The sequence below is a fragment of the Anser anser genome, assembly GCF_964211835.1.
Source record: "Anser anser genome assembly, chromosome: 3".
NCBI lineage: Eukaryota > Metazoa > Chordata > Aves > Anseriformes > Anatidae > Anser > Anser anser.
Window position 1 is genome coordinate 9,718,341 of NC_139722.1, and position 72,089 is coordinate 9,790,429.

Genomic DNA, 72,089 nt, shown 5'->3' on the forward strand with positions numbered 1-72,089 from the left:
AATTGAAATTCACATCTACTCATGACACTAAGCTTGGAGCAGTGCTCATTTCTATAGTGAATGTATAAAATACATGCAAGTGCTGACATCCTCTTTGTTATAACTTATGTTAAGAGCTGGAAACTTTACACATGAACAGAATAGTTGTTTACAGTGAATTCCTTATTGTTGTTACAAGCAATGCAATTTCCTTTACATTGCTTTCCTTAAGGCACGGATAAAGGATCCTATTTCAGACTATAAAAGACAAGTTATATCTGTGGTTTGTTCAGGCTCCCAAGTAGTAAATGCTTTATTATTAGTTTAGAAAGAACTGTGAATTGTGATATAAACACAGAAAGCATATACAAAAACAACTTAGATATCTACAGAACTGTAGTTTGATCTCATCTTCCATAGCTTTTCTCATAAAGAGGAGGAATAATAAAAGTTTAGAACATTCAAGAACACCCAGAGGGTGAAATTGAGCTGGGTTTTTGTAAACATAATCACATAATCGTTATGCATCATTTTTAAGTAACTCATCAAAGTTAGACTACTATAGATGCACAAAGGTAGGTGAAATGATTTGTAGGTAATTAAGGCATTTAAAGTCTTGTTTAATTTTAGCAAGATCTAAGTCTCCTAAAGGATATACTGTAAACATTCTTAGACACCAAAATGAGAAAATAAGCACCTTCTGATATTTTCTAAAATCTCTTTATTCTTTGGGATTCGGGAGAGCTCATCTAATATATATTTAGTGTTCAGCATTAAAATCTGAATGAGCTGTCTAAGCTACCTTTACATTCAGTGACAAGAACTGGGCATGTTTAGCACAACTCACTTCCACTGGTTTGGATTTAACTTTAGGAGATGATTTGTGCCTGGAGGTACCTTTTTCTCCCATTAGCTGTGGGACAAACCTAGGTTCTAACTAAAATACAGGTATTTGTGTTAGATGTGTTTGGGCAGGTGAATCCGCGAGGCCAATTTAAGATTATAGATATTCAAAGTTAGGTGAAATTAATTCCACTTTGAATCCATAACAGTAGGTGAATAAATATCATTAAAATGTTGCCTGAGGAGGTAAATCAAGAGAAGAAATTCTTCATTTACACATTTCGTTTGTACCTGTTCTATTTTGCATGTTCATCATGGGGAAGAGAGACATTTGAAAATGAGAGTCTTTGTTTTTGTCATATGAAGTTCTGAAAATTCAACATTTTCTCAGGCCATGAAGTGCATAATGGGACTCTTCTGTCAGTAACTAGCTGCCAGTGGATGAACTCTGAATGTATTTGGAGCTCCTGGGAGATGTATTTTTATGCTAACCAGAAGACTGCAAGGACATATGGCACTGAGGAAACTTAAAACATATACATTAAAATTGAGAGAATAATTTAAAAAAAAAAAATAATAATTTTTAAAAATGGAATTTTGATAAAAAGTAGCTTTTAAGTCTTATCCCAATAGAAGAGGCTTGGTAAGAAAATCTTCCATAGGATTTACTGAATTTAATAAATAAGACTTCTTTGTTTCCATGTCAGGTTATTTCACTGTATGTCTAGTGCAGTCCTTCCTCTCCTTTTAAAAAATAGTCTATAATCTTGACTGACTTCATTTTTTTTTCCTATCCTGTTTTTTAAAAATGCTGAATATCCTTTTCCTCAAACTACTGTTTGCTTATTTCTCAGCTCTGAAAGCAAGTCATCTGCTGTCTTCAGCTGGGCTACCATCAAAGAATCACCATGGAAGCAGTGGCCACATTTGTTGGCTTTGATTTGTTCACGTCCTCAAGTTATGCTTTTGTCAAATTACAGCCCTGTAGTTCAGAAAGACAGCGGTGTCCAGAGACTTCAATAATGCTTGCTTCAATAATCATTTGCACAGTGACAGAAATGTGTAGAGAAAGAACCGTAAGAAGACATTTAGTTATCCAGTGTTTCTAGGACACAAAACATCCTTGTCTGCTTCCATGGAACATGTTGCTCCTGCCATAAAATGCAGCAGGTGATTAAGACCATGGTACTTGTAATGGAGCCTGTTGTGATAACCCTTGAAGTTCTTTCCATCAGGTCTCTTTTCTTATCTAAGAAAATAGATTCTGTCAATCACCGCATCCCAGCAAACTCCCTCATATCAAAGTATCACTTATTTAGTTCCTTCTTTTTTAATGCCTTCGTTATCTGTTAGGTTAACAGGTTTATGCTAAGTTTCTTTACTTTGATCTTTCTTCTTTTTTATCCCATGCACTTTGCTCCTTGACCCCTTCCTCAGTTGCCCTGAGCTCAGCTTGGCATGTATCTTTATAGAAAGGACTGCAGTGCAATCCTGAATTTGGTAGCAGGCAGGCATTCTGCTCTCAAGCAGAAACAGAGCAGGGCAGAGCTTTGTGAAGCCTCACTGCTCAAGAATTCACCCAGCTTTTCAGGTGGGTTTTGCTGCTTTCTGTCAGCTTTGTTGTTTTCACAACTGCAGACATGAAAAGTTAGCCAGTTTCACTTTGTATTTATTGTAGTATATTCGGTCTATGTGTATAACTTTGAATGTGAATTGTCTGTCTCATAACAAAGCTAAAATTGCCTTTCCATTTATTTATCATTAAAAAACAAAATTGGTACTGCAATTGTAACAAGGCACTACAAAATTATTATTTTAGGAGCTTTACTGATGAAGAAATAATTGATGCTGTACATTTTCTTAATGTGTACAGAAATATGCATATTCGAAGACAAAGCATTTATGATGGCCCTGCGTACTTTCTTGGAGATATTCCAGTGAAGCAGCTACTACTCTGTCCCCGAAGCAATTGTTCTGAGCCTGTGCTCTGTCCAGGGTTTCACACGAATTCCCAGTCAAACACAGGTCATACTGAAGTCTGCAGTGTAATGATATGTCAATAATTATTACCTTTAAGCAATTTCAGATACTTGTGGAAGTGTCAGCATTGTGGCCAAGAACTCTGAGAATTAATTTACACTGCAGTTTTACAAATACAATAGTGAACACAAAGCACCTCTTTAATGCCTTTAAAAATCCACCACAAAAAAGAATGAAAGGTAGCACTGCGTTTGTAATTCCACAATAATTTGTCAATCTAACGAGGCCAAATGCTTTAAAAAAATTAAGCTCTCAAGTTTGTATTTAGTCTTTGAAACAAGAAGCTTGAGTTTATAGCAGCTAACTTTTTAATCAACTTTTTAACAATGGAGGCTACTAGATTCTGAAAAAATTACCCGGTGTTCATTTTAATTGGTTAAGTATGCAGTCATATTTAACATAGTTAGCAGCTTCATTTTAATTATTACCATATTTCTAAAGCTTGGCTCAGATCTTTTCCATCATTAACTTTTATTACTCTATCTGTATCAAACAACAATAAATATGTAACCAAGAACAGCCCTCTTTTAACTATGTTCATGACATCATGAGTTTTTCACTGTTGAATTTGTGACTGTAGTAATGAAACACAGTGTACATGGTGTACCCCCCACCATCACATGGAAATCATTCCTCGACTGGCATAAGTAGGTAACTGTAAGCCAATGAAAAGAAATCTTTAAATTATTCATAAGAATTGTCATGGCTAATGACAGCATAAGTGCATTTTAATAGATTAACCCCACAGATAACGGTTGCTACGTTCTACTAATGAAGTGTCAATATTAATTTACAGCATTAACTGCTTTACGAAGTGCTTTATATGACCATCACATTGCCTGAATTACAACAGAAAGTAAATTAAAGTTTAGAGAATGTTTGATGAGTTCTGCTGTCAGTCAGCAGTTTATTGAAATGCCTCCTATTCCTAGTAATTGTTTTCTTGCCACAGAATGGTATATATTCTAATAAACTGTGATCTATTTTTTTTTCAATAAATATCCCCATTGTAGGAAAAATTAAGCATTTGGGGAGAAAAGCCAATGAAGGGTGAAATGGTACCTGTCAGGAGGGTGTGACCATCAAAAGAAGTGGCTATCCTTTCTGCTAAAGAACGTTGAGATGATCCACAGTTGGCTTTGTAAGGTTTTGAAATCTACATCTGTGGAAACGGCTGTCCTTAAAGCCTGTCCATCTTACTCTAGAGCTTACTGCATAGTTTAGAGGAAATTATTTTAAACTTCGTTCTTCTATATCGATTAATACTATGTGTTTTTTAATAAAATCAGTGTTTTATGTAGACAGATTTCTTGGAAGCAGGCTAAGTAGCTTGGGTTTATCAGATAAGTTAGAAGAATAACTGTCACAGTAAGCTAGATGCCTCATTGAAAGCCAATGTCTCCTACCAGTTCCAGTTATTATGGAAAAATAGGTCTGATTTAATGTTTTTTGCATTATGTGGATTTTTTGCACATGAATTTTTATCTGAAGTGCAATGAGGCAAATTTCTTTAGTCAAGCCAAAATTTGACCTATTATAGATTATAAGGGACTATTTGACCTAATGAGATTATAAGGGAAGGAATCACTCGGGGGAGGAGAGCATGAGTCAGCAATGTGCCCTTGCCACTAAGAAAGCTAACAGTATTCTTGGCTGCAGTAGGCAAAGCATTACCAGCAGGTTAAGAAAAGTGATCTTTCCCCTCTGCTCAGCATTGGCGAGACCACACCTGGAGTCCTGTGTCCAGTTCTGGGCTCCCCAATACAAAAGAGACATGGACAGGGTCCAACACAGGGCTGTGAAGATGATGAAGGGACTGAAACATCTCTCCTATGAGGAAAGGCTGAGAGAGCTGGGACCTTTTAGCCTAGAGAAGAGGAGGGGGATCTCAGGTATATCAATACCTGAAAGAAGATGGAGCCATCTTTTCAGTGGTGCCCTGTGCCAGGACAAGAGGCAGTGGGCACAAACTGGAACACAGGAGGTTCCCTCTGAACACCAAGCAGCACTTATTGTGCATGCACATTCACATACAGTGGTGGACTTTTGAACATTATTAATTGCAGAGATGATGGAATCTATATGCAGAGGCATAACACCCCTTAGGCACCTAATTTCCATTGTTAAACTGTCCTCGGTGCCTTTGAAAATCTTGCTTTTTGTCTTCCATTCTCTGACATAATCACATTTAGTAAGAAAACAAAATGTAGTGCTGGACCTGAGTATTCCAGTATCATAAATGTTTAATCTATGGTTTTCTGCATAGTTGTCAGCCTTTGACAATAGACACAATTCTTATTTTAGATACAACATTCCTGAAATTTTAGGGTATGTTTTCAGAGGGATTTTTTGTCTTTGTGCTTTTTAGAAACCTGTCAGTGTTTGAGGAAAAATACTCTCTGATGTTGCAATGAGGGGCTTCACCTTTCAGGGTAATGTTTAACTTTAGGTGCAAATGTCCACAAACAGAAAGGTCTTTCTGTAAGAACACTGCAGATTTAAGCTACTGATCTCATCAAAGAAGTAACCACTGTATATTTTCATCATTCTTTTAATTCATTTCTGCACAGCTGCCCACATTTCTGGAGCATAAAGCTGGAAAGAACTATCTAAATCCTTAGGATCACAGTCCTGTGTGCTATCACAAGCAACTGTGTTTTGTTATGCTAGTCATAAATGTATTAAACTAGGCTCTAAATCTGTTTGGTTTTGTCCCCTAGGATATCACCATTCCTCTGCAAAGGCTTATATTCTGATGCATAATTTCCAGTCTTCAGCCTAGATGTACCTTTGACAGCTTTATTTTGGGCCCGTGACAACATCATCCTTAAGCTTATATGGCTTTTCTCTCTTCCAGTGGATTTACAGGGATCATTCATAGTCCTTTCAAATTTCCCTAGGATAGAAGTGTCAGGCTGCTTTGTACCCTCCTAAAAAAAAAAAAAAATTTGTTTCTGTATTGATTCAGAAAGTTCTCCTTGCCTGTCTAGTTTGAATTCATGTTTGCTGAATATGGGCAACAAATGCTTATAGTATTCTACATGAAATTCCAGCAGTACTAGGGAAAATAATTAGCAATTACTGTTATATTCTAGCAGGTAATAAGTAATATATCCCTATCAAGATGCAAATGCTTTCACTGATAGAGCCTAAGATTATAGCTGCTCTCCACTTATGCCACAGCTCACCATTCATGGTTATCCTGCACATGAATATATGTAAATCCTTCCCTTTCTCCTTTTTTTCCTGGTATACAAGTTTCTAGCTTAAAGCAGTAGTTCAACCTTTCTGTTCTTAAATGTTCTTACCTTTCATTTTGTTTAGTCCCTTCCTGTGTGATCTTCTAATCTCTTTGTTGACTATAGGCTATATCCACAGAAAGACATACTGAGATTTACTCCGATTTTTAACTGTGCTCTTTTTTCTCAGTAGCTCACTAACTTTGATGGCACAGTCACTGCTGAAGTACCTCCCTTCATCACTAGAAAGTTCAATCAACATCTTCAGTTCTGGTCCTGCATGTGTCCCAAGATATGTTACTGAGAATTGAGGTTGATGTCAATTTAATTTTCAGACTGAGTTTAACAGTGTCTTTCTATCAGCTCCTTTCTTCCCATCTTTCCTTTGCTTGCTTTCTTTTACAGCAGTTGTACTTTCTGTCTGGAGTTTTAAGTTCTCCCTTAACACTTCCAAGATCTAACTTCTTTGTTGATCTTTTTCTTATTCATCTGTAATACTCTGCTTATTTTAATAGTACTTTATGACAAGGTTATTAATTCAGTTAGGTTTGCAGTTCTCCCTTACAAGTTTTTTTCCCGTTGTTTAATATGGAAATTCCAAACTGGCATTGCAGTAAAGAGATTACATTCTTCCTGCAAATACTTAACATCATGCTTTTCATTTGATTTTTCAGTGTTCCCTAGGAACAATGCTCTTTTCATAAATGCTTGTCAGTGGCTGAACATTCCTCATTTTCTTAGAAATACTAATCAACAGTCTACTTATTTTCCTTCCCTTGTCAATTTTATATCCTCCTCCCTTGGAAAAAAAAATCTCTGAAATTCCACTGGAAGAATCACTGGAAATAATACCACTGGGCTTGTTCAGCCTGGAGAAGAGGAGGCTCAGGGGCGACCTTATCGCTCTCTACAGTTACCATAAAGGAGGCTGTAAAGAGGTGGGGGTTGGTCTGTTCTCCTACGTGCCTGGTGACAGGATGAGGGGGAATGGGCGAAAGTTGCGACAAGGGAGTTTTAGGTTGGATGTTAGGAAGTACTTCTTTACCGAAAGGGTTATTAAGCATTGGAACGGGCTGCCCAGGGAGGTGGTGGAGTCACCATCCCTGGAGGTCTTTAAAAGACGTTTAGATGTAGAGCTTAGCGATATGGTTTAGTGGAGTACTTAGTGTTAGGTCGGAGGTTGGACTCGATGATCTTGAGGTCTCTTCCAACCTAGAAATCTGTGATACTGTGATACACTTCCTTGAATGTTTCCCCCAAACTGACAATCTAGACCTGTTCCAGTATGAAACCAACAGAATCATTGTTTTACAGCATAGCTTACAGTGAATAGTTCTTCAGGCTTCCTCAGATTCATTCATTCACATCTCATATCCTTACTTTTGGCAAACATTACATCCTTCCGTTCTCTGGATACACTTTGATGACAAAATATAATGGCTTTGATGGCATATTAAATATTTCTTAGTAAGATGTTTCCCAGGTTTTTAGACCTGACCTCTCCTGAATTTGATAAGAATCCCAGGGTTTTTACTTCCTGCTTGTCTTCTGTCCTCAGGTCATGGCATTCCATTTAATCTTGCAGTTCTTCGCATATTATCTTCATGTCTCCTTGGACTCTACTCTCTGAGGCTACACCTACACTAGTAACCTAAAGAGAACCATGGTTAATTGGGCCTTACTTTTTCTCACAGATAATAATCAGAGTCCATGACCCACTTTTATCCCAACCTAAGAAGCACTGTCCCAAATAATGCCTGGGCACCATTTGAAACTTACCTGAAGTCAGGATATTGCATGTGAGCACCTTGTTTGGTGATACGAGAGAATTTAACTTGATGGACATGGACTGTACCATGTCACTTGGCCTCAGAGTCAGAAAGTAATCCTTGGTCCATGTCATTTTTTAATATAAACAAATCTGGTTGTCCTCATCACCCTTTTCCCCTGGTGCTAGTTTCCTTTCTGTTCTTCTTTTCCAGGCATTTTCTGTCTTCATCTCATTCTTCACTACAGCAAATCTGTTTGTCAAATAAGTCTTTCTGTACTAACGGGTCTCTTTTGTTTTCTCTTCGTGATAATTACTGTCTACATTTTGGGGCATCTTGTGTGTAAATACTTGAGCAGCCCAATCACTTAGCCAACTTCTTGATTCCATCCTTCCATTTTTTTCCCTTATATTCTATTTTTTAATATTTATTCTTTCATTCAGGGCCCCATTCAAAGACAAAATGCATTCTAGTTGTCTGGACTTAACACTTTCCTAACCATTATTGTCTTCTCTTTCTGGACGCTAATTTTAAGCAGGAAAACTGCCATCCCAAATAACTTGTTTGTGGTCTATTTCACTGCTGACCATTTGGTCACTGATAATGGTCACTGCTGACCATTTGATCTAACTCTACTTCTGTGCTATGGGTGAATTAAATGTACATCAGTAGTAATTAAAGGCAGAAAGGTTCCAGCACAGGCTTAGCTAAGAGCTGAGATGGAAATGTTAAACCCATATGTAATTTCATTTCAGAGTAATTTTTTACCAAAATTTAAAGTCATGGGAAATTTTCACTTTCCCAACATAAATCTCAGATAACTGAAATTCAACATTAGGTTTGATATTAATCCCATGAAACTGCATAATAAAAATTCTTACATCTGACCTTCTAAGCACAACTGCCATTTCAAAGAATTGGAGAAGTTTTACATTCTCAGCTATAACCATTTCAAACTCTACCATCCATCAACAAGGAGCATGATTCCACATTCTATATTCTTTTTCACTCTACGTTCTACATTCTGACTTGGGTGCATCAGAAATTATTTCACTTAAGATACTGAGAGTATCAGTACAAGTTTAGTGAGAGTAAATTTTACTTTGAGAACATAATTTAATCATTTAAGTTTATTTTCTAACACCACTATAATCATGCCTTATCAACTAGTATTCAGACAAGAAGATAGATTTTTATAGAATATAAAGTAGGCACACAGAAACAGCTGTACTCTCCCAAGCAATGTAAAATGATTCACAGTGAAATGCTAGAAGCTATTTTCTGTGATGTAGGGGTCTGCAGATAATCTAAATGTCTGAGTTCCCATTACAGTCAGTGGAGATCTACGTGTTTAATCAGATGTTTAGTCACAGGCATTTAGTATATAGTTTTGAGATTTCTTTTGTTACTGAGGTAGTGGTATCTATGATACATGATCTATAAAAGGTTCTTGCCCTCTTGGAGAGGGAGGTGAAGACCAAACATAACACTCCAAGATATCAGATGAGTTAAGATGTCCAATTCATAAATTAAATCCTTTCTGTATCCTCATACTGTTTTATCTTCAAGTTTAAGTCTCTCTTGTCTGTATTTAGATCAGCAGACACAAGAAGTATTCTTGTTTGTATTTGTAGAACATGACTGTGATATGGTCCCAGTTCAGCTAGAAGAGAACATCCAGGATATTTGCTAAACTAAGAGATACATAAATGAAGAGACTCAAACAGAAGTCCCCAAAGCTACCCATGGATTTGTATTTATTTATTTTTTTAGTGAGATTAAATAGACTTGGGCATCTGGTATCATTTCTTATTCAATGGATTGTCTTTTCTGACCTTCAGTTGCTAACTGAAGCTTGAAAATCTCTTGTAAGATCTATGTCATATCTCTAACCTCCATGCAGATATTCTTGATATCCTAAACAGTTGAAAATAGAATTGGACGGCTGTATTTCAACAACTGATTCCACATACGTGTACTTACATGTCTTCTTGTACTACAGGAAAAGGAGACTCACAGTGTTTTTTCTCTTTCTTTATATTTGTAATTATTTTCTGTGCCTTTATCTTATCTCTTCTTATCTCCTCTTCAAAGCAAACAATGGCAGTCTCTTCAGTCTCTATCAGATTGGAATATTTTCCATGGCTCTGACCATTCTATCTGATCCTTCTCAGTTTCCACTATATGCTCTTTGAACTTTACCACAGGAACTGAATAATAGCTCTGTTTGCTTCTATTATTTTTGTTCCTGTTGAGAAGATACCATTGTTTGTATTATTATGATACATTTGGACACTGTTCTCCATTCTCTTCCTTCAATACATTGCTGCTTTGCTTTATTGCTCTCCTCTACACATTGACTACAATTCTGAAATGCTCACAACTATGTGCATATTCCTGTCTGCCCCCAAATTCTTACCATTACAATGAAGCACATCTCATTTAAACTTAACATCTGAACATTGTAGGCCTGAAGTCTACACTGCAACTCAAAATGGTTCTAGAATAGGTAACTGCGTATCTGGAGGATATAATGCCATTGTATAAGCATTGCATCATGAGCTTAGGAAATGGAAAGCATGTTATTGCAGGAAGCCACACAATAAAGCACTCTGAGGTTATGCATGTTTTAATGCAACAGAAGAGGCCGTTTTAAGGAGCTGAAGTGTGTGTGATGAGAATCTGCTTGGTTGTTATTGCAGAGGAATTCTGGATAGGATAGAGGATTACAAGGGCTTAGTGAACAGGAAGATAAAGAGAATTTCAGCAATATAGCACCAAAGCAAGGCTTAGCAAAATGTTAACTAGGAGGAAGAAGAAATTAAGGTAACACTGGGATAGTGTGAAACAGATAAAAATAATAATAACAGATAAACAGATAAAAATAAAGACAAGAAGAGGTAAATACTGGAAAATTTCTTTAATTTAAGCACCATTGTAGTAATGAAAAATCAAAACAGATGCCACGTAGAGCAGGAAAGATGATGAAAGGTCAAGGAACAGAAAGGCAAATGGTGGGGCAGTCAGCAGAGAAGTGGCTGCTGAGACCATCAAACAAGAACAGCCAAAGAGGCAGCTTCAAAATGGAGCCAAATCCTCAGACAGAGTAACATAACTCCATCATTGTCAACCAATTAATTCCTACACATACAGTAACACTTAGTGTTGTATTTCTCTAAGAAACCTGTCCATTCTCATTAAATTATGTAGTAATTGGTATGTTGAGATGATGATTTTCTTAATACCAAAAAATATAATTCCAAAATTCATTCTTGCCAACTAAATAAATATTTAGATTTTTTGTTTAACTTGATTAAACTTGTTTTCAAGGAGCTTAAAAAGTTAACTTCTGGAAGTTTTCCGTCTGTTACTAAATAACATCTGAACTAAACAACATCAGAACAACAGGATGTTCTCTTTTCTGAGATCCAGCTTCTATTGAAAGATGAACTTTAACAGATTTTTGCAGTTTATATCTTATCTTAGTGTTAAATGAGGTTTGGTTTCATTTGAGTGATCAGCATAATGAATAATGACATTGTTGGTAGAGAATCAGATAACATTGTACACAAACATAAAACAAAATGCTGCATCTTCACTGAACCCTTAATGTAAATGAGTTTTAACTTACGTGACAATCAATTGCAACCACTTATTATCCAGAAAGAGGCATTTTTTTCAAAGATGTGGTGGACTGATTTTCAGACCATCAGCCCCCACAACAGAAGCTGGATAGAGAACATATTCTATGCCCAGTGTAAGAATCTGACCACATTATTTGATGCTTAAAAATGGAATTAAGATATGGTATCACCGTAGCCCCTGGGACATCATCAAATGTGTAAGCAAAGACAACAAGGAGTAACATGCTTATTTCCATTATCATGCTTTCTTGCTATATGGTGGAGATAATGAAAAAACAACATGATTTTACTAAATAAAATGTAATAATATTGGAAATAGATTTTAACCAAGAATTTTATTTATCAACAGTAGAATTGTGCGGTTTAATCAGCAAAATACTCAGGTGCACAGGTAATACTAAACCACCGCAATAATCTGCTGCACACATGCAAAGCCTCTTCAACCTTAAAAGGCATTTTTTTTCTGAAATCTGTGTGACCCTTGGCCTGTCCTAGAATTTAAAATCACAACTACTACAATGATGTTTCTAATTTTGAAAAAAAATTTACCCTATGAAGGAAACAGAGCCCACTGCTCATTAAGGCTATATTTATAAAGGTGATCAGAAAGTGAAAAGCCTTTGATGTCAGTACCAATAACCTGAGTGGCATGTCCCCTTCCTTTTTAACTTTTCAGAGCCTCAAGCCTAGCAGGTGCTGTTCATCATTCAGTAATGAAATTTATAACTTGGTCCGCATATAGATTAAAGTTCAGTCCTGACCTGACAGCCATATCTGCTATCACTTTCATGGCTTCATATATTTCATTATCATTTCTAGTCATGTCATACAAAAGGTACTGACTTTTTTTTTCTTCCTTGCAGCATCAGCACTTTCATAAAATGGAAAAAAAAAAAAACAACTCCTCCTCAGATGAGACATAGGTAAACCTGATTATCTCTTTAACTATCACGTGCAAGCTTAATTCATGGAACCTCCCTTGTGGCCTTCAAGCAGCTAGTACCTCAAGGGGTGCATCTTCTGGAGTGTTGGTTATCTAATGTTAGAAGAAAGCTAGTAGTGAGTGCTTCTTATGCTATATAAGGCAAGTTAGTCAGTCCCTTTGTGCTTCTATTCCCTACAGATTATGTGAAGACAGATTTTTTTCTCTTCCTGAGCAGAGCTGTGCCTTGAAAATGCTCTGGAATGATCTCATAGAAATGCATGTGATATTTTGTAGAAATTTGTGTTGTACAGTATCAATCAGTTAAAATTCTTCAACTGATGGATCAGCTCTGACACTGAGTGAAGCCAACCTGTCAGACTCCTTGACTTTGAGTGATTATTGAACAGCTCAAAGAGCAAAAAGAAAAAACAAATTGTTCAGAGTGGTGGAAAAATGAACTCCCAAAACAACTGGAAAAGATTTAAACATTGTTCCTTGGTGTATTTGTGAGCAGCAGAAGCCAGCAAAAAGAAAAACAAAAATGAAAAACAGCAAAAAGAAAAACAAAAAGAAAAAAAAGAAAAAAATTGAGACAGTAGTTCTGTAACTGATAACTCTCATATCCAAAGCTTTATTTAATTGAAATGCAGAAGGCTGTGTTAAACCATAGTGTGCACATTTGAGGAACATACTATTCTGTAGAAAATTAGCATATGTGACAGCTAAATATTTGAAAAGACAGAATAAAAATAAAATTAAATCTTAAAAAAAAAAAAAAAGGAAAGAAGTTGTTTCTATGTTAATGGACTCAGCGTGTAAATCTGGAAAACAAATTGAGTCTCTGAGAAGTGGCCAGATGTGGAGATGAGGAAAAGCTTCACAGAAAACACAGTGGTGGAGAGAATCATTTTGGGGAAAGCAGTTAGAATTTTGTAAGCAGAGGTGGCATCCTGTGTATGTGAATGTCTGTGGAGACAGCATGTGCTCTAACAGTATGAATATGTTGGAGGGTTGAAACAATGAGAGAGCTGAAGCAAAAAATTTACAGAACTTTGAGCTGGAGTTCTCAAAAAAACATGATTCACTGAACCACTCATGTCACGATGCTCTGGTACGACATGATATCTCAGAGGGGCTGGCCATAATGGAACATTAGAACCTGGACAAAAATGGTGAAGAAAAACTGCCACTGGTTCAAGAGCAGTTACTGGAACAACATTATAATTTTGCTGCAGGAAATCCCTGAATTGTCATTAAGAAAGTAAATGTGTCTTAACTTTTTTGCAGATGCACTGAACAAGTTGTACCAGTAACACTTTTGTTTGTACTAAAAGAGACACTAGATGATCAAGCTTCCAGTGGTGAGCTTAGAAGGAAATATTTGAATGGAAAGTATAGATAGTGGAAACTGGAAAAAAAAAAAAAGGGAGGGGGGAATGGAAAAACTGCTATTTTAGAAATACATTAAGCACTTCAACATGTCACCTTGTAGGAGAGAGAGAATAAAGTCAAGGTTTGCAGGATTCTTTTTAAGAATCTCTTGGCAGAATTCAAAACTGAATTTAGAGAGCCCAACCTACCACAATTCAAAAATACATTTCTTTGCCTAGGGACAACACAAAATGAAAGAACTGGGGAGGCTTAATACTTTGAAAGGAAAGTATGAATAAAAGCTTCAACAGAATTGCTACATTTTCTTGTTAGTGTAGAAAAAAGGCAGACCATTTGCCCAGGAATATACTCAAAAGAACTCAATAAATATGTAAAAAGGAAACATTTTCCACTACCTACAAGGAGAGAAATTCTGGAGGAGATGGCTTATGCCAAATATTTTTCTACTCTTGATGCCTCAGCAGGCTTCTGGCAGCTGTTCTTAGACAAACAGAGTGTATGTTTATGCACCTCCAACACCTCCTTTGGGAGACACAGTTTCCTCCAATTGCCATTGGGTTGTGGTTAGCACCATAGGTGTTTCGCCAGAAAATACAACCATTTTTCTCTGATGAGGGACATGCTAAGACCTAAACAGATGACACTGATCTGGGAAACACAGTAGAAGAGTAAGACCAATGTTTCCAAGGAGCTCCCAAAGAACCTGAAGTGCTGGCCTTGACCTCAACAAATAATAAAGAAATGTGAGCACCGTCTAGTATGTACATTTCTCAGAAAATTAAAAAAAAAAGTAAAAAAAAAAAAAAGAAAAATGGGAAAAGACGCAAGAAAAGAAATGAGAAGGGAGAGGAAGGGAAAGGAAGATGCACAAGGATTCTTTGCAATATAGGAAACTTAGTATCTTGTGTGATTTCTTCCATCAACTGTTTGCATTGCTGCTTTGCTAAAGTCATTAAGTGAAATGAGATGCAAAACTTAATAAAAAATCTGCATGAGTTAAGTGAAGAGGCCTTTGTCCTTTGAGTAAGCATAAGTTGAAATTGATGGTGGGTGTATCTAGACAACTCAGATGGTGGCTGTTAGACCACCTCTGTCAAAGGATTTGACTAATATCCAGTGACCGAAAAAGGAAATGTAAAAGAAAAGTATCATCAAGAAGAGTAAAAGGCCATGGTATTAATATATAATTAAAGAAAAATTGATGGATTTTGTATATGTATCAGTATTAGCAAAGCTATTGTTGGCATTACCAAAACAGAACTGAGAAAAACAGTTCCTCTCTGGAAAGGACATGTATAAGAAGGAGGCAGTTCACTTTCAGGTGAGTGATTTAAGGTTACAGACTTCTTCTATACAGCTGTGGACAAAAGTATAAAGACAAATTTTGATAAATTGTTCTTTCTAGAAACAAATCCAGACTGTGAATGTCAGGAGAACTCTTTAAGACTAAGGCCTTACAAAAAACGCAGTGTTAACACAGTATGGCTAAGAACCAAATTCCAAGCCAAAATTCTTTATCAGTTTTAAGAGGTTCAGAGGTTCAGTTAGAGTATTAGCTCTGTCTTCTCTTTATTGGTACTCATATGACCACCCCTAAATACAATAGGAGGGATGTTACAACAATGCTCACACTTACTCTGAAAAGAAAGGATCAGTGAGTGTTAGTGCTGTGGAGGCTATCAGGACTTGCCATCTGTACCATGAATACAGGCCTCCACAGCCAGTGTTATGGAATAGGACATACTAAAAATGCTTTCTCCTGCTGACTCCCAGTTATATGCTGGCAGTAGATTATTGTGCTGAGCTTCCTTAAATGTTTTTTCTAGATTCCACATGCGACTGTGACCATCAAGTCCCTTTTCATTATAAGTGATATACTGATGTGTATGATGCGCCATAGCTTATGTGCAAGAGTTCAGGCAGTTTGAAAGTAGGCAATAAATGTACTTAGTCCTGAGCTACAAGTCCCTGCTCAGCAATATCCTGCTCAGCAATAAAGCTGGGGGAGTTGGCCAGGGGAGATACCGCTGCTTGGGGATGGGATGGGCATCAGTCAGCGGGTCGTAAGCAATTGCATTGTGCATCACTTGTTTTATGTATTTTTGTATCATTATTATTTTCCCTTCCTTTTCTGTCCTATTAAATTGCCTTTATCCCAACACAGGAGTTTTACCTTTTTTTCCAATTCTCTCCCTCATCCCACTGGAGGTGTGGAGAGAGCGAACGGCTGCGTGGTGCTGAGCTGCCTGCCCTGTAAAACCGCAACATTGTATTATGCTTTCATTTAATCCACATGTGCAGTGCATACACAGCTGAAGCTAGAACTTCTCACTCTCAGATATACGTCCTAACAACCGCATAGGAGTTGTTTCATTATTCACTTGCCTTATTTCTGGGCCTGGAAACTTAATATATCGGTAGCACAGTAGTCCCAGGTTGATCAGGAAGGCTGCTCCCCTCTCTGACCACGGCACAGCAACTTCTGTAGTTCCAAAGTAAGTGCGGCTGTTCCAGTCTTTTAAAGCAAAGGAATGGACTCAAACACATTTGTGTATACATTTGTTCATGTATAGGTGAGGAGGAATTAGAATTAGCCTACTAATACCACAGCTGGATTGAAGTCCATGAAGGACAGAACATCAAATGATCCTGCCTTCAGCATGTGTTTGGACTCTATGGTACCATAAGGCCCTCTAAGGTACTGTAAGGCCCTGAGCATCCTGATCTAGTAAGATCTGTTTTGAATGTAGCATTGCATTAGATGACTTTTAGGGGGATACCCTACAAACTAAATTTATTCTCTGATTCCATTATTATGAAGTCTTCCACATCATGTCAGAGATCATCCATATCCATTATAACCATGCGCATATTATGTCTGAATGAAATTATTTCAGTATATAATAAGCATTATCATACTTCCTACAATTCATAGGGCCATTGATTCAGGCTATATAGTGATTTGATTTTTTTTTTCTTATTTCATCAGCATTAATAAATGCTGTACATTTTCCTAAACAAAACATAGAACTTCATTTAATTAATGGTTAATTAACATACGTTGATGACTTTTTTACCTCATTTAAGGAATTTTACTAGGCTCTCCTAAGGCAAAAAACCTGAAATGTGCAAAAACAGTTCCTTTCTAAATATAATTAGTTATTTTATAATAATTTTTAATATTAGTATTTAATCTTTTTGAAAGGAGAGGTGAACAGAGTTACTGGTCTCTGGTATTACGTTGTGCTTCAGCAATGCCTGGAGTTTACCATGGTGAGCCCCAATGCTGAAACTCCCTCTTTCTATGTAACACAGCCAAAAAAATAATCCTTAAGAGAAAAGAACCAGTGAACACAGCACTCACTGCAGACAGCTTGGTCCAAAGACGGATGGAGAAATACAATTGAGGTAATTGGTTTTTAGATCAGGACCAAATCTGTACAGATTAGAGGTATACAACATAAACCAAAGTTTGGAGCTACTCCCAGTGTAGAACACTGGGGAGTAAAGTTCAATTTTCTGTCATCCTTTCAAATCCGCACTGATACCCTCTGCCTCTCTTTGTCAAATGGAATGCAAAAGATGCAAAGGCGTCAGAGCTGCAATACCATCACCAGACTTCAGAACGTTTCCATCTCCAAAGCCTTTGTTTCGTTTGCAAGAGTGAAATTCAGTGGAGAGAGTGTGACTTGGCTAAAAGTAATTGAGAAACATGCAAAATAAAATGAGATAATACCATTTGAAACAGTTTGATCCAGAAGATAAATTGTTCTGAGGTCAAAGCTCACGGGTTCACAGAAATGGTTAAATAAGAACTTTATGTTGTCTAGCTCTGTGTGTATATTGAATCTTCCAATTGTGATTCCTTGGTGACGGAACAGATAAAAGTAGTGTGTGACATTTTGTGGTACCAGCAATGAGAAACACCTGCTGTCCCTTGACTAGGTAATACAGCAATATAAACTTGTCCCGGAGGAATGGTGTACCCACGTTACCTACATGCTTATCATGCTTATGGGCTGAGTCATGACTTCTGTAATCTATTTACGTCCATGCAATGTCATGTTAATTCGATCAGCCTGCCTCTGCTTGGGCCCAGAGAAACACCTGAAGGCAGCGAGGAGACAAAGGCAAAATATGGAAGTAGCTAACAAATCTCTGAATCCTGAACATTGGCCATTCCAAAGCTCTGTTAATCTGCAGTGCTAAAGTGAACAAATAAACAGATTTTAAATAATAGTGAAAATTTCTTGATATTTGAATGCAGAAAGGCATCACATGCTAGGAACAAAAATACGATATTATTTTACAGTCTCTTTGGTAGAATCATGTTACAAAGTAAAATCACTTGTATTACAAACATACTGAGGCAGCTGTGGACACAAAAGTAAACAAAAAGCTATGTTGCTTTTTGGAAGTAAAAATAATAATCTGTTGGTTGTTGTATTGTATCTGATTGGTGTGAACCAAGGACAGAAATAGAAATGGAAAAGCCTGAGAAATGCTTTCTTTTCATGATGTTTCCAATACTGATGACTTCAGCAAAGAAAATAGATTTCTGCAAGAAATCTCTCAGAAATGGCATGTTCCAATTAATACGATCAGACAGAATCCTAATTATAAGATATCTCCTTTATTGAAAAGTATGTCCCATGCTTACTGTTTGGTTGAACTGATGCTAGGAGATACGTGGTTGTAGTGTATGCTGGAATGGTAAGGTAACTTAACCGTGAAGTCCAAGAGCGAAAAGATACAGAGAAATAAGAGACTTTAAAGATAACTGCTATGATGCATAGTAACATTTCAAGGGAAAAGGAATTACCAGTTAGCTAAGCCAAAATTTAATTTTTGATTCAACAAGCTAGGAGGAAATATTTTGATTTGGGAAAGTCAAAACATTTCATTTTGATCAGATATATGAAAATTAAATTTACTGAACAAAATGTTCTCAACTATTTCCATATTTAGTTTTTTTTTTTTTTTTTTTAATGAAATTAGAATCACAGAATGGTTTGGGTTGGAAGGTACCTTAAAGATCAACTAATTGCAACCCCCTCACCTATATTAGTTTCAATAGATATGAGTAGAGAGAGCATTCAAACTACTGGGATTTCTCATGGCATAAAACCAGTCTTCTTACCAATGTACATATTCATAAACAGCTTTTTATTTGTTTGTATTTGAATTTAGTTTATATTTGTAGGCTTTTCTTCTTCATTCAGATGTATTTGTTGTCTGATTTTCATAGTTCTGCTACAATTAGCAAATGAAATGGAATTTAAATTAAGGAGACAAAGAAATTGTACAGAGCTCACTTTCAACATGAATATGACCTGATTTGCCAGAATATTACAAGTAAATTTAATTTTTATTTTTTATTTTTAGAAAGGCATATGACAAATTCTAGCAGAACAAAGTAAAAATCCTTAACCTTTCATTCTTCTGCCTGTAAAAGGAAGATGTCTAAATTGCACAATACTCTCATCTTCTCAAATACTCATACCTTCAAGCCTTTCAACATCTATGGTGAAAGCATGCTGCAGTGATCATTTCTTCCAGCTATAATTTATGCATTGTAAGCTTTCCTATGTAAATGCGGGAAATATATTTGAATACATTGGGAGATGCTGTAGCTGCGGGCTTTTGTTTTCAAAACTCTGTTAAAGAAAAAAAAAAAAACAGTGGAAGAGTAACATATATCTAGTATATGCTCAGTCTTCTGCCTTTGGGGACTCCCAGCAACCAAAGCAGTGCAGTGTTTGGAGCGCAGTGAGGATCTAGATCTCTCACCTTTGGACCTTTGGCAATTTGCTCCGAGCTTTCTAAACCGTTTGCCTCAGCTGCTTGCTACAGACTATATAAGCGAAGGTCCAAGTCAGAAGGCTCACTCTCCCTCTGAGGCAGTAGGGAAGAGGTGAAGAGGGGAGGGAAAGAAAAGCAGAGGAAAAGAGAGAGCAGCAAGAGGGTTCGGGGCTCGCCATGGGCCCTGTGCAGCTCTTGCTGCTCTTGCTGCTGCTCAGCAGTGGTGTTCTCACACGTAAGTACCGCCTTTTATGGCAGCGCTTTTTGCTGCTTTATTTATGAACTCGTTAAAACAACGATAATGCAAAAATCCGCAAGACAGTGGTTTATAGAATTAGAGAGGGTAAGTGTGATTAAAGAGGCCATCTCTTCCGTTTGGAGGACTGGGCAACTATAGGAGGATCCCAACATAGGAAAAAACACAAATGTTTTCTGGTGCCTTTTGATCAGATTTAATGTATTTTACAACTTATAAGGAATTCAAGTAGTTTATTTGGGCCTGATTGTTTTTCTGTAATGCGGTCCTTGTTCACATCCATGGAACTACTGCAGCTTACAGTTCAGGCTTATCCCAGGTTTTGCTGAACCATGTTTGGGGTGCGTGAAAAAAAAAAAAATGGAAGCAATAAAGCAAAATGTATTTGGCAGGTAGCACTTAGGTTTGAAACACAATTTTGTGTTAAGGAGACACAGCCATCAGTAGTAGTAATAAAAGCAGTAGACCAGCAGAGGTTTCTTTCTAAAATCAGAAAAGACACTCTGGATCAATATGGTGCAGTGTATTGTGAGCTCTCTCTTTGCTTCCCAAGAAGTGGCTTTTCAAAATATGACACTGTAGTGTTATGACTGCAGGAACCTCAAGGAGGGAAATGAGTCTGGGGCCAATTATGCAGTTCTGAACCACTGTCAGGATTTATACGCAGATCCAATTCAGCATAAATACACCTTTGCAGGACTACCATTCTGTTCCTGACTGATGTTACAAAATTTTGAAAAATGCACTTTTTTCTAATGCTTAATATTAGTGTTATTACTGTTGCTACTATATTACAATAGAGTGGTCAGCCTTGGAATCCCATTATGGAATCCTGGAAAGTCGGCAGGAAATATTCTGAAAAGTGTTGGCATTTATGTGTGATGTCCAAGGAATGACATAGCACCACATGAGTGCAGCAAACTTACTAGGATATATTTTATTGTATATACAATAGTCATATGGGATGTGTCTAAGACATAATGGAGCAAACAATTCTTAAATTAAATAGGTTTTCAATTCATGTTCTTTTTCTCCAAAGTGTGAACTCTGAATATTCACACTGGTTGCCAGAGAAAGCATATTGATTGTTTAAACAAAATAATCAACAAGTATATTTATCTTGACCGATATAATTCAATCCTATTTATTGCCCTACATTGTCTACCAAAAAAAAGATTCTTGGAAAAAAAAGGTTTAATAGCAGAGAATTGTAGTATTACTTATCAAAGTTGTCGTTTTTCAAATGTACAAAATGTGAAATACAGCCATTCATTCATTATGCAGTATTTCTGTGTTCCAAACAGATAAAACATTTAAAGCAAGCAAACTATGTTACAAGGTGTATTTCATCTGTCTACCTCTGAATTTTATGCCTATTGTTTAAACTTCTTCATGTAATACAGAACCATTAAAAATACTTGCCAACCTAGAAGCTGATCCATCTCCTTGTAAATCAAAGTAATTTAATTCAGTGAAAACATCAAAAGTTGGTATTAATTAGACAGGTCTTACAGTGAAAATGTAGTATTTCCTTTTATATATACATAGTCCTTGCTTTATGACTATAAACCGCCTGTGCAACTTTTAATTCTTGTTATTATTCCTTACAGAAGAAGAAACACCTGAAAATGGAAATCCCGGATGTTCAAGTAACTGATTTCTTGCATCTGCTTTTGTTGTCTCATGTTGCTATATTAACTAAATACAATATTCAAAGCTTTTTCCTATTCCACACATTTCTGCCTCAGAAATAAGTGTAACAAAAGTGATGGCAATATTCTGAAGTCTTAACTGTCATTTATTTCAAGTATTTAATTATCCATAAGGCTTAACCATAAGAATATCAAAAGTTTTAGTAAAATCAGAAGAGACGAGATAGTGTTTCTAAACTTTTTAAAAAGCTCCCTTTAAGAAGCTTTTTTTTCATTGTTTTGTTAATTTCTTAATTCTCAGGTGTAAATTCCTTAATCTGGAAATCCCTGTTTATCAGATGTGAAGCTTTACTAGTGAGGTTATGCACATTACACTTTACCATGAGCTGAATCTCACTTCTGATGTACTCTTCACAGTGGCTGCTAAACCCACAGAATTGCACTTGGATCTCTAACTAAATAACTGCAGAATAAATCATCAACTCTGTCAGCAAGGACAGCAATTCCTTAAAACAAGTCAAGACTCAGGAAATGCTGACTTTATGCCCTATCTCTATAATGAACTCTGACTGGCCCTGACTGCTTGGTTAGACACATAATGTTCCACCACAGGGTCAAAGTACCAAATAAGTTGTTTTGTCTGTTGTCCCTTTTGGTCTTCAGGCTTTTTTTTTCAGTTGTTGGATACTTTAGCACCACCGCCAGGCAACTGAGGCTATTTCAGCTGCCTGAAAGAAATTCAAATTCTTTTCTGGGCTTCACTGCCAATTTCTAGTGTATTTTTGATATAATAAATTCATTGGTATTTGCATTTCTAATCTTATCATTTCCGTATTCCTTTTCCATCTATTCCTGTGCAAAAGCAGAAAATGAAGCAATAATTAGCCTTTTGGCTTTAGCCTAGCAGATATTGGTATTGCAAACATTTCTGAGAATGTACAGCTAAGCAGTGATAAAGTCCAGGACAGTAAAAAGTAACGGGGATAGTGGTGATTTTTTTTACTGCAGTTAAATTTAAGGTTAATTAGATGACTTAAGTAATTTGTCAAATGTTTGTCAGTAATGCTGATGACTGTATGGTAGCAAGTATTAATTATATTATAATCGAGCAATTATATTATAAGTCGAGCAATTTCCTGAAAGTAATCTCAGTTAAAACACTATTAAAATAGTTAAAGCTTATAAAAATTATAGTCCAGTGAGGAAATACAATATCCGTAGTAATGTTCCATTCTCCTCCCTAAGTATGCAATTCTGTGGTATATATGACAAGATGCCATTTCATTTGCCCTGTGACATGATAAATATTTTATAAAAGAGGAAGAGTACACCTACATTGATGGCAGGTGTAGGCAAGCAAAATCATACAGATTTGATGGTGGGCATTTGGGTTTATAGCAAGATGACTGTACCTTTTTCTTCTGCAAAAGTAGATCAGATATGTTCAGACAGTCACAAATAACTACATAGTAGATATTTAGGAAAATGAGTTTCACTCAGCATCACTATAATGTCACAGTCGCAGTGAGCTGCTCAGTCCGAACAGAGGGAACAGTTATTTCAGGTTCAGATACAGCTAAAATGCTTTAATACAGTCACTTTAAATACCTGATCATATGTTTAGTTTAAAATGATGCCTGTAAATATAATGGGAGTGCATTGTACCTGAGGATATTATTTGGCCTACATTATACATTCCAGACACAAAAAGAATATCTTATAGCTCTGTATTTGACACTGAGCCAAAATATTCTTTCTTTATGTCTCTGTTATGATGTTCATTTTTGCTTGTAGGATTTAAAATTACAGACAAATTGCCTCTGAAAACAACAGCAACACATTAAATACTGGTGATATTCATCCCTTTGAGGAAGACCATTATGTTTTATGGCTTCCTTTGATATAAAATAGAAACACCTCCACTAATCCTTCCTCCTGCTTCATCCTCGCTCAAAAACTGAGTGGTTTTGTCTTGCAGTGGATGGTCTTTATATAGCAAATTTTATATAGCAAAAAGTTAACACCATTAAAAAGTCTACTGTAGTGAAAATCATTGATCTACTAAGCGAATTCATTACAGTATATCACATTTCAGGAAGATATTCTGTAAATTCAGATGAAATGGTAAAATGGTAATGGAGAAAGCTAGTTTTAACATTCTATCCCTTTCTGTGTTTATTTGCTTTCAGTCTTTCCCATGTGATTTAGGTAGAGTTTCTTGCATCTTTGAATTATTAGGCAAAAGTCTTAGGTGATTTTATTCATTTTATTAAGAATTTTAAAACTGCCATTTGATTAGTGTATTTTTAAAGTAATGGGGTCATTCTTAAAAGGGTTCCACATCTTAACTTTTCTGCTGGTTCTGTCATTAACTCAATTAGGTGTGATTCTAAGGCCAGGTGGGGTCATATTTTCAGTTCTCATTCTATACAGCATTGGACCCAAAAACTTATGCTTCCTCCAAAAATTTTTGTCTGAGCTATAGCTACTTTAGAAAATATCCAGCTGACATGAAGGCATTACTTCTCTGTCTAAAAACTCCCCTATAGCAAGTATAAAAGAGAGTAGTGGGGCACTTATGCTTCCTTTATGAGGGGCATTCATTTTAGTTACACGACATTAAGTATGTATTGTAAGGATCTCAATATGCACAATCCTACTAAGTGATAAAAGCTCTCTTGTTTTCCTAATTGCAGAAGATGCAACCAGATTTAAACACCTCAGGAAATATGTTTACTTATATGAAGCAGAAACATCAAATGGAATCACGGGAACAGCAGATTCTCGAAGCGGTTCAAAGATCACCTGCAAGGTAAGGAAAAGAGAGTAAATACAACTCATTGGGACTGTATACTGAGTAACATAGGAGCTGGCAACTGAGAAACATCCTTCAGTGTTTTTCCAAACAGGATTATTCTTTTGAAAGTACATATTGAGAACCCTGAAGACTAACCCTCCCTATCCTAGACAGAAGGCACTTCATACCTTCATACCACTATGTTAGTGTTCTGTCTTGATCTGGCTGTACTTTTAGGGGAGAGAGGAAGAAGACCTGGTAGTTGAACTTTGCTTCGCTACCAGGCTGAATGTATATCAAACAATTCTACAGGTTTAACTAAGACAGCTCACTGATGCCATGAAGACCACTTGGTCACCTGTTGGTGGTAATAGTCAGGCCAGGATCAGTGCAGTAGGGGTAAAAGGCTCCACAGGGCATTAAACTAATGTCCATCCTAATCCTGCACCAGTTTCCCAAAAATATTTGTTTTTAAATGTTTTTTCAGAAGTTGAGTAGTTGAGGAAAGTATTCTTTATTTAGCTCACACAATTTGACAGTCTAAACATCAATCATAATGACTCAAGTTTTCATACAATTTTTCTAGTACTATAAATTTTCAGAACCTAGGTTGCTTGTTTACTGTGTGTATACTCCATGCCATTAGCCAAGCCAATACCTGCTTTGAAGTCTTCTACCTCAAGCTACCTTAAGCTGTTTAGATCAGTTTGGAATCTTTCCCAAGAGCTGCTATCAGCACAATTCTGACGATTTACCAAGCCAAGGAAGACTATGTTCTCAAAACTGGATCTGGAAACATGGTAATGAAAAGACAGATAAACACAACCTGTTTGTGTTTTCAGGTTGAACTGGAGGTACCACAGCTGTGCCACTTCATCCTGAGGACAATGCATTGCTCCCTAAGGGAGACATTTGGTGTTGACGCTGAGGGAAGATCCATGCTGAAAAAGTCGAAGAACTCTGAAGACTTTGCAAATGCCATGTCCAAGTAAGCAATATCAATTATCAGTACAATACATCAATATCAATAAATCAACAGCCGTAACCTTAACACTGAACAGCTGGTAATGTTACAGCCCTGACTATGCTTTTCCAGGCTTAGAACACACTGATAATAAGATGGCAGGTTTATACGTTATTTCCACAGCAATACTCTCTCTATTTAGGGCTAACTTGATACAGTTCTTGGTTGTGACTAGGGAAGTGTTTTTTTGGTTTTTTTTTTTGTTTTTTTTCTGTCCAGAATTTTCACTTAGAATGTCTTTGTAATTTGTTTCATTTACATAATGAAACTGTTGGTTAGTCTCCCAATAGATTACTGCAAGTGGAAGGTTCCTTCTTAGAAGGAAATTCTCAAATGGCTGTCTGCAGCCATTTTGAGATCATTTTCCATTGCTGATATGGTACAAAGACTGTGCAACAGAAAGGCATTTGAGACTGAAGTCCAGTTTTCCTATCATGATCTTTAATGACCTATGGGACTTATCTTTTCCTTACTTATCTGCTTTCGTAGCTTACTGCTATTATTTCCTCCACCCAGCTAGACCTCAGTGCTCTTTAGTGTGTTGTATTCGTGCCCCTTTAGGCATGCTTCAGTGCCTCACTATCCACTTCCTCTTGTTTCCCAAGCCATTTTAAGCCATAGATTTTAAAACAACTTGAGGAAGTGTTAAAATATTTTTTTTTCAGAAAACAATCACAGTTTTATTTAAAAAACGCAACTAGCAGAGAATCTTTCCCATCCTTTTGTAGCCTAGTTGTTAATAATTACCTCATTCTAAAAATTTGCTTATCTCCTCTCTGAATTTGTGCAATTCCAACTTCCAGCCATTGCTCCTGATATTTACTTGTCCTTAGATGACGTAGTCTGGTGATATCAGAATGTCCTTGGTTAGAATTTTGCTGGGAAATACCTACTTTAATAGTAAGACTTTGTAATAGTAGTAACAATGAATAGTAAATAATCATAGACCAAAATAAACGTGATGCTTTAGGTGTAGCCCATCATTTTATTGACAGCATGTTCTTCACCATGTGGTTTTGACATGTTTTCATACTAATGTTGGGGTTTTTTTGGACAGACATGAGCTAAAATTCAGCATTCAGGATGGAACAAAAGTCAAGCTGTATCCAGAGAAGGATGAACCTTTGAATGTCCTGAATCTCAAGAGAGGGATCATCTCAGCTCTGCTCGTGCCAACAGAAACAGTGGAAAATGTAAAAACAATTTCTATGGTAAGTGTTTTGAAAACCATTCACGTTATTTCCTTAACAAATGGAAGAAATCTCACCTAGTAGAATTACTCCTAAATATAATTTTCAGAAGACATGGAAATTCAAATGAGAGAGGGTGCATTTCTGCTAGATCAGAAAATGTCTGACAGCATGAATAAAGGTACCAATTTCTTTCTTCTCTCCAGGATACTGTATATGGAAAGTGCGACACTGAGGTTGAATTCAAATCCAGGAAAGGAAATGTTGCAGAAGATATATCAATTAACAGGAACCTGAAAGCCTGTGACAATTTCAGCCCAATCAGAGATTATGTCAGTCCCATTGCCGTTGTGAAGGGACTAGTAAGTATACCACTAAAAATCTGTAATATAATATTCTTCGCTGCATCACTTAAAATGATAAACAACTACTAATTTTGTATTTATCTTATAAAAGCTTCAATAGGTTTTCTGTACCCTTGTGTAAGAACAGACTGTGATTTTGCTGGCTGTCAATAGAGAACAGATGCAGACAAAAATAATATAATTACCGTCTTCCATGTTCTTCTCATGATTTTTTAGAGGAGACCATCTCATAGTTTGTCTTCTATAGAGGAGTTGGTACTATTGATTACACAATAACCTATCAGATCATGCACAAATTGTTTGTTTACTGGGTCAAAATTTTCAACATTTCCATTTCACGTAAAACATACAGTCCACCAACACCCTGATATTTTTGTGATGTGCAGGACATGGCTCTCTGCCCTAAAGTAAAAGTTTTGACATACTGTTCAGGCTATTAGGAATCCACAATGATCAAATGCAGTTGCTTCCATGAATATTTGCAGACTTCTTCCTGATAACATGGCATCTGTGCCTTTGAGTGTTTTTCCTAAAAAAAAAGGAAAAACACAGGACTTCATATAGTTCTGAAAAAATACATTTATTGATTTCTGCCACTTCTACAGCTTGTTGTAGAAATCTTTAAAATGTGTATAATAAGAGTGAAATTACAAAGAACATCAACTCTTATGCGGGGCCTGAACTACTTTAAAAATTACAAACTAGTTCATATGAATGAGTCCTTTATCGTAAGCAACAGGGGATCGATCATGAGGTAACTACTAAGCCAAACATCACAGTGAGGCCAGAGGAAAAATTTCAGTGGGATTTTTGCCTGTGAAGAGACTTAAGAATAAAGATTACTACTAGCACAATTTCCTCTTTGTGTGAGAATGATTACAGTTATGCACCATCATTTTCAATATACTGTAACTGTTAACATTACAGAAGAAGTGTGGCAGCCTGTAAAACTATGTTTGTTCCTACATTGTTCAATAAAATGTCTGCCATATTGTTTATTTTACAGAACATCCCATTATCTACCCTTTTGAGTAGTACTCAATTCTGTCATTACAATATTGATGCAAAGAAAAGGCATGTAAGAGATGTTGTCTGCAGTGAAAAACACCTGTTTCTGCCTTCCTCATACAAGTAGGTTGCTCACTACTAAATATAACACTTCTAAAATTGATATTTATTTGGAATGATGATGTATTAAATTCTGCCATGACTTCTTCCCCAAATATGCATTTTGTTCTCAAGGAAGCAAAAAGCATAGCAAGATCCCTCAAAGGTATTTAGACTCATCTAAAGCTCTGAATATGTCTTTGTTTGCTAGAAATCGTTATGGTATGATGACAGAGGTCAACCAGACACTGAAGCTTGAAGATACTCCAAAGATCAATAACAGAAATTTTGATGGAGGTACAACTGCGATCCTCAATAAATGTTAAATACGGGAACTTTTTTTTTGTAACAGTGAATTCATTAAAGATGTGTTTGAGGGCACCAAAAAATTAAAACAAATTTTAATGAATCTTCATTGATTCAGACATAAAAAAGATTTGGGGAGAAGTGGGGGAAAATTGAAAAATTTAAAAACACTTTGAAATTCTAAATGATCTTTGTCTTTTTATTTTAATTTTGAAATTAATCTTTATAGTTAAAAAAGTTATAAATAGTCTGGAAAATAATTTAATCTTTTTGGAAATTAGTTTAATAATACTTTCTTAGTTAACCATAATTCCTTTTGCAGCTTTTAACTTCAGCTGCCAAATCTAAACAGTTCATGATTTCTATAATTAGGTTCTGAAAAACCCTTCTTTAAAATGCAATTCTTATTCCTAGTCAGAGCATATTTCTCCTAAGATACGTTCATTAAAAATTAGAAAAGCAAACTCTGCTAATACGAAAGGTGTCAAGGAAATGTTTTCACGAAATTTTAAGAAATTTTATGCAAATAAGTATCATGATTTTACTTTGGAGAGATTGTATTTAAACTCCATTCCATTATTTTTACAAACGCTTCAGCTGTTAAATTTCATCAGTTGTGGTATAAAACAATCTGCAGTGTTGATATTAATTATATTGCGTATAGCAAAAGGTAAAAATGAACACAGGTCCGTGATAAAGATATAAAGAATGCCATTTTTTCATTGCTAGATGAACTGGAGGAGAAAGGACTTGCCCTGGAAGTTGCAGATGCCAAATTTTCTCGTCAGGGTGATGCTGTTTTGAAAATTCTTCAAGAACTGCAGAAACTTGCAGCCTCCCAGCAAAACCAGCAAAGAGCAAGACTCTTTTACAAATTTGTTTCTGGACTTAGAAGTTTACACAACACCACTCTTGGCTCTCTTGTACCAAAGATGATGGAAACTTCAAGGTATGTTCCAACAGTTCATTATACAAATACAACATGTATCAAATACATAGCAAAATAATTCCAAAGTTGATTTGCTTCACACTCCTTTAAATTGTAGTTTAATGGATGTAAAGATTGTCTTTCATAAAGATAAGTATCATACTAATTATCTAGAGAGAGAAATGAGAGTAAGTAAGAACTTTGAATTTAATATTTTTCCATCAGAAATTCTTGGATGGTAATGAGAACTTGAACATTAAATACATGAAAACAATATAAGAATTTAAATAGGTCTGAAAGTTCTAGGTTTCTGTGAAGTACTAATATTGCTTGATCATTATATGCTCAAATCTTCCAATCTTACTGGAAAAGCTGAACTATAAATTATAGTTGAAGCACAGCACAGAGTTTTTCTCCCAACCACCATCCCAAATGTGTACGCCTGATGCAATCCAGTGAATATGTTATTACAGCCAAATATCTTTTATCTAATTTTTCTCAAGAACAATGTAATACCAATTTCCAAGAACACAGTATTGAAAGTGAGATTTTTTGAGACATGAGGGCACAAATCTTTGGTCTGTCCTCCACTCCCCACCCAGACTATTCCTGTCCTGGCTGGACTTACACATACTTCATGTCTTCAGTCTGTAGAAGGATCAGAGCCTCAGTCTAGTTCAATATATTTTAATACAGAAAGGTATCGGAAAGTCTGAGGTTGTGGAGAAAAAAAAGATATGTCTGTGTAATGACAGTATTGTTAATACTTTATTCTTGTTCATATCTAGTCATTACATTGTAGCTTATAAAACTAAGAAACTTGTTTCTGATAAGCAATTGCATGACTTGCTTCCAGTCATACATTAGCATACATGATTTATATTAACACACCTTAATAAACACGTCAAATTTTTCTTTCAGACATGAAGCATGCAGGGATAACAGCAAACAAGGAATTAATTAACCAAGGCCATCCCTTTTCTTTTCAGTTCCTTCACAGTTCAGGCCCTGACTCAGTGTGGGACTCCAGAGTGCTACAGCGCCATTCTTCAAATACTGAGAACTGGAAACATGAATCCACTTGTGGTAGATTTGATTACATACACACTGGCACTATTGCCTTCTCCAACTCCAGAAAGAATACAGGAAATTCTTAACATGGCCCAGTATCAGCCAAGTAGAGCTTCTTTTTATGGCTTGAGTCATTCTGTTACTAAGTAAGTAATGGTAGCATGTAATTTTACAAAATAACCTCAAGAAAATATTACAAAAATAAATAGGCATTTCCTATTTTCTCCTTTTGTTTCTAATATCTCTATTGCTTTAGGTTCTATAATGAGAAGATGATTGTGACAGAGGAAATAATGAATGTTGCAGACTTCATGATGTCACTGCTTGGCACTGATTGTTCTGGGGATGCTGAACTCACATACCTCACACTTAGGGTATTTTTATTTTTTCCTTATTGTAGCACATGTATTATTTTACTTCTATTGGTGGAGAAAAAAAGTTTATCATTTTTCTATGTTTTTATCACTGACAGGCTATTGGAAACATGGGTGCAGTAATGGAGAAAGCTAAACCCAACCTGAAATCTTCTCTTAAGACATGTATTAGAAATGAAGCTGCATCACTTTCAGTTCAGAAAGCAGCCATCCAGGCATTCAGGAAAATGACTATTACTGAAGAGGTAAACTGGGTCACAAGAACCAGCATAAACTGCTTTCAGTTCACCCTTACTGTTCACATAAATAATTGAATAAACTAGGACATTGCTATTAATTCATATTTTTGCTATCTCCCTCTTAGCTGTCTGCAGCTTTTTTGGAACTCCTTTAGTTAGTTTAGCTTTTGTTCACACATCTGAGAAGTTCTGCAGACTTCAGATTTGGTGGGTGTTGCTCCTTTGAGATGAAGCTGCTTTATATAGACAGTTTCAATTCAAATGACAAGTTTGGATCTGTTCCTGTCAGAGTGTCTTAAATGGAGTTCTTATCTGAAGCTAGGTTTAACTAAGGAATTAATCCAGATTTAAATGGATTTAACTAAGAAAAATCACGTTTCTATTCTATACTGTCACTTTGTTGTCATTGTTATTAGCAGTACTAGTGAGATTTATGTTTATATCACAGTGATACGAAAGCACCTCCTACAGAATGGGTGACATTATACAGTGCACTTCAGCTAAGTATAGTGAAAAACAGTTTCAACATCAACAACTTCCTACTCTAAAAGATGAGATCTTGTTTCCAGACAAGGTTTAAGGAGTCTGGGACCTGGAAGCCCCTGGAGCTTACATCTTCAGATTTAGTATCATTTAAAACATTTGACTTTTTATTATTGTTATTCATCATTTTCAAACTATGTTTTTTATTTTCCTGCAGCAGAATATCTTGATGACCTTCTTTTCTTAAACTGAATGATACTCTTTTTTCCCAAATTTGAAGGTTTTTCCACAGACCAGAACACTTCAGATTCCCAACAAAAAAAATCATTATTCTAAAAAAAAAAAAGAAAATTAACCTGCCAGATACAGGATAAGAAAATCTGTTTTAACCAAAACAGTAATTTCTATTTAAAAAATCTATGAAAAGAAGCTTTATCAGAATAATACCTATGAAACACATTTGGTCAGTTTTAGAAACAAGGTGCTCTGTGTTTACACAGTCCTAAAAAAATACATCCTAGAAATTCTTTCACCCTATATGTTCCCAAAGGAGCTTGACACTATGTCTACTAGCCAGCTCATCAGTGCAAAACATATCCTTCTCTGTTTACATAGGACCGGTCAGCACTTTTGAAAGTGTTCCAAGGGGATGCACTTGCAGACAAACGTCTAGCAGCCTATCTCATACTGATGAAAAATCCTTCCCCAAGTGATCTTACAAAGATTTTGAGAGTCCTGACAAAGGAGAAGAATGAGCAAGTGAAAAGCTTTGTAGCCTCACACATTGCCAACATCCTAGACTCTGAAGAAGTAGGCATTAAAGAGTAAGTAAAATTTTGTTATATACTGCTCTCCTAAGAAGAACAAAGTTTTTCCATAATTGCAGTGGTTGTTATATTAGAAATGCAGTTTTTGCATTTTTGTTTGTTTGTTTGTTTGTTTTGGTTTTGTTTGTTTGAAGAAGAACATCAGCTGGGTAAATCTATGTTTTTGTTAGAGCATTGCCAACTTGCACTCTTGCCCGTAGTCTTATTTTTATTATTAGTATGTACAGAGAGCTAGCCATTTACAGTCACCTTAGTTGTATGAATGTCTACAAGGGAGACAAGAAATCTCACACCTAAAGCTAAATGTATTTCTGGAATTCATACTAATCATTTTTGCATTGCTATCCTCTTTCGTAGTCTTAAAAGCCAGCTTGAAGAAGCTCTGAAAGGAAATGAGGTTCCAACAGCCAAAGATTTCAGAAAATTCTCACAAAATTATCAGGTTTCCAAAAGAATTTCGGTACCTGGAGTCGATCCCATCTCTGCCAAAGTAGAAGGAAATGTGATATTTGATCCAAACAGTTATGTTCCTAAAGAGACTATGCTAAAAACCACCCTGGATATATATGGATTTGGCCCAAGCGATATCTTTGAGGTACAACAATTATCGAAAGCTTTTGCTAGTATTCAGCTGTTTTCTTTCTCACTTCTGTTTGCTTATAACAACTTTCCGTGAATAATGTATTGTTTTTACAAGCTTTGGGAGAAATCTAAAGATCACTATGCTTACAAGGAGACTTTCATTTGATCTCAATGGGCTTTAGAGCAAGCCATCCATTATGTGATGTCACTTGCCACTGACTGGATGGACGACCCTGTTGGAGTTATTGAAGGCCTCAGCTAGGGTAAAATGAACCCATCTGTAACAAATTGACTTCATGCTAATGAGTCATTACTGGCACACTGAAGTACTCATAGTAGATTCTAAGTGAGATACAGCCTATGTGTAGGTTTTATGTTGGACCTCGACAAAGAAAGAAAATGAATCGTAAGACCTAGTATTCTCTTCTGTTGCATATCTTCCCTTCAGAATCAGAGACTTGTAGGATACACTTTAAATGCATTTTTTGTTCCCTAGAAAGTCTGTTTGTTGTAAAGCTCCAAAGAAGTGGGGAAGCTGTCTCAGTTATGGTATTGTTCTGTTCATTTCAGCTTGGCTTGGATGGAAAGGGTTTTGAACCAACACTGGAAGCTTTGTTTGGAGAGAAAGGATTTTTCCCAGACACTGCAAGCAAGGCCCTGTACTGGGTTGACGGCAGAGTGCCAGAGCAGGTTTCCAAAGCTCTCTTTGACTACTTTGGTTACTCCCAGGATGGCAAGCAGGATCAGGTACAGCTTGAAAACATTATCTGTGCAGTACAGCATTCCCATATTTACTCAGTAACTGCAGCATTTACATGCTTATTGTGTATGAGCTTTCTCCTTTTCTGGTACGCTAGAATGGAAATCCTTAATGCTATTTAGCAATGCTCTTTTGTAATTGCATGTGGGAGAGGCCTTTGACTGGAAGCAGACAAAATGGCAAGAACTGCACGTGCAGATTACCCGACATTAACTGAGTAATTGTTCTAGATGCGTGAACTTACAGATTTCTCATAGATCTATTTTACTACTTTCTGACTGAATTTTCAGGAGGTCATGAAAGGAATAATGCTTAACCTTGAAAAACTGTTAAAAGAATTAAGCAACAAGGAAGCTCCTGAAGGAAGAGCATATCTGAGAATCCTGGGAGAAGAACTTGGGTACTTGAAACTCAATGATTTCAAATTGCTGGGAAGCATGCTTTTAAGGAGCATTAATACTCTTCAGAGTATTCCCGAAATGGTATGTTTCTGGTGTACTAATATGTGTTATTCATTTGTGGGTTTTTTTCTACAATTTTTTTAAAGTTTAGATTGTGTTGATCTATAGCCATTCTATGTAAAGAATGGATATTTGATGCCAGTGCTGGTCACATAAAAATAATATTATTTAAAATGAAATACCAAAATGTAGTCTGAAGGACTCTGAGGAACCTATAAAGACCCCTTAATAACCAAGTGGAGTCCTCCTGGAAGATGGGTGAATGGAAGGGCAGAAAAAAAGGCAGGTTCAGATCTTATTGTATGACTGAGATATCTACTGGAACAATGCCCAAAATCTCAGTGCTTGCCAGTATGTTATATTACTAATCTTTTTATTATGAAAAATGTACATTAATATTAAACAATAGTCTATCATCTTAAAAAGAAAAGGAGATGTAGTACAGTTTAGGAGTATTTAGTAAAATGCTGCTTTCAATTAAGCCAAAAAGTGTTTTGCCATTGATTTTAGAGAAGCCAGAATGTTACGTCATCTAAACCAACTCACTTTCATATGTGTATGTCAAGACAGGAGATAAAATGTAGAATCCAGCATAGATCTGTTAATTTCCTTGTTTGATTCGCAGATTGCACAGGCCATCTCAAAAGGTGTTGACAGAGACTTATTTGTCCACTACATGTTCATGGACAATGAGTTTGAGCTCCCAACTGGAGCAGGTTTGCAACTGAAGTTTGCCTTGTCCGGAATAGCGACACCCGGTGCCAAAGTAGCTGTGAGGCTTCATCAAAAAAGTGTAAGTCTCAAGAGCTCTTTGTTCTGTCTTCTCCTATTAATCTACAATCTTATTTAGGGATTAGACTGTAACACCAAAAGAATGTTAAAGACTACCAAATATTCTTGAAGTCAAAAACAGAAACAAAACAAAACAAAACCTAATTTATTAGAGGTTAATATGTGGTAATTTACATTACCAGTTAATATGTGGATATTTACATTGAAGTAAGAAGTAACACATATGATAAATTAAATATGAGATATAATGAAATGTATGAATGAAATGTATTTTAATCACCCTTTTACAATAATCCTTTTAATCTCTGTGTAGTTCTCTATGTATGCTTTCAATATGAGAGTAGTGCAAAAGCTACAGCATGTGAATTAGTTTTTCAGACCAGTTAATAAAAATTTTTAATGTAACCAAATCAAAGTGAAAAATTTGCTTTCCAATTAAATATTGAAAAAATGAGCTAAAGGAAACATTTTTTATATGAAATTAAACATATTTTAACATTTTAAAAGTTTAAAACTTTTTTCCAGTTTTAGTAACTATTTTACTCTATTTTAGTCAATATTTTATATAAAGTTCTCAATAGTTGCAATTCACATAAACTTTTAATTTCTTAACATACACAGTATTTAAGTAAACATTTTAAAAAATGCCCTTAAAGTTATTATTGGCTGCTATTTAGTATCTTGTGGAGTGTTTTCCAGAATATTGCATTCTGTCCCTTCTTTCTGTAATAGCTAAACAAAAGCTTGAAAATTAGCTGTCTTCTGTTTAGAGAATTTCAAATCTTGGATCCATTTTTTTTTCCAAATACCTTACTCATTGCTTTTGAAAATTGCTATATTTTTTCCACAATGGTTTTTGTTTTCAGAGCCATTATTTAAAAATACATGCAAGTAGCTTAACATACTTTCCTTCTGCAGCATGAGTACTTGTACAGTAAATTAGATAAGGTTTCTTGGTGATATTATCTTGCTGTATTTGCTACATGACAGTTACCACTTATGTGCTCCCTCAGCTGATGTGACTTGGGAATCAATTATTTTGAATAGCAAAATCAATTATACAAAACCTACCTTTAGTTTATCAGTAGTGAGGGTATTAGGTTTGTTTTCTAAAAAGTATAGGAAGTGTATTGTAAAAATAAATACATCTTTTTGGTTTTATTAAATAGATGCAAGCAGAACTTGTTGCTAAACCTTCAGTAGCAGTTGAGTTTGTAACACACCTGGGAATAAACATGCCTGAATTTGCTAGAAGTGGCGTGGAGATGAATTCCAATATATTCCATGAGTCTGGAATTGAAGCACATGTTAGCATGAAAGCTGGACAGCTGAAATTCAGCATTCCTGCTCCAAAGACCCCAACAAAGCTCCTCAGTGTCAGGTAATGGGAACTCAATGAGAACTTTCAGTGCTGTGTTCTTGCCTTCCCTTCTCTTTTTTTATTTTTTTCTTCTCTCACATTAAATTATTGCAATAGCAATGCCTGTTAACTACCGATGTTATTTCATTAAGCCCCTTCCTCAGTAAGTTATTTTTATTCAGAAAGTAACTTTGTAACCTTACTAATCAGACAACATATGTGTAATATCTGAACACCTGTCCTGGGAATAAATGGCTCGCTTTCCTCTTCCAGCAACACATTACATTTGGTGTCTCCAACCAAAACTGAAGAGATTCCACCTCTGATTGAGAACCGAGAGTTCTGGACGTCATGCAAGCCTCTCATTGCTGGTCTAAATTTCTGCACCAAATTATTGTACTCTAATGCCAGTGCCACAGATGCAGCTCCATATTATCCCTTGACTGGAGAAACCAGGTAAGTTAGAAAAGCTTTGACTATGTCTATTTTGTGTTAAATAACCTTCCTTCTCAGAGCTTAGTATCTACAGTACACTCTCATATAAATCTTACCTTTAAAAATCTTCAAATTACAGACATGAGCTGCTCAGAATGAGAGCTATTGAGAATTGTATGTTTTCTACTGTTTGTGGTCATGGCAAAATCAGTTATTTATAAGACATTTGTTTACTCCTTCTTTAGATATGAAGTTGAAATAGTGTCCACAGGAGAAGTGAAGGAATACTCTGCAAGTGCAAACTATGACCTACAGAGAGAGGGAAATGGCTTGATAGATACTTTGAAATTTGCTGTCCAAGCAGAAGGTAAGAGTCTGAAAAATCAGTATGGTTTAGCTTAGTTTTGAGCTATATGTCATTGAATTGGAAAAAGATTGTTATGAATAAATCACAATAGAGGTATTTACAGTATAAAATAGAACACTGTTTTCACAACCAAACAGGCCAACACTTTCACTTTCATTTCATTTCATTTCATTTCATTTCATTTCATTTCATTTCATTTCATTTCATTTCATTTCATTTCATTTCATTTCAATGTTTTCAATCCTGGTGAAAGATCTTCGTGATGACAGGCAGATTTTGCATCCCAAAAAATGCTTTAATGTATTTTAAATGAAAATGTGGTGTTGGTGAATGAAAGAAAGGAAAAGGAGAAATTAATGGGCTTTATATAAGAGAAAAATACCATTTCTGATAAAATATGAATGTAATGCATACAAATTAAGAAAAACTGCATAAAAAGCAAGTTTTTAAAGGGAGACAGCAACTTTAAGTAACAAAGTTGTGACTGGATTAATCCATAATGGATTTAGAAAATGAGGAGAAAAAGATGACCCAGTTTCTAACTGAAATTCATCAAAGGTTGCCTTAGATCCCCAGGACAATATAATTTCTAGTTGATTGGTTTTTGATTCCTTTTTAGAGAAATCCACAAGACTCCATAGTTGTGAATAACCAGAGTACATATTTTCCAGGTGTAAAGCAGCATGAAGCCACGCTGACCTTCAAGTACAATAGAGACAGGAAGATTTTGACCAGCGATGTCCACATTCCAGATGTTGATATTGACTTTGGTACAAACTTCAGAATTAGTGATGAATCCACTTCGGGGAAGAAAGCATATACCTTTGTCTTGGACTTTAATAACAAGAAGATTCCTGAAGTTACTCTTACTGGCCAAATAAGGTAACTCAGAAAACCATTTAGACTTCTTCAGATACCTTTGGATAAGATAGCTGAAGTTTTTACTGAACGTTGAAAATTTTGGAAAACAATATCTCATTTTTGGAGAAACTGCACATTCGTGTATGGAGACATATAAACTCATTCTTCAAACCCCCTTTAAAAGCCCTTGAAATATTATTTTATTTGTTACCCATCGCATATACATAAAATAACTATACCTAATACACCAACTGATCCTTCCTACTGCATGTATAATTTCTGTTGGAAGATTCTTGAGGTAATTCTGCCATGTTTGCAAACATGATTACAAGAATGACATTGTACTAGTGTTATTGCAGGTGTGATAGTCAAAGGATATAAACAAGGCAAGGTTTGTTCAGAGAGGTATTATCATTTACTAGATATATTCAGCTCTAAAAAAAAAAATAAATGTTATTACATCTCCCCATGAAGGAATCTAACAGCACTCAATAAGCAACAAAACCAAAAATAACTGAGAGCTTCCTGTAAAAATTCCCACGCTTCATGATGAGAATATTTCCGGGAACATCTACAGGGGACCTAACAAAAATGTTCAGCCTGCCAGGGTTTCTAAAATTGTCTGCCTCACAAGCCCATGGTGAAATGAGCTGATCACATTCTTTAATAAACCTCAATCTTCCATGGAATTCTGTGATCTTGATGGTGCCCCAGGGAGTCTTTGTCTTTGCTGTTCATGCAGAATTGCCTCTGATATCAGTGGGAGCTTTGGACAGATGTCAGGGACCTCAATTCCCTTTCATTTGCACTAACATAATATTAGAAGTTTGCTCAAGTCAACAAAGTTACAGAGATAAAATAAATGTGAGTAAAGGAAAATGAAGCCCAGTGGCATAATATATTTTGTCAAGTGTTTTACTTCTACTTGATTCATGGTCACACTCAGTATCCTTAATAGAGAATTCAGCTTGAGTTCAGAATTTGGTTCAGGTAGAACATTAACAGACAGGTAGATATTTTCATCCATTTCAGTATTATGGATTTATATTATATATAATATGGAATTATTCTTGTATATATCCAAACAGCTGCATTATAACAATTTAATTTAAATTTCACAAAGTAACCGACAGGAGCTGAAAACATTAATTGACTCATAAAGAAGTATACAAGTTTTATTCATTCTATCTTTTGTAACATCTATTATGCTTTTACTTTAGATTTAAATGCTGAAATTGCTCCTGAGACATAGTGAAAACGTAGAATGAAATGTTTTACATTTGTATTTACATTTTGCTTTCACAGATATGCTGGAATGGAAGAAGCGATGATAGGAGGCACCATTTCTATTCCTCGCCTGCAAACTGAACTTAGATCTGAAGCATTGGTTAATTATTCACCCACCAAAGGATATCTTCAGATGAGCTCAGCTGCAACAACTCATGGGAACACAATTTCAGAAAGAGTTCTTTTCAGATATGGTAGGAGCAAAAACATAAGCCATGTGTACAACCTATACTTTTAAACAACTTGTTACATTAGCTTACATTATACCCCTAAATTGAACAAAAATATACTAATTTTACTCTTTTCTTTTAAAATAATCATTTTCAGATTCTGAAAAAGTTGAGCTAGAGTGGAATTCAGGTGCCAGTGCTGCTGTGAAAAGAATGTCTTCTGGCTTCCCAGTGGACTTTTCAGACTACCCAAAGACTTTAGAGAAGTATACCAATGAACTGCTGGATCAGAAGGTTGCTCATACGGATATGACAATGCGACATATTGTATCACAATTTATTGTGGTATGTTTCAACCTACAGTAGATATTAATTACAACATGACTGCATAGTCCTAACTAATTTTTGCCTCCCCCAAGGAAGACAAAATGGGTACTACTTGTAAAAACACTCGTCAGATTGAGTACGATTTATATTTTCAACTTTGATCAAGCCAACCACTTCATAAGATGGCTAGTGCTATACTAATAGTTACGCTGGCTTTCAGATAACTTACATAACTTAAAGGGTTGGAAAGTCCTAAAACTTTGTTTTACTTTGGAAAACTTTTCTCCTCGTTGCAGGCAACCAACACCTGGCTGCAAAAGGCATCAAAAGATGTCCCCTATGCCCAGACTCTACACGCCAAACTAAGTGGACTGCAGGAACTGAGCATTCAGAAAATTAACCTGCCTGTTATCACCATTCCTGAAGAACTTTTCCTGAAAAGGTAGATAGAGAAATAAGGATAATCACACAGAAAACTGAAAACAGATATTTATTCCTATGTTTGTGTTATTTTATTTTATTTTAATTTAATTTTATTTTATTTTATTAAACATTGTGGAATTGTTGTAAAAATCATAACATCAGAATAATAACAAAGAATTTTAGGACCAGAGAGACTAAATTATATAGAGGAAATGATGCATGTAATTAAGTAAGACAAATTTGAATCCACACTAATCATTCCTGCAGCATATGAATGAATACATCCTGAAGTCTTGTGTTGTATAGTAATGAGAACTGAGCAAAAATACAGTGTTCAACAACCTTTACTCTGGAGTCACAGAACTAATGAAGACAGATTTCTCATAGATTTGTGTTCTGCATCCCTAACAGACACCTCTTTGGCCATAACCCTAACATCTGTACTTTTTCCTGTGCAGTCCTACCGGACAGTTCTTCCTATTCCCCTAAACACTCTGGTTGACCTTCACTGGTATAGTAGATGTATAAGTACCCTGACTCCATCTGTCACTTGCTCAGAGGCAGCACATGCCATGGTTGTAAACATATGGGCTGGATACTTGCACTAGTTTGAGCCCATCTCCTCCAGCTACTCTGGATTTCTCAGAGTTTATATAAATGTAATTACTCTTGAGGCTTTTATCCTTCTGTCAAATTTGATAGAAATCATCCAATATATTAAAAAGTTCTGAAAGGTAAGGCCTGACCAACAAAAAGAGGGACCAGCAGCAAATAAATAGTATATTCCTTCTGTCTCTAGGAAATTAAAAAATAAATCAGCTGAAGTGGATCTAGTCATTAAAATGTTCATGTGCCTGCCAGAATTTGATCTCATCGCAGTTTCTAGCATATATAGTTCTTGCCAATTAGTGTTCATACCATATTGCTTCTCTGCTCATGCATAAGGATTCAAGAAGCAGTGGTGCTTGGTAATATCTTCAGTGGTACACCCACAGCTATTACTCTGATAAATCTTGTTTGTATAGTTTGCTCATGAGTTAAGGAAATATTGATTGATAAAATGAATGCAAAGAACTAAAGAAGCTAGTGTAAGATTGGATTATATAAACAGATGGGGAGAAGCATTGCATTTTATCTCTTAGTGCTGTTTTTCCATATATCGTCTTTCACAGAGGTAGTATAAAATGTTACATCTCTATTTCTTTCATTGCATTCCTAAGCTAAGTATAAGCAAGGAAAATGTTTTTTCCCCTACATTCTTACCAATAGTGCACATTGGAATAACAGGAATTTCTACTTCTCTGTGATGTTGCTTTTTTAACCATTTCATGTAAGGAACAAATTTTTTAAATGTTTGCTTAATTTTCATCTTAGGAAATAGCTCTAAGTGTAAAAAAGAACATTTTGTAATATAAAAGACCAGTTAGACAAACAAGAAAAGTATCTTTGCCAGCTTATTGTTCATGAACAAATGAGCAAAGTTTCCTCCTGTTTTGTCTTTTCATAACTACACATATTCCCCACAAACTTTTCAGCTAACAATCCATTTTTCCAGTCCTAAATCCTGGTGGAATGCTTACATTTTTATATATTTTTGTTCAGAATAAAATAAATAAAAAAAATCCTGAATATTTGGATTAAGCTTTTGAAATGCTTATGATCAGAGAGAAAAATTCTTGCTAATTTAGGTTCTTACAACATCTAATGCTTGTGAGACTTTTCATACCTATCTGTAAGCATATATCATTTAAAAAAAAAAAAAAAGAATATAATCACTTTTTTCTGGTACTCAGCATGACACCTTGCTGAAGTGCAGCACGACTTTTGGAGGAATTATCTTTTCCTGTATACCAACAATTTTCTTTCAAATTCCTTCATTTTCATGCCAATACATCTTTTCATGAATGTGCATAAGGCAGATTTAGATTTGAATTCTTAGATTAGAAAATCAAATGCAAGATTCATAACAATTGCATGTGTGGCCCCTTGAATGACACTCTCTACGTGTGAGCTAAGGTTATTTAAACTCTGAACAAAGACTCAGGAATGTCTGAATTCTAATCCAAGGCCTTATGGAAATATTGTGTTTCTGGACTACAGGTTTCACAGCCTGGTCTAGTGGAAGCTGTCCCTACCTATGGCAAGGAGGCTGGAATTAGATATTCTTTAAAGGCCTTTCCAACTCAAACCATTCTATGATTCTATGACTATTTGATCTCTCAGTCTTCCTGATTATGAAATAAGGGGAAAAAACACTGACAGAATTCAGATATCAAAAATGCTTTCAGGAGATTCTGATAGATGAGCGCTTCAAAAATATTGAGATGATCTTTACATTTCTCTCTAAACCTAAAGTAAGGACATTGATATAACCATATAAGCCCAGTATCCTGGGAATAGTAGGAATCATTTCTGTGTATATGTCATGGACTTGCACAGCTTTTAACAGAATCACTTTTATTTTCTAGTGAAGGCCGGATCAAATACATCTTCAATAAGAACAGTTTTCTGATTAATATTCCGTTACCATTTGGTGGAAGATCATCCTATGACATAAGGGTGCCACAAACTGTTAAAACACCTCCTCTGGTAATGGAGTCAATAGGAATAAATGTACCATCTCAGGAATACAGAATCCCAGCATTTACTGTTCCAGAATCCTACCCTCTTCTTGTGCCTCTACTGGGTACTTTAGAGGTCTCTACTAATGTGTACAGCAACTATTACAACTGGACAGGAGCATACACTTTGGCTAATAGCAGCACAGAGAAAGCATCCAGCATAAGAACTACTTACACCACGAATGCTGATTCAGTTTTTGAGCTACTTTCCTACAATGTGAAAGGTAAGAATGTGTGCTAATATTGTAATGCTGGCAAAACTATTTAAATGACTTTTTTTTATACGTATCAGGTACAGCCCATTTATTTTTACATTGCTTATTTAAAGAAAGAGGTTGTGTAATCTCAAATCACTTTCTCTTTGTTTTTAAAGAGACAATGTGAATCCATTTATTTAGGCACTAAAGGTGAAGTCAGATAACTTGTTAAAGACTTAAGGTATATATTTTCAAATATATTCCATACCAAAGGCACAGTTCTTCAGAACTGAAGGCATGATCGTATAAACATTTCTGTATTTCACCAGTCAAGTGTTTTCAAAATCAGGCATGTGTGTAGGTATGCCTCCAGTTTGTTTTTCTCTCTCCCTCTCTCTATATAGGTACACAAATAAATATATTTTTATTACTTATATGTGTCCATATACTGCCGTAACTATATGGCAGTTAGCCCAGATTCAGACTAGGCAGGTGTTAAAATTGGTGTTCTTTTAAGATAGTTCTTAAACTGGAAAAGGTCAGGCTAACTTTAGTCTCTTATCAACTTCCCACCTCATATGAGGTATGATAAAAATGACATTTTTAGAAAAGGGAATGTTAGCTATGTTGTAGTTTCAGCTATTCTTGGGAGTCCATCTTGTTAATTAAATTTTAAATCATGACATAACTTTGCATCATCTCATAATTATATTTCATACAACGATATAAAGATTTGATTTATTCACTGAAAATTTAGCCCCAAATATAAAAATATTATTTTATATTTTTTTAGAAATATTCAGGATCAACCAAAATATTTTTTCATTTAAAGCAAAATAGTATAGTAACAGTAACTGCAGTTCAAGTAGTAACATAAAAGCTTAGTGACATCAGACAAAATCTTAAAGACAAAACGGTATAAATTACATCATTTTGTCATTTTTTGTCATCTTTTGTCTTCTTTTTCCTATTTCAGGTTCTGGCGAAGCATCTTATAATAGAAATGGATTCACCTGTGCATATGAAAATCACCTGAAGCACAGACTCTTAACTTCAGTTTTTAAATTGTCTAGGACAAAGAGTTATGAACCTAGTCTAGTTTCAAACTGCACAGTATCACTTATGGCATCGAGTACTCTGGGTCCTCAGCTTTCATTTTCCGGTGATATTGTTTCTGAAAAAACAAATAACATGAACATCAATAATGTCAAGATGGAAGGGCAACTGGAAGTGGCTTCTGTCTTTGCAAGAAGCATTTATACTATGTCAAGCTCATACAATGAAAAGAGACAGGTTTTGGAAGGAAAATCAAATCTGAAGTTGGATTCTCCTTACCTTCAAGCTACGAATCAGCTATCTGGTAGATACAGTGATGATGTATTTTCCATTACTTCTGTTTCTGATGTACAAAGTGGACTATTAAAGAACACAGCTTCACTGAAGTATGAAAATAGCCAGCTGAAAATGACATCTGAAACAAATGGGAGGTATCGACAACTTGCAGCTGTCAATAAGCTTGAATTAATTTTGTCAAAGAAGATGGCAGCACTTCGCTCTGAGTACCAAGCCACTTACAAGCAAGCCCAGTATTATGCCTTGTTTGCAGGTTCTCTCAATTCCCAGGATCTCGTTTTCAACACTGATATCTCTCTGACCGATCAAAGGAATCGAGCAGCACATAAGTCATCACTCAATGTTAATCAGTATGGTCTAGCTAGCAGTGCAACTACAAATGTGCAATTTAGTCCATTGACAATGCAGAGTGAAATGAATGCCAAACTCGATACTGCTGGAGGCTCTATGTCACTATCCTCTTCTGGGCGCTATGGTAAAAACAATGCAAAATTCAATCTTGGTGGAAGAGTCAGCTTAACGGAAGTAACGCTGGGAAGTGAATATCAGAGTACAGTTCTGGGTATGGACAATAAACATGTTTTAAACTTCAGAGTTAATAGAGAAGGACTCAAGTTCTCAAATAATTTGCAAGGGTCATTCAAAGAGATTAAGCTGGAGTACTCAAATGACTTGACTATTCCTGGTTTATCCCTAACATTTTCTTCAAAGTTAGACAACAGCTTCAGCTTTGACAAGTTCCACAAGCATGGTTTTGATCTGCAGCTGCAACCCAAATCACTCACAGCTAAGCTGAGCAATAATATTAAGTACACCAAAACTGAAGTTTCCAACAAAGCAGAACTGCTCCTCGAGCTTCTGAAGCTGAACTTGGGTGGCAATATGAGAGCAGCCTATGGAGCAGATGAAATAAGGCATACCTACACTATTACATATGCTGATCTAACTGCAAACTTTAAAACGGATACGGTTGCAAATGTTCAAGGTGCAGCAGTGAGTCACAGAGTTAATCTCAATATAGCAGGACTGGCTACCTCAGTTACTATGAACACAAACTGTGATTCCAAATCTCTCCGGTTCAGCAACGCTCTGCGTTCCACTATGGCCCCATTTACTGTCACTGCTGATGTCCATACCAATGGTAATGGAAAGCTGATTGCCATGGGTGAACACACAGGAGACCTTTACAGCAAATTCCTGTTTAAAGCAGAGCCTCTTGCTTTCACTTTCTCCCATGATTACAGAGGATCTACCAGTCACAGCTTCAAGTCTAGAGGAAGATACACTACTCAGCTTGATAACAAAGTTCATATGCTGTTTACTCCATCAGAACAGTCCAGCGCTTGGAAATTGAAAAGTCAGCTGAACAATAACGTGTATTCACAAGATCTCAATGCTTACAATGACGCAGAAAAGACCGGTGTGGAACTTAGTGGAAGAGCTTTAGCAGATCTCTCTGTGATGGATACATCAATCACACTACCATTCACTTCTGAAGAAGTTAACATCATTGATGTATTAGGCCTCAGGGGCAGTGTGTCAGAGCCTCAAGAATTCAGCATCTCTGGCTCTGTGAAGTACGATAAAAATAAAGATATGCATGTTATTAACCTACCACTCTTGGAACACTTACCAGTCTACTTTGAGCAAATCAGAGGTGCCATGCTAACCACACTGCAGGCTGTACAAAGTTACCTGAAAAACATTGACATAGATCAATATATGAGACAATACAAGGCAACTTTGGATAAACTCCCACAGCACCTTAATGATTACGTGGAGAAATTAGATCTGAAAGGCAGAGTTAGCACCATGAAAACTAATCTGATTGCTTTCACAAAGGACTACAGAATAACATCTGATGATCTCCAAATTATATTGGAAAAAGCCCTGGAAAATCTTCAAGAAATACTGCTCCAGCTTCAGGTCTATCTGATACAAATTGAGCAATACATCAAAGACAATTTTGAACAGTTTGACATTAAAGCACTTATTGCACAGCTTCTTGACCAAATAGTTGAAAAAATAACAGCTCTAGATAACAAATATAACATAAGAATGACTGTAGTTGACTCTCTTCAGAGATTACAATTTTTTTTTCAAGAATATTATCCCAGCAAAATTGGAAGCAGCACAATGGCTTGGATTAAAAATGTAGATGATGAGTACAGGATCACTGCTAGAATACAGGAGAGCCTAGAACAACTCAAAATTCAGATTCAGAATATTGATGTCAGACGCATGGCAGAAAAATTGAAACAGCAGATTAAAATGTTTGATGTTAAACAAGTTTTAGAAAAATTGAAGCGTTCATTGCCAACTAAAAAAATGAAAGAAGTTCTTGAACAAATCAAAGACTTTATTCTAAATTGGATGGAGGATTATGAAGTGTCCGAGAAGATCAGTGCTTTCCGAGGTCATATACATAAACTGATTGTAAAATATGAAATTGATAAGCAGGTGTATTTTTTAATGGACAGAATGACAGAACTGCTTAACCAGTACAGAATAAAAGAAACTGTCCAGAAGCTGACTGTCTACCTGAAAAAAATTGATGTGAAGACATACTTTGATAAAATTCTTGCTTTTATTGATGATGCTGTCAAGAAAGTACAAACCTTTGATTATGCAATGATGATAAAGGAAGTCAACAAGTTCCTTGACATGGTTATAAAAAAACTCAAGTCTTTTGACTATAACCAGTTTGTTGATGAAACAAATGAGAAAATCCAAGAAGTAACACAGAAAATAAATGAGGAACTCAGAAATCTAGAACTTCCACAGAAAGCAGAAGCATTGAAACAGTATATGAAAGATTTTAGTGCTGTGATTTCAAAATACATAGAACAATTAAAGGACACCAAGCTTGCTGCCATAATTAACTGGCTCAAGGAGCTCATAAACTCAACAACATTTGCTAATCTGAAAGCCAAAGTAAATGAGCATCTGGAAGACCTGCGAGAGAGGATTTCTGACATGGATATCTCCAAAGAATTTGAATGGTATCTTCAGAAGATAAGCCAATTCTACAATTCTGCTGTCATATACATTTCTGAACAGTGGAACATAGCTTTTAAAAAAATTGTTATTTTGGCTGAGGAGTATGATCTAAAAAATTGGGCTGAAAATTTAAACCAGTTTGTTGAAACAGGATTTAAAGTCCCTGAAATAAGAATTGTTATAGTCACTATACCTGCCTTTGAGTTCAGTCTCCGAAGTCTTCGGGAAGCAACATTTCGAACACCGGACTTCGTTGTTCCACTGACTGATCTGCATATCCCCTCCTATGAGATAAATATTAAGAGACTAAAGGACATGAAAATCCCAATGAAATTTACTACTCCAGAGTTTACTGTTCTAAACAGCTTTAAAGTTCCATCTTATACAATTGACCTAAATGAGATTAAATTGCAGATTGTGAGAACAATAGACGAACTCATGTCTGGTGATTTTCAGCTGCCAGCAATTGATTTGTATTTTAAAGATCTGAAGATGAGAGATATGCCTTTTTCTGGCATTTCTTTCCCAGAATTACAAATGCCTCAGTTTGAAATACCGGAATTATTGGTTCCAAAGCTAAATCTAAATGAGCTCCAGATTCCTGACTTGAAGATACCAGAGTTCCAACTTCCACGTATCCCACATACAGTGACTGTCCCTACATTTGGCAAATTGTCTGGTGCTTTCAGAGTTACCTCTCCATTCTTTACACTGTCTACGCAAGCTGAAGTTCATAATACTACAACATCTGTAAACAGTCCAGAATTTGTGACCTCCCTTTCAGCTCAAACAACATCCAAATTAGATTTCCTAGTTTTTAGTGTTATTGCAGATTCACGTCTCTTGGCCCCTGAGATGAAACAGCTGAACCTTAAAAATTCCATGAAGGTCAACAACAGGTTCCTTAAAGTTGATCACAGCAATGAAGTGGTATTTTTAGGGACTTCTGTAGAAGGTGAAGCTGAAACCAGAGCAAACTTTTATACAACAAAAAATTCCATAGAGCTTCAGAATAAATTAATGGTCAAACTGCAAAGAAAAATTTGGATACAAAGTGGAACAGCGTATTCCCACAGACTGAATATTCCACAAGCTGCCTTCTCCAGCCAGGCTGATTTCGTCAATAATATGACAACAGAGGTAGAAGCAGGACATATATCATTTACCTCCAATGCTAAAGGAAACTGGAAATGGGCTTCTCCTAATTTCTCCGATGAAGGCACTCATGATTCACATGCCACTTTCAGGGTTGAGGGTCCCATTATTATATTCTTTGGTGACTACAGAATAAATGATAAGTACCTGAAAGTCAGCCAAGCTGTGAGATATGAATGTGGTTTCCTAAATTATGCAACACTTCAGATTCAGTCTGAAATTGAGTCACAGCGCGTTGGGCGTAGCGTTCTGAATGTAAAAGGCACAGTACAGCTTGGAGGAATGAAAGTAGAATTAACAGGCTCTCACAATGCTCGTCTCAATGGACGGATTACTGGGACTGTAAATAATGAGGTTTTCTTCTTGGCACAGCCTTTTGAAATTCGAGTATTAACAAACAATGATGGAAACGTGAAAATCAGCTTCCCAATGAAATTGACTGGCAAAATTGACTTCCTGAATAACTATGGTCTTTCACTCAGTTCTTCTGTTCAGCAGGTCAGCTGGCAAGCTACTGGCAGGTTCAATCAGTACAGGTATTCCCATAATATGTCTGCTGGCAACAATGATGACAGAATTGAAGCTCATGTTGAAATGAGTGGAGATGCCAACCTAGACTTCCTAAATATTCCTCTAACCATTCCTCAGCTTAATGTTCCCTATACTGGAATCCAGATTCCTCAGCTAAAAGATTTTTCACTGTGGGAACGGGTAGGCCTGAAGGACTTACTGAAGACTACAAGACAATCATTTGATTTAAATTTGAATGCTCAGTATGAGAAAAACAAAGACATGCATGTAATCCCGCTTCCTTTAGCAACAGTGCATGAAGCACTTAATAAATACATCACTTTCTTCAACAAATATTTTGAGAGAGGAAGAAACACAGCTTTAGATTTTCTCACAAAGTCATATAACGAAGCCAAAACAAAATTTGACAAATACAAAATACAGACATCACTGAACAAACTGCCACGGACCTTCAGGATTCCAGGATACACCATTCCAATTGTGAATGTTGAGGTTTCTCCTTTTACTGCTGAGATGCCAGCCTTTGGTTACATGCTCCCAAAAGAAATAAGTACAACAGGATTCACAGTCCCATTTATTGGCTTTTCAGTACCATCTTACACACTAGTATTACCTTCTCTGGAACTTCCAGTCCTTCATGTTCCACAGGATCTACGCACTCTAAAGCTTCCTAGATTCAGAATCAATAGCCCATCAAATCACATCTTAATTCCTGCCATGGGAAATATTACTTATGACTTCTCATTTAAATCCAGTGTGATCACTTTGACTGCAAATGCTGGGCTGTTTAATCAGTCAGATATTGCTGGGCAACTTAGTATCTCATCTTCATCTGTCTTTGATGCACTACAATTTAAGCTGGATGGTTCAACCAGCTTGACAAGAAAAAGGGGGTTGAAACTGGCCACAGCACTCTCTCTGAGTAATAACAAATTTCTAGGAGGAGGTCATGACAGCACTATTAGTCTCACAAGGAGGAACATGGAAGCATCATTGACAACAAATGCACAAATTAACACACCAGTATTAAAAGTGAATTTCAGCCAAGAGCTTTCTGGAAATACTAAGTCTAAACCCACTCTTTCCTCTGGGCTAAAAGTAATGTATGATTTTAATACTCCTAAATATGGCACCAGTGCTAAGGGAGGAGTTGCTCACAAATTTGCTTTAGAGAGCCTTACATCTTACCTATCAGTAGAATCATCAACAAAGGGGAATATTGATGGAGTAATTTACACTGGAAATTCATTTTCTGGAACTCTGGTCCACGAGGCAAACACTTACCTGAATGCTAATGGAGCCAGGTCATCTCTCAAGCTTGAGGCCAACTCCCAAGCAGATGGACTCTGGAACAGTGAAATGAAAGAACTACTTGCAATTGAAGCATCTACTCGACGTGTTTATGCAGTCTGGGAGCACAATGGCAAAAACTATGCACGATATACACCTCTTTTCACAACAACGGGGTCTCAGAAATGCAAAGCAACCTTTGAGCTGGCTCCTTGGAGCATGTCAGCAGATCTTCAGATTCAAGCCACTCAGCCAAATTCCTTCCTGGACATAGCCTCAATTAATCAGGTTGTCCTAATGAAAATCAATACTGTGAACCAGAAAGTTGGCTGGAAGGGTGAAAGCCAAATTCAGTCATTATCTTTGGGACATGATATGCAATTATCAAATGAAAAATCAAAGGCAAAGTTTGATATTTCTGGATCTTTGGGAGGATACATGGACTTCCTCAAAAAAATGAAGTGTCCCATTGCTGAGAAGAGCTTATGGGATATCTTGAAGTTGGACGTCACTACCAGTGCTGACAGAAAGCAATACTTAAATGCTTCAGCATCCCTCGTGTACACAAAGAGTGATGATGGTACCTTCTTCCCCATACCTGTGAATAAGCTAACCGATGGCTTCACATTCAATATTCCTGAGTTACATCTAAAGGTTCCAAGTCCTGTCTTCAGCACTCCAGAGTTCAGAGTTCCTTTCACCACTCTGCAGGTCCCAGCCTACACCATTGACATGCGCAACATAAAAATTCCACAGACTCTAAACACGATGCCGTTTGACGTCAATTTACCCACACTGCCAAGACTAAGATTCCCCAAAGTGGATGTAGGAGCCAATTATATTACATTAGAAGAATACAAGATACCATATTTTGAGCTGACAGTACCTGAATACCAAATAACTGTGTCTCAATTCACTCTTCCAAAGAGTATTTCTCTTGGCAGTTTCCATGTAAATCTGGATGAAGTAGCTAATAAGATTGCAGATTTTGATTTCCCTACAATTACAATTCCTGAACAGAAAATTGAGATCCCCCCTCTCAAGGTGTCCTTGCCTGCTGGAATTTACATTCCATCATTTGGTGCCTTGACCGGATCTTTCAAAGCTGTTTCCCCTTTGTACAATGTCACCTGGAGAACAGACTTATCAAATAAAAAGGACTCCTTTGAACTGTCTGTCGACTCTACCTGCAGCTCAACATTACAGTTCCTGGAATATGACTTGAATGGTAAGACATTATAATTCTATGTGCCACAGTTCTGGGGTAAACACTCCATACTGTTTTTCTGTTTAGCAATTACATTAGATTATACATCTCCTTTTGTCTTCATCAGCATATTTTCATAAATTATTATCAGTCTCAGTCAGACACCTTGAAGGCTAATTACAAGTCATATGTATAACTAATGGCACACTCTGAAAAGAAATGGAAGAGATCTCTTTTTTATATAGAGGTTTCTTACTTTAAATTGCAGACATCATAACGTTTCCCCATTGCTTAAGATAATACCCTTAAATGAGAGAAAGCGGGCTCACTTTTTATGTAATCCAGTTCAGATAAATAAATGCCTACCTTTTTTCTTATAGAACCATAGAATTAACCATTAATTTTCATAAATAACCATTAATTTTCATAATTAATCATTATGAATTAAACATATTTGGTTTTCAAAATATTTCAACTCAGAAAGCTCAGGCATCCATATAGTTTTTAATTCTAGACTTTAGAATAATAGTAAAAGCATACATAAGAACAAAATTATAAAACTCTCAAGAGATTAAAATCTAGAATCCCCATTTCTGGTCTGCATGAATGCAAAATGTTATACCCCTGTTATTATAAACATAGAGGAACATTTAATTTTTAAAATATTCTGGTTGAACAAGCATTTTTGTATCTTTTTATTTGGGGCATTATGGTCATTTAGTTTCTTGAGGTATAATTTTGCATACAATGGAAACAGTCCACAACTGGCCTAGTTGTGGACTAGCTCAACATTTTGTATTTTGTATTGTTCTGGTAAAACACACTTGAAATCTGTTTCACAGCTGTTTCAAACTACAAATATGAAGGAGACATGTTTGTTATGAAGACCACTGGCAGCCTTTCTCACCGTGACTTGAGTGCAAACTACAAGCAAGATGTCACTCTTCGGGGATTTGGGTAAAGATTTGTTCTGACAATCTATTTTATAATAGACAAAAGTGCCAATGATGTACTTGTTGCTTTGAACACAAATGCCCCATTCTGACAATCTAATTCATAATAGACAAAAGTGCCAATGATGTACTTGTTGCTTTGAACACAAAATGCCCCAGAGTGCTTTGCTGTAATTAGTAAGAACCTATGTAACTAATCTGTCATTATTGGTGGTAGCTTTTTCTATCTTGAGATAGCTGAAACGCTATTCCCTGTCAGTATTTCCAACATAGCTTTTCTGAGCAGCCCTACTTCACATAATTGCTAAGATATAAACCTAGCATTTCATATTCAGAGCGGTTCTAGATCTGACCATCAACAAAGCTTTTTCACTGGAACCCTCTGTCAGCACAAGTCATTAAAGAGTAATTTTTATTCACAAGTACTTGTACTAGGGATTACAGAGTTGGCCTTCTAACTGCCTGTTTTGATCTCCAAGTGTTGTGCTGATATATCCAAGGGACAGAAGTCTGAGAAGGCAAGTACAAATGCAGATACAAAATACTGCCTGAACTTAAGTCGATGGAAAAAATTGAAGTCAGCTTATAGAAGTCTTTAGAAAGCTTACAACAGGGCAGCTACAGGTTTTGAATTGTTGTCATTATTCAATGAAAATTCTCGACTGAGCTCAATATGGTATCTAAAAAAAGGAAAATTGGAGTAACATGAAGTTTTGAATATATTAGGCTAAATCCTAAGAAATTTGGATAATAAAGCCCTACTTTCTTTTGATGACAAAGGTATTGTTCACATGGACATATATGTAATATCATAGGTAGTGTTATATTTAGGCATACTGCATTGTGTACTTCCTTAGGGCCTGTGCTGTCTTCTTGTGTTCATTATAGCTGTGTATTCTTTGTTGTAGAGTTGTGGCCAACACTGCATCACTAGACGTCATCAGCCCAACATTTACTGATATTCATGTACGTTATCAAAGGACTGACAGCACAATATCCTCTTCAGTATCTACACCTTCTGCTGGGACCTTAGGCTATCTCATTGAAGTAGAAACTGACATTCTGAAGAAGAAATTTTACTACCGAACTCGGGTAAGCTTGATATGACCAATAACAAGCAAAAAGGTTGGCGGCGGTCAGAAATAAAGCTCCCGTTTAAAGTTTGTGTATGTTGATATTAAGACATAAGTTAAACACCCTTTGTCCAAAGAAAAAGTGTATTATCAGTAATTATGTTTTTTATTTCCTACATTGGCCTTGCCAGTTCTAAAAGTAGCATCTATGTGAAGAGACTGTTTCAGCTTTTTTCCCTCTGCCATGATCAAGAAAATACACCTGCTGAAAGTGAAGAAAGTACAGAAACAGTTTTTGATAACCAAACCATCAGGCTACTTACAATTATTACAAAAGTTGCCCTTATAGGAACCAAGCCCCTGGAAGTGGTCAGACGTAATGTGTCTTCTTTTCGGATCCATTAATACATTATGAGAAGTAAAAGCGTTTTTAGATTTGCTAACAAAAGATGCTATTATTGGCATACCACAATTACAAAATATTTTACCTTCCACGATGATAAACTAATTTAAGAATCACCATCAACTCATAATTCATTATTTATTACTGAAAACTGGAAAATGTGTTTATGTAAATAGATTTGAGGATCTTTAATTACTCTAAGTAGCTTTCACTCATTGTTTCATTGATTTAAATGATTGCAAAATTAAATCCTCTAATGTTTTCATATTAAGGAAAGGCTGTTTAAATTCACTTTAAATAATTTCAAGAATGAGCGGAAGGGTCATCTCCTAAGTAATTGACAGGTTTTATGAGGCCTCATAGCATATAATAGAAAGGAAAGAAAAATCTTATTTGCAGTCTGATTTCAAAAACAAACAAAAAGACTAAATTATGTTGTGGTACTCCTGTGCAAAGAGGCACAGCGTACCTTGATACAATATAATTTGTTCCAAAATAACCTTTCAAGATGGGAGCAAACATACAGTAGACAAAAATTTGTAGTGTATATATCTTTATATATATTAAATGTAAAGTTATGCAAAATGAAAACATTGAAATACACTTATTATAAATAATGTGGGATTTGTTTTATTTACAAGCTATCTTTTGGTTATCCCATCTTATATTTTCAGTCTGCTCCTCAGAAGGACATTGACATATTAAGCAGTGAGATATCCTTCAAGAATCCTCACCTGATTCAAATGAAATTCAACTGGAAAGAGGATGCTGCCAAAGACTTGCTGTTGGGTCTAAAAGACAAAGTACCTAAAATGACAAATGCAGTCTATAGATATGTTAATCGGTACCATAAGGAGCATATGGGACTGGATATTAGTGCTGCCACCTTGAAGATGAAGAATATGATACAGAATAATGCTGACAAAGCATATGCATTTGCTGCAAAACAAATAGACCAAATAGATGCTCAGCTTCGCACAGCTGCCAATGAGGCCTCTGGCAAATATCAGGAGATGAAGGTGAAGGCTAAACAGCTGTATCAAAAAGCAGCAGATCAAGCTGGACAGATTGAATATCAAAAACTAAAAGCAAAGATTTTGGATGCTACAATTGACATAATTGAAGAGTATCACAAGAAAATAAAACACCTAATTGATTCAGTCATTGAGTTCCTGAAGACTACAAAATTCCAGGTTCCTGGGCTTTCTGAAAAGTACACTGGTGAAGAATTATACCTTATGACTACAGAGAAGGCAGCAAAAACTGCTGATATATGCCTTTCAAAACTTCAGGAATACTTTGATGCCTTGATTGCAGCTATTAATGAGCTGGAAGTCAGAGTTCCTGCTTCTGAAACAATTCTTAGAGGTCGTAATGTACTTGATCAAATTAAAGAAATGCTGAAACATTTGCAGGAAAAAATCAGGCAGACGTTTGCTACTCTCCAGGAAGCTGACTTTGCAGGAAAGCTTAACCAACTTAAACAAATAGTGCAACAAACATTTCAGAAGGCAGAAGATATAGTTAGAAGCTTGCAGTCCAAAAATTTTGAGGACATCAAAGTCCAAACACAACAGCTGTACAAAGATGCAATGGCTTCAGTCTATGCACAGAAACTTAGATCCTTGGCAGAAGATGTTAAAAAATACATTTCTCAGGTGAAAATTTTTAGCCAGAAGACATTCCAGGAGCTTTCAGAAAAGCTGCACCAGCTGCTTCTCTATATAAGGGCATTGCGGGAAGAATATTTTGATCCAACTACACTTGGATGGTCAGTGAAATACTATGAAGTAGAAGACAAGGTATTAGGATGGCTGAAGAATCTAATAGACACACTAGTGAATTGGCACACCAGGTATGTTGGAGATCTTGCTGATTCATTTACACGCCTGACAGACCAAGTAAGAGAACTGGTGGAAAAATACAGCCAGGAATACTATGACCTTATAGCTGATGTTGAAGGGAAAGGAAAACAGAAGGTCATGGAGCTCTCATCTGCTGCTCAGGAAAAGATCCGATACTGGTCTGCAGCTGCTAAAAGGAAAATCAACGAATACAACAAGCAAGTCAAGGCAAAACTCCAGGAGATCTATGAGCAGCTTAGTGATTCTCAAGAAAAGCTAATCAGTGAGGCCAAAAAGTTAATTGATCTAACTATAGAGAAGTACTCTGCACTACTGCAGTATATCTCTGAGCTTCTTCGTTGGCTTGAGCAAGTAACAGCTGACAGCATAAAACCATATATAGCTGTTCGTCAAGGAGAGCTTAGAATAGATGTGCCATTTGATTGGGAGTCCATTAACCAAATGCCCCAGAAAAGCAGAGAGGCACTCAGAAAAAAGGTGGAATTAACACGCACACTAATTCAGCAAGGCATTGAACAAGGCTCCAGGAAATGGGAAGAAATGCAAACATTCATTGATGAACAACTTGCCACTGAGCAGCTGAGTATTCAGCAGATTTTGGAAAACATACAGAAGCGCATGAAGACCTGAATGGACATGCAGAAGAGAAGTGAAAAGTTTATACCACAATGTATTTAAAAATAACAGCAATCAGCATACTGGAACTTCAGGTAGATACTGTTTGAATCTGAATTTGTAACTGAAAACTGAATAATCTACAGTAGGTTATTTTAATAAGCTTAATAAGCCAATAAATGAGTTCTTTATTACATTTTTGTGTCATTCATTACAGCTAGTTTTACTTGGACTATAGGGCTTAATCCAACAATTTTCAAGGTCAACGGGAAGTCTTTGCATTGATTTCACTGTATGTTGGATCAAGCCAGTAATGTGCAATACATATTGTAAATAGTTGCAAAAGCTACAGAATACACAGAATAAACAGGTTTAAAATAAAGGTCACATTTATAAGCCAGGTGAAGAACAACTTGAAAACACATTTATTTCCCAACTTAGAAATACATTCACAGATGAGTTTGGGAGAAAAAGAAGAGGAAAGGAGCGCAAGAGAGCATACAGAAAATAAGAAAAAAAGTAATGAATTCCAGAAAAAATATCAAAAAGCAGAAAAGATTATCATTGAATAGAAATCTGGGTCCTGGACAATTGCAGATAACAACAACGTTCTATTGAGAAAAAGAAATCTACACATATATCAGTTTTCAGAAAGCTTCACAAAGAAATTTAGACTTTTTTTTCCTACTGGCTAATTTATGATTCAGAAATACATGGGTTTCTTACCTGTTTCCCCATGATACTTCTGTTTTGACATCAAGCTGTCTAACTTTTGCTTATCATGAGTTTAGGTGACTGTCAAAGTTCCACTGACATCGATGAATATGACGGGAATCGAAGTGTTTTCCCCTCAGTCCCCTAGGCAGGAGCCTAGATCTCATTTAAATGAATTCCAAGTTTAAAGATGAATTTAATAAAGTTGAAGAATTCCCTCACAAAATAGGACTACTTTGGGGTGGAATATGTGTGGAACTGTAATGGTTTCTTTTCAGCTATTGGAATACTGTATAGATAGTCCTTGAAAAAGGCCTACTTAGGCTGAAATAATGTTATCTCTTTGAGAATAAACTCTTTAACAAACAAGACTAGAAATTCTGTGTACATGTTTGTTTTAATACAATCAATCCAGTCTGGAATATGATTTTTGCTGGTTCATTAATGGGAAAACAGAAATTATCTCATTGATTTATTTGCAGTCATGACGTTTTAGAGCCTGGTTTCAACCCACGGTACAATGGGTTACATATGGGAAGCAATGGAGCACTAGTTTACAAATACCTGAGTAAGTTTTGTGGCAGCAGATACATATTTACAGCACAGAGCAGCGTCATGCAAAGCTGCTAGCTCAGGTCCTGGAAACAGGAGTTCCTAGTGCCCACACTGAGTTTATGCAGTAATAACACTCCCTGCTCTGCAGCACGTCCATGCTGATCTAGCAAGATCTCAGAGCAGGTTGGTCTATATAGCTTTGACATCCTATTACCAGATATTATCACCTGAGTAAGTCCCTGCTCATGGCAGGAGGAGTTGGAATTAGATGATCTTTAAGGTCCCTTCCAACACAAACCATAATATGATTCTTAGTCTGCAACTAATGATTGTTCTCACATATGCTAAATTAACCCCCAAATCAGAATGAATCTAGCACAGTTGTATATACACAACTATCTAGCTTTCATCAGAGAGTGAGCATCTCTTAGAAAATAAGGTAATTCAGTTTTCGCTTTGGCTTTCAGCCATCACAAGTTTTTTGTGTTTTTTTTTTTTTTTTTTAAAAAAAAAAGTTCTGATCCTAAATAAAACTAATCTGTGTATATCGCCCTGCCCAGGGGAACCAGAGATATAAAAATCCCTGTTTACGTGTTCTCTTGAGTATACTAATAAATAAAGATGTTGACTGCAGAGCTTTTTCACCTTCATTCACAAGGAAACTGAAGCCTATGGGTCATCTGATCTTTACTTGATGTCAGATTACACAACTCATTTCCCTGAATTTCACAAATGTTTAAGCACAACCAGATTTCTCAGACCCTGTCTGATTCTTGCTTCCCTCCATCATGACAAATGGCCCTGTGAAACAAAGGACAAAAGAAAAAAATATATAAAAGTTATGGGAGAGGAGAGATTTAAAGTTCTGTTTTCTTTTGTTTTCCCCTTCATGGCTATTTATTTCTGTCCATCATCCATAGTTCTTGGGAGGGTTATAAATTCTGAAGAAGGATTTACTTATAAAGAATGGGTTAACTGAATAATAAATATGCCAAACAGCATAAATACAGGCTCTCTTTGGCAAGAGTGAAGATTCCCAAGAGCAAACACAATAGTTTGCACACTAAACTGTGGTTAGGGGTTAGAGGAGACTTCCAAGTCTCATAGCAGCGTTGCCGCCAATTGGATTAGAGCTCTCAGGCCTGTAATCGATGTGACAGCCATCTTGCAGTCATTCCACAGTTGGTTTGGGGAGGGCCTGGAAGCAGAACATTGATCTCAAAAAAGTAGATCTTGCTGGAACTTAGCTGCTGTAAAATCCCCACACCAGAGATGTCATCTTAAGCACCCCTCTGAAACCGCTGCCACGTTTTGACGGTGGGTGGGGCGGGAGGGTGTTTGCCTGGCATGCACAGGTATGACCCACGAGCATGTACAACTATATGTAACTTTAATTTCTATTCCTGTTTGGTTTTCCTAATTTTTTCTTTTAGGTTCTAGCAAATTATACTTTTTTTTTTTTCCATATAATTACATGAAATGTAGACAAAACCACAAATATTCAAATAATGGTGCAATTGACTCCACTTATGAAACTTTAGCAATATAATCATTTGAAATATTATTAGTTCCATTTTGGGCTCTTTTTCAACCTCGTTTATTTAATAAGAAATAATATATTTCATTAATTTGAATTGTGTGGGAGATAACAGGGAATGAGCAACTATCTAGGGCTCACTGACATGGTTTCTTTTTTTCCTATAGTCTTCCTCATCTGAATTCTCATAAATGCCAGAGGGGATTTTCTTTATAATTTACAGCAAGTATCAGACATAGAGCAGAACTGGTTGTAAAAGTTTAATTAAGTGAAACATTTTAACAAGAAATTCAGAGAACAATATGCCCTGCTCTAACTAAGTGATTGTAGAAATAACATTGACAAGAAACGTGTGTGTTCCTAAATGAAAAACTTTCGCAGACGTAGGACAGCAAAAATGTTCCAGAATTTAGGTTATGCAACTAACTGGAGCTGGTCTTTTATTAAGTGATTTAAAAATACATGTATACATTTGCTGTGTATACACAGATTCTACACACATACCCACATCTAAGCTTACCGTATAGTGCATTATCCATCTCCATCTCTATTTTATGCTATTGATAATTGCAGAGTAATTGTCATTATGGCCTACTGATACCTTACAAAGTTTAAATTGAGTTATTCAGTAAGTGACACCAAATTTTGCACTCCTCTTCTGCTGGCAGATTTATTACTCAGATGGGAAAGCAGAATTTATTAAAGGCCATACGGACGTACAGAACTGCTTGTATTCTGTTGCTACTCAGCCAAATCCTGGCCCAGATGAAATCAATGGCAAAATGTCTATTGGCCTCAGCAGCCGTAGGCTTTGGCTAGTTATGAGTATAATTTGAGAAGCACTTTATGATCCTGTAGGACAAAAAACTATATTGTTATCTATAAAAATCTACACAAAAATATATATATATATTTGCAAAACCATGCAGAGAGGAAAATTAAGCACTAACAAATTTCAGACAGGCCAGAATGAAGGTTGCCTGTGCAATGCTAACCAGAGTCTCTCTGTATACCTAATGATAGCCAGTTTTGCCTAATACCACAAAGTGAGCTGGGGCCAAAACTCCTGGGTTCTGGTCCCATGCTTTAAACATGGAAATATGCTTATTTCTCTCACCACCCTCTCTCTCATTTCATTATCCATCCAAGTCATTGAAGGAAACTGGGGCCTTGCAGAACAAAAGCAAATTTTGGAGGTTTACAAGACCTGACCAAGCAAACAAGCAACCCACCCTGAGCTTAAGGCTGTCCTTGCTTTGAGTGGGAAGTTGCACTACAGACATCACAAGGTCCCTTCCAGCCTGAGTTATCTCATCACTCTCTGTGACTAAAGTGGTGTGGCATTATGTTATGGTACTTAACACCATACTTACTCTTTGGTAAATAATTTATGAGAAATAGCCTCCCTCATAATTCCAATGCATCATTATACAAAAATATAGAAGTTGTGCCATATCCCTGTGTGTAAATGCATCATCGTTCTGTCTCCAACTATGAGGCACAGGACCCAGTATCCAGCTCAGATGCAACCAATAATCTGAATAGTTTCTATTGCTAGCCTACCACTGTTTTGCCAGCCTCTAGCAAAATATGCATAGATAGCAGCATATTTCTGATAAAACCTTTATGTCTAGCAGGCATCAATCCAGTTGGAAGACTGACAGAAGTTTTGAATGCTGTTGAACTTGTATGATTAAGGCATATTTCAATAACAGGAATTTAAATAGAATGGTCAAGGTGATCATGTCATGTCCATCCATCCGCTATCTCTGCTTTGTGCAACCTGATACCCTATCATGGCTGAGTTAAGGGGAAGTAGGTGTCAGGGCATTTTTGCTAGGATGTTCGAACTTCTGTCTTTAGATTGACAGTAAGATATCACAACAGGTCTTCAACTATGTTTCTATTTGAATTGTCTTCTCTCCAGAAAATAGGTTTATTCTTAACCACACACCACCACCCAAACACCCTGGGAATCTGCACAGTTTCCAGGGTATTACCTGCCAACTATTTCGTATTATTCTTTAGTATAATGCATCATTTCCTTTGACCTTCAGTGCCTGTGATACTGACTTGTATCAACCTGGACCACCTACTGCAGAGATCCTCCTTAATTTCTCTTTTATACTTCTGGGTTCCAGGCACAGCAGAATATTTGAGCGAGGGGATTTTAAACCTGCTTTCACCTACAGTGTTGAAAACCTTTTCTTTTGCGTTCTCTTGCAGAAGAAGCAAGACCTCACTGTTCTTTTACTGATGTGAGTCACTCTGCAGTTTGGATGGGCCAAGGCCTGCCCTACCCTCCTTAAAGTACTTCTCTGCAAGCTTGCTATATACTGGGTACGTAAGTGTATCCATAACCAGTCCGTCATTCCTATAATGCTGGCTATATACCTACAGGAGTATAAGTTTGCAAAATCAGGTGGGTAGTATAGGTAACATAAGACAAATTCTTCGTGGCCAACGCTATCGTTCCCTACAGCTGTATCCCGTAATCTTTGCCAGTACCGTATTCATTTTACAAGCATCCTGAATTCTGTCTTCAGTGTGATTCGTGACAGTTTAGACAGAAGTATCCCTGCCTTACCAAACCATGAAGGCTTTCCCAGCAAGCAGGAATACACCACAAAAGCATACTTTGACTGTGATTTTGGTAGCTGTTAGGAGAATAAACAGCACTGATAGATCTTCTCAGAATGGTTGGAGATAGCTCATCTGCTAGCCTGGGCATCAGCAGAGGGAGAGGATCAAACACAGAGCAGCAGTTCCACCACCAACATCTGGACATAACAAAGGCTGTATGAGATACTTACACCAAACTTTTTTTGCCAGGTGTTTGCTGAAAGCAGAGGTTATACTCTACTCTGTTATATACAGAGGCTATATTCTGCTCTGTTTTGTGTACAGCTTTGGCTAAGGATGCAAAGCAAGTAGTTAGCCTTCATAACTTATTTTTCTTTTCCCTACATTTTTCTCCTGATAGCACTACCTTTGCCACAGTTAGATGTATCCCAAAATTGTAGCCAAACAGAGGAAAACAGTGAGCATACATACTGATTATTTTGCAGTAGTACCTTTTTCAGTATTTGCTATGATATTAAGACATTTTTTCTGAAAAGCTTGATTTTGTTTTTATTCAGGACCACCTTCTGTAAAAAGTGATATATGGGTGCCCTTCTGTTCAAGTGTACCATTGCCCTGAAAGCACTGATAACTGTAGCTCTTTGTGCAGGCTTGAAAGCTTTTTCATGCTGGAACCTCCAGAAATCACTCCATCTGTTAATGTACAGCTTTGTCGTCAGTGTCCTAATCACCCTCCATGGCACTCAGAAATGACCCTGAAATGCCTTTTTTTTTTTTTTTTTCTTTCTAAAGCCTTTAATATTCTTAAGTTTTCAATTGGTAGCCAACCTGAAAGACAGTCAAGATCCAAAACCAGTAGCAAAAAGCTATTAGACCCCTATGCTAACTGAATCAAGCTTCTGCATTTAGCCAGAAAAATCCCCGTTTCTTGCATGCACATGCACTCCCACACACCTCCCACTCCCATTGGGGCTGTAACACACTGCTGTAAAAAAGGAAGAAAAGTGGAGAGGTGGTAGAGAAACTCAGACTGTCTCTGAGTTTCAGTGTACGTGTTAATTGCACTTTCCTGCTTCTAATTTAAATTATTTCTGGGTCACTACCTTTGAATACTATCAGAGAGTCATTAATTAATAAAATTATTACACACAGTCACACAGTCATCTACTGCATTTGTCTTCTGTGACACTTCAAATAGGCATTTCACATTGTTAACAGGCTATTTGTCTCTCCATAATGCTCTTCCTCTGTCTTTATTACATTTGTTTCTTTAATAAGCTTTTGTTTTTCTCTATGGTAATGACTGGCTTACAACTACTTAGAAACAATACAGAAAGTTATGCAAAACCATTTATTTGAATGTTGCAGAACAGAAAGCCAGCCAAACTCAAAAGAACACACATCCCTCACACACAGCCCACATACACAAAGCTATGAAGTCAAATGCATTACAGCAGTACAAACCCCACCTTGTCTCTCTCAGACACATCTGTCTATATGCACATACATCCATGCAAACACACGCACATGTACAATGTACATTACTGTCAAGTTAAAAGCCTAAAGTTAAGCCTAAAGTTAATTCTTAATCCTTAGGTCATCCCCTTCATTTCAGCACATTGAGCTAGCCAAGTCTTCCCAAGATGACTGTCAGCAGCTAGCTGAGGTAACTCTTCCCACTCAGCTCCCATTAGTTCAGCAGCATCACCAATGATGTTCCACAAAGTTCATCATCCAAAGCTTCAATTCTTGTTTAAACAAAGAATCGGAAAGTTGTATTTGTAAAATGTCACAGTGAAACATTTTGACTTTTTTTTTTTCTCCTTTTAGCTGAAACACCCTGATGAATTTTGTTTATAGTTTTGTGATATGATCCAGTTGGATCATATTCAGCATCTGCCAGTTCCTTCTCCAAAACATTCAAACTGAAATTTTCAGACCTTTTGAGAAATAAAATTTAGTTTTAAAAATTAACATTTTTATTTTACTAGTGGGGGATGATCTCAGCAGCAGGTGACTTCTTTGTAGCCATGCATATGTGTATGACATTTGGATCTTCAGGTCCTCCTCCTTAAGCTTTCTAGAGAATGTCCCTATCTTTCTGCTTTCTGCAAATCTTAATAAATACCCTATGACTGATTACCCTCACAACATATTACCCATTACAGAGGCAGGATCTAGTTTTAATAGCTCACGTTCTGGATTGAAGTTCAGTTCTTATGCCAGCTTTTTTTCAGTTCTTAGGCCAGATCCACTGCATGATTTGGTCATCTTACTTTCTCATATGTTAATTTCCCAGCAGTAAAATGGGAATTATACTTCTCTACATTTCAGCAGATTTGTCAGAACAGAACTAATTCATGACTTGGAGATAATCTAATAACTCTAATGGTGTTGAAGACCTTGACATAGATAGGCACATTGTAATGGCAACAAGAAATCAAGATACATGTATTGACTTCTCTCTCCCATCATTATGTTTATTGTTTTAGAAACTTGGAGTTGATTTCATGTGTTAAATCACTCAGAAACACTCTAATCCACCCCAAAACCATCATACATACCAGGCATCAAACATATAACACTCTCATACAGATAAATGATCCGAGGAATGGACTCAACGGCTGCTAGCAGTTAATTTATATCGTGGTTTTGCCATAAACTTTTAACTTTGGAAATAATCTGCCACCCGTTTCAATTTTTGGCTGCCACATAATGCACCTTTGTGAAGTCACCTTCTGTCTAATAGAGATGTTTCTTTTTATGGGTGAACATTTGTTTTAAAAATAACAAATAATTATCTCATTTACTGTTCATAAAAAGCGTGCCACTTAACCGTATGTAACCAAGCCCCATTTCATCTGGTTTAATGTTTAGCAAGGCATGCAAATTCGTAGATATTACAGGGAGAAGATGATTTATTTAATAAAATTACATTACTTTTTTTTCCATTAAAAAAATAATTCCAACTAAAAACTGTTTAAAGTAGAAAAGCATAGCCTACAAAGATTGATACCAAAAAGTCAGCACATACTGGAAAGTCTGATGCTAAACTCAGCTGCTTCTTCTTCCCATCTCCACTTCTGCTCCGTATTTGGTGTGCAGCCAGTCTCTATTTCTGAAGTCAAGTACTCCCATAGTGATTACTGATGTCCACCATAATGTAGTTAGCAGATAGCTCATCTGCTCTACTGTGGATAAGTCTGCAACAGAACTTTTTCAAAAACAATTTTTTTTTCTTGTGGATAGTATAAAGGTTTGGATATATAAGATAAAATATGTAATATGCAATGTACAATAATGCATACATACAATAACAGAATCATAGAATCATCTAGGTCAGAAAAGACCTTCAAGATCATCAACCATCAACCTGACCTACCCTGTCACACCACTAAACTATGCCACTTAGTGCTATGTCCACTCATCTCTGAAATACCTCCAGGGACAGGGACTCTGCCACTTCCCTGGGCAGCCTGTTCCAGTGCCTGAACCCTCTCTCCATGAAGAATTTCTTCCTAGCATCCAGTCTGAACCTCCCCTGGCACAATTTGAGATTTCTTTACATCCAATCAATTTTCACGTGAGAAAAGAGACCAACACCCTCCTTGCTGCAACCTCTTTTCAGGTAGCTGTAGCGTGCAATGAGGTCTCCCTTCAGCCTCCTCTTCTCCAGACTGAACAACCCCAGTTCCCTCACGTGTCTTGTTTTCTAGTCCCTTCACCATCTTTGTTGCTCTTCTCTGCACATGCTCGAGCAACTCAATGTCCTTCTTGTACTGCAGGTCACGAAGCTGAACACCATACTCGAGGTGCAGCCTCACCAGTGCCGTGTACAAGTGGACAAACACTGCCCTAGTCCTGCTGGCGACGCTATTTCTGATGCAGGCCAGGATGCCATTGGCATTCTTGGCCACCTGAGCACACTGCTGGCTCACAACATTTATATGTTATATCTACCTATCCCTATTCTCCCAATGGACAAAAAGTTGAACGTGAGTCAGCCGCATGGCCTCTTGCCCAAGAAGGCTAACTGCACACTGAGCAGTGGCAGCTAGTGGGACAGGGAAGAGATCCTTCTCCTCTGTTTGGCATTTGTGAGACCACATCCAGATTGTTATGTCCAGTTCAGGGCTCCCCAGTGCAGGAGAGTCATGAACGTACCACAGTGTCCAGCAGAGGCCAACAACCTGGTCAGCACACAGCATATGAACATGATGGAGATGGGTCTGTTCAGTCTTAAGAGGAAAAACTTATTGGTGTCTTCTGCAACCTCTTCCGTGGTTAAAAAGAAGAAACAGTCAAGCTCTTCTCAGACTGAAGAGACAACAAACAATAGATAATATCTATATGAAGAAAAAAATATCACCCTGTGACTGTTCAAAAACTAGCACAGGGTCCCAGAGATGTTCTAGAATCAAATTCTTTGGAGATGTTCAGAACTCAAATAGACACGGTCCTGAGCAGCTTCATCTGGCTTCACAGTTGAATTCAGCTTCAAAGTTGTCTCTACTTTGTGCAGGGTGTTGGATCAGATGATCTCCAGATGTACCTTTGACTCCAAATCACTCAATTTCATGGGAAGGTCTGGACATGTAAGCACCCCAAAAAAAAGTGAAAGGCTGTGAGTTAATACTCATTTAATGCTAGAGATTCCCCAGAGGAAAGTCTATTTATGAATGCCCCTGCCACAGGAAAGTCTTCCAGTGGAATTCATGACCAATCATGCAACACAAACATGTATTAAGCCTGACTTCAGTGCTTCTTGAGCTCTCAAAACTGTTTAGTAATGTAAGTGGAGGAAGCTCACATGTTCCCCACTCCCATTGGAAGTCACAGAAAATTGCTCTAGATGACATTTTATGTTCATAGACTCCCTGCTTTACTGCTGTTGTTTATCTTCAGCACATGTAGAATCTGTTTTTGGGAAAAGATAGGCCAATAAATGTGATCTTTTGTGTAGATGTAATGCATTCCTCTTACTCATTAGACGGCTTTTCGAGATTAATCTAAGAATGTTGCTCTTGCAGTCAACCAGATAAGGCATCTTTTTTTCTTTTGGGGAAGGGAGGAGTGAGATGTCTACAATTTTTTTTGGCTAGAGCAACACCAATACTTTATGCAATTGGGCCTTTGTTCTTAAAATAAACACATGAACTTGGCTTAAAATAAGAAGTAGTAGAATTTGTTTGTTATTAGAATGCACTTGTGATTAACAGAACCACTAAACAGCAGCTGTCCTTGTGCACTGTGTGAGATGACCATGCTTTCCCCACATACTTTGGAGGACAAGAATGGCATGTGCTATGATGCTAAGGATGTTGGAAATGTTGAGGATGCCTTTTAAATTATATTTACTGCTCTGTGTTTCTCCAACCAGAGAAGCACTATAACAAAGCACGGAAACTGAGCAAGACAAACAACCTATGCTCAATTAACTTTATCTCTGAGCTTGTCTTCTAAGACCAGGCTGTGAAGTCTAGTTTGCCTGGGATAGTGCCCTCTGGGACTAAACAAAAACAAAAACAAAAACAGAAAAAGCACACAAAAGGGCATTCATGCATTTGTGCTTGTCTTTCTAGGAGTGCCCATAGCACTGCAATATACACACCAACTGTAATGTGAACAGAATTTGAGAATTTTTTTTTTTTCAACTGGCTCTTCAATCCTGTGTATTCAAAGTTGGTTATGTCCTTTTCATGTCCCTTCTGATATGACCCTGGAAGTATCTGGCATAAAGTTGGGGGGGATTTCTCAATATTTTATGCTTCAGTTAAGCCACTGGTCTGGCTGCCAAAAGGTGCAGTAAGTGACTCTTAGACAATGACCCTGTTCATTAAACATTTTCTTCCAGTATTGTTCTAATGAATACTGTGGTTTGGGCTTTTTGATATTTATTTATTAATTTATTTTTATTTTCACAGGCCTAGCCCCCTCTTTCCTATGTGTAATCTTGCTGCTTGGCCAGGTGACCCTGGGTGGCCTGCAATTTGGGGGGCACAGCTAGCTGATTCCATAGGCTGATCTTATTGCATCCCTCCTTTTTCAGGAAGTCCTTTCCCACTCTGTGTATCCTTCATTCTTCTCTCTTCTCCTTTCTAAACCACATCAATATATCCTTAATGCTCAGATCTCTGTCTTACATCCACCTTGCCACAGCTAGGATCCCTGGTCCCAGTGGGGCTGTACAGACAACTTAGAAAATCAGGCATCTCAAAGTGGAAATCTATCCCACAGAGGAGAAGGCTTTTGATATCGAGTTGTTTGCACAGTGTGTCTGAATATACATTGTCCCTGCGGTGTCTCTCCCAGCTACAGAACCACCTCCGCAAACCACCAGCCTTTGTAACTATAGTAGGAGGACAGTGCATTGGAACAAATCAGGGCTGGGAAAGGGATATTAAGTGCAGGTTAAAAATATTTATTTCATAGCATATGCATGAGACTCGTCAGATTTTCTGCCAGCCAGATGGGCCAACTGTAAGCGGTGTATGGGCAACACAGCTTTCAGAGAGGAATGGCTCATTCTGAACCACACCCTGACTGCAAACCCTGCCCCAAAACTTTACCTGGGCATGGCAATGATACAGGGAGAGGAAAACATTGGAGGGACAAGCTTACATGGTGAGTAGAGAGCTAGAAACAGAGAGTGGGTCTTCTTTGTCAGCTGGGAAAAACTCTCATCTGCACTACAAGGAAAGAGGAGCTACAGTTGTGACATTTTGATCTTTCCTCTTTTACAGAAGTAGATAAGAGTTAAAAAAAAAAAAAAGATATTTTCAAAATAAATATCCCAAATTAGTTAAAATATTCAGAACAATCAGGACTGACTTAGAAATCTATTAAAAGCTGATAGACTGTAGAGTCCTAGGTGACCGAAGATCTTCTGGTAATGATACTAAAATTTTAAAACTAGGCATGTTGTAGGGTTTATCAGCAGAACCTGACACATCACTAGGACTTCATGTCTTCTGTCACTAAACAACAGCTGAGAGGAGGAGATTTTATTTATTTATTTATTTATTTTATGTTTTTAATCTCTGTGATATTTAAGTTTTGGATTTAAGCACCTAAAGGACTGTGTGTGCCATGAAATTGTTTTGTGTATGTAGCCTTAAGACTCCATTCACAATAAATCTGCCTGGAACAACTGAGCAGACACTGAACTGTTTTGAGTTAATCCGTCTCTAAAAGCAAGTGTGATTACTGGTGAAAATATCATTGCTATATAGATTTTAGGGTGCAAAACTCATGGGCAATACCAGATTGAAGGAACTGCAGTGGAGGAACTGCAGTGCAGTCCATGGAAACCAAATAGCAGCTTTGAGAAAGGGGTGTTATCCAAAAGGTTACTCATGATTAAGAGCATTCTTTGCTAAAGAATGAGACAGTGACAGCTCCAGTGACAGCACTGACCTGAGCTAAAGCCTTGTAAATACATGGATGTAACGAAAGGAGGAAGAATTTTCTTACACCCACCTTTTCCCCACATTCAGTATATGCACAGACCTCACATCATTGCTTGACTTTCACCGGTCTAAAACACTTGAAGCACATTACTTTTGGCAGCTCTACAGTGGGGTCAGCAACCTCCAGCAAGAGCCAGTAACAAAGACCTCAGGTGCAATAACATCTTAAATCACCACAGCTGCTTGTTTGGCACATGTGAGTCACAGGTCCATGTGGATGAGTATAAAACCTAAAGGTTACGTCTATATTAGTAAACTAAACAGTGTCAGGGCCATCAAGCCATCTGGAACAATCTGATTGCATCCATAATATTAAACTCTGTTAACCTCTAGAACAGGACAGACGCCTTCATGTTGCCTATTGGCAATGGTCCCTGGCCTGTACTAACTCACAAGCCATACCTAGGAATTGTCTGGGAGATTGTTAGTAGACCTAGGCCAAAACCATGCCAAGGACTGTTCTAACAATTGAAAAGAGCAGATGAGTATGTTCCAGCGCCTGTACCCATGCCTTGACACTGTTTAATTTACTAGAAGACATGTACCCATAGTTTTCCAAGTGTCACTGATCCATTTGATGTCCCTGCGTAGTTTGGTCTCTGCAGTTAGATATTTAAAACATATGCAGCCTGACAGTAACTCTTTACTCTACACACTCATAATCGGTGTATTGGCATGCTGTGCCCAAGCTTTCCTCCAGAAATATACATTTTTTTGATGATTGCAAATGAATACATCTCTATTTGGAATAAAATAAATAAATAAATAAATAAAAACCAGCGTGTATTTGTCAAGCCAAGCATACTTTCAGAACCGGAGCAGTCTGGAATGCACATCTGGAATGTGCAACGGCGTTAAGGGATCCTGAATACCAGAAGAGCAACAAGTTGGGCTTCTGAAGCACAGCACTTAAAATATTTGTTGCACAGGCTTTGATTTTCTCTGGTTGTCAGTCCCCTACATTCACTGCTCTGGTGTGAAGTGTCTTGGTGCTTTTAAACCATCAAGTCTTGGTAGAAATCAATAAGGTTTCTGGTTCTGGTCCCACAAATATATGTTAAAAATACACTTCTTGTACAACACCTTTTCTGGAGATGTGAGGCCTTTCCTTCAGCCATCCTAAACGTAAGGTCATTCTTAGAAACTTCTGAAAATATACACCCAAGCAAGTTTCCTGTGCACAGTCCTGCTCAGACACTGGTCAGACACGCCAGCTTCCTATCACATCTCTTTAATAGCACACAAGTTTGTATATGCCACAGCTCCTCCTGCAACTGCAGCTGTTGCCCAGGCAAAGGCAGCAACAGGTCCCCACATCCTTTCCACCCCCAGCATGTTTCAGAGGGCCCTGAACACAGAAAATTTTGTGGTTTTCAAAATTCTTCCTTCCCTACCTGAATATCAGAAGTACCAAGGGACGTAAGACCATCAAGATTAAATTTTTTCAAGACTCAAGTGGGCTTTAGGTGCACCTGAAAATCATTTATGATCATAGAAAAAGAAAATTCATCCTCCAATGCTCAAATTTTTGCAGATAATCAAAATAACATGGGAGAAGTGTTTTGCCCAAAGATTTTTGCATTTACTACCAAAAACAGCACAGGTTTGACCACTGCCTGTTCTGCTTCTCATTGGTTCTACCTTCCCTGTGGAGAAGAGCACTGGGGTTTATAACTTAAGGGCAATAAATGCAGAAACCTGAGAATCCACAAAACAAGCCCAAAACCTAACTTTCCCCCTTTAAGTTGTTGGCTGCTTCTTTGCTTTAGCCTGCTTTCCTTCCAAATGCAACATGTTTTTTGGAACATCAACATGCAACATGCTTTGCTATCATCTAGTTAGTTCATTCTTATTACAGATCCCTAAACAGATCTTGGTTCTTTATAAATTAAAAATAAATCACCTCTCATAGAAAACGCACAAGACATAGAATGCTCCCCACCCTCCCTGTTTCAGAAGGACAATTCTACCAGTTTCAAAAGCTTTCTTCCTGGTTGTTTTACCAATGATTATTTTTAATGTGGTGTCAATAAATACGTTCATATTTGGAGCAATGTTGACTTGAACCAACAAGAAAAAAAATCAAAAATAACCTTTCTCCTATATATATTCCAAGAAAAGGGGTCATGTTATACACTCAGTAGTAATTATGAGGCGACCCCATAAATTATTGTCCAGTGATTCATGTTATTCTATAGACTTTAGGTCATACACTTCATTTCAAGCTGAAAGTGCTGTAAAGGATATATTAGACTCTGGAGGAGACAATGAGAGAGTACAGTGTACACTCCATATGGGTATCATGGGAGACCTGGCTGTGAGAAAGCACTTTCCAGCAAAATGTTCTGAAATTATTGCAATGAACCTGAGCTGAAGAAGCAACTAGACTGCATGTTTGCTTGCTGAATTGAGAGGGGGGGTCCTCAGCTTGTCAGCAGAAACAATGGCTAGAATTAAATCTCCCTAAGTTCTTTGTTCAGTGCTGGACAGAAGATTAAGCATAATAAAATTAAGGTGGTTTTGCTTCATAACACAACTTACCATGATTTGACACTGTATAGCAAGAGTGGACATACCTCATGTAATGTTTTCTTCAGTCCACCCCAAAACACTTTCTGCAGGAGACAAATAAACCTAAATTTTAGAAGTGGGAAACAGGCATGAAATTGAGTAAAGTGTCCCATGACTCCCTAGAAGCCCTCAGCCCCAACGGGGAGTATGTGGGCCCATCCTATAAACTTTTGACTTCAGTTCCCTGAGCCATTTATTCTTACCCAACCTGTATTTCCACGAAATCAGTGCATGGCTGACAGTTCCTGAAGGAACCCAGACAAACTCTCTCTGCTCAGTTGACTACCAAGAAAACAATTTACCTCTCAGAGAAACAATCA

General features: G+C 36.8%; 1 protein-coding gene across 1 annotated transcript; it reads left to right on the forward strand.

Annotated features, from left to right (window-relative positions):
• The first annotated feature begins 19,714 nt into the window (after nucleotides 1–19,714).
• APOB (apolipoprotein B) lies at nucleotides 19,715–57,423 on the forward strand. Its single transcript, XM_083830550.1, has 29 exons — nucleotides 19,715–19,868; nucleotides 21,500–21,538; nucleotides 24,238–24,353; nucleotides 25,181–25,326; nucleotides 26,420–26,573; nucleotides 26,759–26,914; nucleotides 27,924–28,048; nucleotides 28,236–28,321; nucleotides 29,060–29,279; nucleotides 30,248–30,475; nucleotides 30,586–30,703; nucleotides 30,802–30,948; nucleotides 32,041–32,249; nucleotides 32,610–32,847; nucleotides 33,405–33,581; nucleotides 33,885–34,076; nucleotides 34,681–34,848; nucleotides 36,017–36,228; nucleotides 36,481–36,663; nucleotides 36,888–37,009; nucleotides 37,681–37,891; nucleotides 39,176–39,351; nucleotides 39,485–39,672; nucleotides 39,951–40,096; nucleotides 42,546–42,922; nucleotides 43,872–51,452; nucleotides 52,274–52,388; nucleotides 53,293–53,476; nucleotides 54,535–57,423. The coding sequence occupies exons 1-29, from the start codon at nucleotides 19,811–19,813 to the stop codon at nucleotides 56,353–56,355; spliced, it is 13,893 nt and encodes a 4,630-aa protein (XP_083686676.1). The 5' UTR covers nucleotides 19,715–19,810; the 3' UTR covers nucleotides 56,356–57,423.
• The last annotated feature ends 14,666 nt before the right edge of the window (nucleotides 57,424–72,089 follow it).

Coding starts and splice junctions, on each gene's coding strand:
- APOB (XM_083830550.1), top strand. CDS start 19,811: ATGGGCCCTGTGCAGCTCTTGCTGCTCTTGCTGCTGCTCAGCAGTGGT. Junction 21,539..24,237: donor TGGAAATCCCGGATGTTCAA/GTAACTGATTTC, acceptor TCCTAATTGCAG/AAGATGCAACCAGATTTAAA. Junction 30,949..32,040: donor AAATGACTATTACTGAAGAG/GTAAACTGGGTC, acceptor CTGTTTACATAG/GACCGGTCAGCACTTTTGAA.